Here is a 69,406-nt window from a genome sequence, read left to right as displayed (position 1 = left end):
GGTCGCAAACCGTTCGCACACGTTGGTCAACGGAAATTTTGGCAATGACCAGATAAGATAAAGCGCAAACAGAATTAAGCGATAATAACAATAAATAAAATTTAATTCAGTTTCTCAAATTGTTTTATTAGAAATAATGAATGTAGGAAAAGTGCCGAATGGCGATGGCAATGACCCGAAACGGAGCCCGAAACCCTCCCCCGCATCGTACCTGTCGCTCGCTTGTATCCGTCGTTGGACGGTCGTTATTGTGCCACCGCAACATGCTCCGACGAACGGCGTGTGTGTGTGCTTGTGTGTGGTTGTTTGGAGGAGCACCGACCAAATCTCCCGAAGGCACTTCCGGGTCGTGCCAAAGAGCTTCATTATGGTTCAGTGCGGTTGCGGAAAACTGCTTGCCCCGGCACTGTTCGCTTATCGGGAGCAGGAGTTAATGAGGCTAATGAAAGAAAAACCTCCGCCTTCCCACCGAGCCGAAACCGAATGCCGAATCGGACCCGGCACATTAGGACGGACACATACCGACCATGCAGACTCACGCTCGCATCGGTCCCTCGTGCCCCGTATTCTGCTCCCCTCCCCCTCCCCACCATACCTCCTGTCACATGGCCCGGCAAACACCAGTTTATGGGGTGAGACTAACGGTCTAGATTATGATCCTGATTTCAGTTCAAAGGATCACGCCCGCTTATGGCTCCCATGGTCGCCGTTTACCGCACACACACACACTTACACACACACATACACCCTAGTGCTCGTACAATTGGAGTGTTGAGGTTGAGAAGCATCCCTTGCCGACACCCCCGCACAACATGTTCCCGCATCCCGCAAACACATGTACGATCGTTGCGTAGCCCTGGTGCCGTGGTTATGTTAATTGATAATGTTGTGTCCGATTTGGCGGAAAAAGGAAGGGCCTCCAGGCAGGCAACAAAAACTGCCAGCACGCGCGTAATCGATTTTTGGTTGCCTTCCGCAACCGCAACCCGGCCGAAATTCGCCTAACGATGAACAAATTGAAACAAATGAATTCCAGGCATCCGAACTAATTACGATAAGAATCACCCACCGGAGATAAGAAAAGAACCCCGGAAAGAACGTTTCGGGGGAGTCCTTTACCAGGACGTGCATTGTGGCCAACTTATGCGCAAAACTTTGCTGAAAATGTAATTGACTGTAAAATTAATTTCTTGCACCAAAATGGTGACACTAAAAGGGCTCCAAACCTAAGAATCCCCCCAACAAGTTACAAATAGTTTTTGTGACTATAAAATTGCTCACACACACACACGGCGTTTGTCACTTTAAGACGTGCCAATGGTTTATGTCAGGGTAACACGCTCTAATTAAAAGTGATATGGGAAAGTTTCAAAGAATAACTATTTCCAACGAGCCAGCCCACTCATTTAGGAATACTCGGAGATTAACGTCATTTGTATAGGGTCTATTTATATTTGGGTTCCAAATAGTTTAAATATACTTTCAGTGGAAGCCAAATCGCTAGCTTACACACTTTTCCTATTACGTGGGACGTTTTAATTACAACCGGCCTTTGAACATCCCATGTTGGCGCAATGGTGCGTGGGAGCTTTCAGCTGCACTGATTACTGTTACAACTTACGGCAATAAATCCCGCGAAAAGCGAATAATAATTAATGTAACCTGACCTGACGCACCATCATTCCTTCACCGCCCCGAAATGCGTGGTATTATTTTGGGTGAATGGTCCGCCACCCCGTGAAAGGATGATCACAGGATGGACGTGGTTGGTAGTTTTGGTTACTATTTTTTTCCTTCTTGGTTCGCTTCAACCAGCAGCCAACCCCATGGAACATCCTTTTCGAGGCATCGGGTGAAATGGGTGGATGGATGGATCAATATTCATATGCACTTTACTTGCCCAACGCCCCACCGCACTGTGGCGCTGATTCGTCTGAATATTCAATAAATATTTTACCTGTTTATTTACGATGCACTCGATGCGTTTCCCCGCCTGTTTCCATTTTCCAGTTCCAACAACAGTTGCCCATTTCGGCGTCGACATTCATCGATACTCGTACACTTACGCGTTAACGAAGGGACAACGGGGCACCAAATGCAACCCACATATGAAATGAGCCCAATGCGTGCAATGATATTCAATTTATTTTTATCTGACCTTGGGTTCAAAATAAAATTCAGAAAAAACAATCGCCTCACGGATCCGCTGCGCTCGTGTATGGAATACGAATGAAATGTTTCGGAAAAATGGAAAATAAAATCCATATCATAACAGAGCACGATGAGCACGATGTTAAAAATATTAATCATAACCTCATCATCACCGACACGGGTCGGAAAACGATCGAATTCAACGAAGGGAAAATGGACAGGACCTTCGAACAGCATACACACACACATGAACACACACGCTGTTATAATATTCAGATCAGACGGCATTAAGTAAATGGTTTAACTATTGCATTCCCTCCAGCCCGTCGAGTGCAGAAGGCGGGAAAACTCGACGTACAGTGCTGAACCGAGGTTGACTGCTTCGAATCCTTTGTAGTTAAATTATTGGAACGACCTATTAAAATATATTTTATTTACAAAAGGAACACAATAAAAAGTATATCACGAATGTTCATCATTAAATTGGCCATGTTCTTTTTGGCCAACAACACCCAGTTCCCTTTCAAACGGTCCCAATTCCCTTTCAAGGCGGTTATTGGATTATTTGCTCATAACTGTCATTATACGTGCCTGTCTTTTCGACTGATGAATGCAATTGGGCGTACAGTTGTTATATTTTTCTCCTCTTTATCGTCCCTCAGTTTTAATTCAGGACACAATTTTGAATTAATGAACTATGCTCTCCTTTTTTTTGTTCCTCATATACATTATTCGCAATCGGTTAACCTTTTCGTTGCATCCCATGCGTTTGGGGAGCGAGGGGAGGAGGACGAGAAAATCCGAAGGGACATGAGATACGCAACGAAAAGACACCGGGCGAATATCAATTTTCAATTGATATGAGATAAAAATTAATTCCTGACCACCAGGTTCCCACCCCATTCCGCAAGATACAGAGCAACCTCTTTTTGGCAGCAGCCGGAAAGAGAAGGAGACACTGGTCCGAAAATGTGCACTTATGAACCCGGATGCCGCCCAAACCCCGAGGCTGCGTCCTTTCTTTCCTGGACGGTGTAATAAATGAATGTACGGCATAATTAAAATTAAAAGCTCACACAGTTCTCGTCCCTTTTCGCGCTCCATTTTGTAGCACCGCACGGATTGCACACCCACTGCAGTTCGGGGCCATCCCGGGCCAGTGCTTGGAGCGAGGGGAAACGAGGCAGGGATTAAACGCAGCCCGGTAGCGATTGGTTTGACCGATCGTGCGTGCAAATTATGCTACGGGTGAATAGATCTTTTTGGTTTATTCGGGTTTTTTTCTCTCCCCCACCCCCTCACTTGTTCCTTTTTGGGGGCAAACTTTTACAACCGAACACCGAGCCGGGCCCGGAACCACCGGAATCGGTCACCCGGCCAGCCGGTGGTGAGGCCGGTGATTGTAATTGTCAAATTAAGCGGTTTAATTTAAATCTCAATCCTACGGCACAAAAGGATCCGGAGCGCTCTTGGGAACTTTGCGCTGAGAAGGGAAGTGGAAAGGGCGAGTTTCGTGCCACAAATTAAACCTCCACACACCGATACACACGGGTGGAGCTCGCGGCAACAACCTAACACTCCGCCGCTGTGCCGCTTCCCCCGTGGAAAGGCGTGGCGGGTTGTCCTCGGGCCAGGATACATGCAATTGATTATCCGTTGAAAATTATGCAGAGTGAAATAATTCAGAAGGCCGCATCGGCAACCCCCAACCATTCCCTCCCGATCGCCCGCAGCCCGAGGTCAAGGGTGCATGTGCGGGAAAAACCCCCCGCGGCCACGGGGACGACACCAAACCACGCGCCAATTGCATGTTATGGCGCACAATCACGGTACCCGTTTTGCCCGAAAAAACCCACTTTCTCGCAAAAAGGGCTAAAAAATATGTGTATGTCTCATAAAACAACGCCAAAGGCGAGGCAGGATTTTGCAGGACACGAACCGAGCCTGTCCTAGCCAATCAATACATACACACACACACACACACGCAGACACTCGTACCTGCACAGTGGCCGTGTGCAAAGTGAGCCCGCGCACTATTAGAGAGCTCACCCACAGTTTGTTTTAATGTTTGTTATTGCAGAGCATCCGGTGAACATTAAATCCCTGGCGATCATAAATTTAAATTCAATCTACGTATTAGCGTTCGGCAGCAGGTTCGGTGTGCCGGCGAGCTTTTTTACTCCTACCGGTAGGCAGCCATGATCAAACAGTCCAAACCACACACACACACATTGAGAGAGAGTGAGAGAGAGACAATGGGGAAAAAATCGACGAGACTACAATCTACTGCATGGCAAATTGGTATGTTACTACAATAAATCCCACCACCTAATCCGACATCCCCGTGCCGGCCATCGGTTGGGTCGGGCGGTTAAAGCCGGCCAAAACACTATTCCTACCCACCCCACCGTCCCTTACCGCCCTTCCACGGGACGCGCTTGCTTTGGGAAAATACTGTAATTACTGTTAAGCACAGTTTTGTACACTTTTTTCTGCACCCTCCGGCGTGATCGATTGCTATAATAGGACTCGGACACATCCGGCAAAGGCGAGCGTGGCCGCATGTTGGGCCTGGGTGCTTCGCCTGGAGGTTGTTTCCATGCACTCGTTTTTTACTTCTCTCTGCAAACAATGATGCGACTTGTCGTTCGGTACATTAGCCTGCGGGGTCCCGTGGACCATCCGGCGAAACGGATATGCATTAGTCTGCCATTAATTGGACTTTTTTTTCCGGGAGCGTAACTTTATGGCCCACGACATGCAACAAGCATTAGTAAACCGGGCGGAGGCAAGGCACAGCTAGTTTGTTTGAGGAACAAATTTGTGAAACCGAGATTTTCCTTTTTTGCTTTTTTTTTTTAAGTGACACACTGGAGTTTGTAGGATGTAAAGAGAGTTTTATCGTTTAATTTTAACGTTTATTTTATTCTTATTTTCATTGTTAAGTATCATCTTTTACTTTATGTATTAAACTTACTAAAACATGATAAAATTCTTTCTTCCAACACTACACATACATTAACGGTTTATTTTTCCTCTGAATAATCGACGGACACTCATCCAAGGAAGCTTTCCTTTTGAATTTCCATTAATTCACTCTTCCTTCTATCTTCCAACTAACTAAAAGCATGTTTTTATAAGTTGCATGATGACATATTTTAGCTTTGGCTTATTTTGAGGAAAATACGAACAACCATTGCTGCTCGTTTCAAAAAGAGGATTAGTTTACAAGTAAAAGTAAAAAAAACTAAATCCCATACCGAACTCCGTACTCGTGGAAACGGTATTTCTACCGATAAGCACCATTCCGAGGATGAGCTGTATTCATTGAGTGCACTATTCTGCAGAAGAATCCCAACGACGCTTTTCCGGTGAATAGAACCCATTCGTGTGGTAATCTTTCACCCTATTTTACGGTGAAATGATATTGAAAAATTAATATACGACCTCTCCGGCACTGCGAAAGCACGGAGAAAACATTTCTCGGGATTACGAATGGTAAACAAAAATCAATATAAAGCTATCTCTATGCGTCATGCGATGGACACGGTTTCCGGTGAAAAAAGGGATGCTATTTGCTATTGCTCGTTTTTACGCCCGAATAAATGCTTGGCCGCAATAACGATGGTGAAATTAATAAAACTTTTGCTTCTGACGAACTCAGTACATTTGCGCCACCCCGCCGGGCTTTACGTGTGACAAAAACACGTCAAACATGCTCACACTGTTTCAATAACCGTATCAAAATGATCGCACGCCAAACAAACCTGGGGCCGGGCGTGCAGTAGGGTGCCAAAATTCTATGCCGTCATGGCGCCCGAAGTTCATTAACACCCCGCTCAATGAAAAGGGGGAGTTGATGAATAGTTTCCGCAGTAATTAGGCAACTTTATACGAGAGATAGCTGGAGTGCGATCTCGCTCCCGCACGCTCTGCTCCGGTTGGCAGCCATCACCCATGCTGCACTTTGCACCGCACAAAAACTGTACGATGCATCCGCGTGTGTATGCCACGGTGCACCAATCCCACCTTCTCGCCGTCTCCACCCTGGGCTGGATGTGGTCGATGGTGGGAAAAACTCATTTTAACGATTCCGGTGGCCTTCGGCGGGACGAACGCGCACGGGGCGAGGAGCTTTTCCGGCGATGATAACTTTTGGCACCCGCTTTTGCAAAGTTAAGCGAACCGGGTTTGTGATTGCTGGTGTATGATCGTTTTGTTTACTCGTTCACAACTCAAACAAAACTGTGTCAGTGTCATGTTTGCAGCGTTTCGAGTGAGTTTTTCTCGCCAATAAGAAGCGTTTTACTCATTTTGGAGTGTGTAGGAAATGAAAAACTGAAGACAAGCAGCGCTCACGTGGAAAATGTTATAAAAAGTCACATTAACTACTACGGTTCATTTTAACGAACCAAACCAACCTTGCCAGCAGTTTGTTTTGCCTTATTATAATGTTTTGATACGTTTTAAAATAAATCTTACATTAACCAAAACTTTTTTATGCGCTTAATTCATATTGCTTGTAGCTTAAGCAATTTCTTCTTCATCGAATCAGGTTCTACGCAACTTTTAAGTATTATTTCGATGTGTTATAGTTACTTAGAAGATTATTTTTAAAAACTTTAGAGTATTTGAACTAACATATAAAGTGTTTTGATTTTTTTAAATCAATATAAATGCAAAAATTTACCTTACCGAAGCTCGACTATGAATGTGCGATTAACTTTAAATGAAAATCTAATGCAGGCAAACATCCTGAACTTGTTGCTGAACATTTACAATTTGCGATGCAATAAACATTTCTTTTCATCACCGAACGATTCTCTCCCGAGAATCTATTGCTCGTGATAAGCCGTTTTTTTTTTTTTTGTTCCACCAAGAAAAACTCTCCTCGCGATGCCACTTGTGCATCGAGTCCATCCATTACTCACCGGCTAAGCTTCTTCACCGTCTTCACTATCTTGGGCGTGGTGGCCACGGCGTTGTACCCAAGCGTCGTCCCTTCCGGGCCAGCGGACACCGGTTCCACGGTGGTCGTTTCCTGCTGTTCGTCGGCGATGGTCACTTTTTCGCTCGCACTGCTGACATCTTGCTCCAAACTTTCCTCCTCGAACAGCTCGTCCGAACCGTCGTCCCAACTACCAACGCTTCCACCTTCGACCACCGTTTGGCCCACGATGACCAGCAGAACGAGCCCCGCCAGCAGCAACCGAACGAGCAGCTGCAACCTCGTGGACGAACTTATGCTCGCGCTTTTCCGTGCCATCATTAGCTTCTAGTTTTGGGGTCCACTAAGGATTTTTTGTTGTTTTGTGCCTTTGCTCACTCCTTCCTTTTCGCAGATTAAATGCAGATTTCAATACTATTCAGGTGTAGGAAAATGGAGGAACCCCAAACTGAAGGAGACGCTTAATTCAGGTTAAGAAAAAGTTGCCTTTTTCTCTCGCTTCTGGTTTGAATGTTTGAGGGTTTCACATGGGATGAGTCACGATTCAATTTGGATTTTGTCACCTTTTCCACTTGATTATTGTTCGTAAATTTTCCCCACAGTCAAAGTCATTCCGAATTGTTTTAGAATAATTTTCCTACTAGACGTATCAGTTCGGCTTTTCGATGGATCCTTTGCAATGTTTCAATTTTCAATGCAACAGATGGCAATTTTCAAACTTCGTTATAACTCATAAAAACTACGCCCAACATTTTTCTCTTCTTCAACTTTCAACTGATAATGCACGGAGATAACCAACTTTTTCCTCCAATATCGGCTTAAAAAACGATCACCATGCTTTCAAGTCCTTTTAATCCAACCGTCACGTATGGTTTTTGTCGCTCGTCGACTACCAACCCCGAACACATTCAACACTACCGGTAAGGGGATGTTTAATCACGGCAAGAGCTCGTGCAATCACTGCAAACGATTTCGATGTAATCAACCGACGGTCCAGAGCCGTACTGACGCTTCCGATTCGGGCGTTCTTCACCGGCAAGTGTCTAGCTTGTAACTGGACCATTCCGAACGCCATCCGGAGGTAAGTAAACGTTGGACGGTGTGCTTTAATTCACAGATCGACCGAAAAGGAGAACAAGAATATACTATTCCAATTAACACCTGTGCTACCGGCTCGCGTACCGGGTCGCCACGAGGAAAGGGAACCCGCCTAACCTAGTTTAATGGTGGTCACTTATTGCACGTTAGCAGGATTTTTTTTTTGTGTCGCGCTGTGAAAGTTGTTGGAAGTTATTCAGGTTTCGCGGATCGGTTCAAAATTCAACGATCCGTTAAATATGGTGGTGAGATACGGAGATGGTTGTAATAATGAAGTGATTTTTGGCTAAATTATTTTAAGGCTTTGGTTCAATGTCAAGCTAATTTTTGAGTAGTAGTATTAGTAACTAAAATTAAATTATTTCACAGCCAATTTTTATTTCCAAGTCTATGGAATTGTCCAATATAAAGTTGTTTATTGCCATATTTCTTAGAAAAAGAGGAAAATGGACAAAAATAAGATGGTTCACAAATTTGGCTTCTCTTAAGATGAATGCTATCAGAAATAGTTTAATATAACTATATTAACATATTAATTACTAGAATACAGGTGTGTTAAAATACAAAACGAAAAAAATCAAGAACTGTAAGCATTTAGAAATGTACTTGAATTAAATTAAGAAATTAAACAAAACACACCAACGAAATTGGTAGCAACGATAAAACATGTTCCATGAATAGTACTCGATTGATTGCAGTTTCCGAGTTATCTAGCTCTTTATTTCACCAAAAGTATAATAAAATTGTTATGTACGGCAATAAATAAATCACACTTAACATTAACTTAACATTAACAATTTTATTTAGGGCATAAGAACACAAAATCAGATAGATACTAAAAGAGCAAAACTAAAAAGGCATCAAGGGTACTTATTTCGTTTGCCTCCTCGTATTCTATGGTATGGCTAGATTCTAACCACTTCGAAAAATCAGATCCAATGGAAAATCACTGCTGGCAGATAAAACAGAGACCTGCGACTAGACGAAGTGATTTCTCCGTTGATTTGATTAATGTCTCTCATTCATTCGTTCGAACGTCTAGACAGTGCTACTTCAATTTCCTGCTTGTGTCCGTTTTTGTTAATTTCCGTTCCGTTGTGTTCTTTCCCCGCAGTCCTTCCCGGCGTAACCCGGCCAGTTCCGTCTGCCACACGAATAACAAATGAAGTTCTAATACGAAGAACTCGATCGATCGCAAGGCTCGCCAACGCCCCTACTGTCCATCGGTGTCCTTAGATTGATGAACATCGCTGAGCTAATAAAATAATTTCCCTCCCCTCAGTACGAGGGTCTACTGCGGGAAATGGAAACCGAAAGGTTTTTACTCGCTTTCGCTGCATCGTTTCAGATAACTGGAATGGAAATGCTGCTGCGACTGGCGTGTAAAACGAATCCGATGATGCTGTATTTTCCTGGCTCCGTAGGCCTGCGGGAGGGCTACGAGTTTGTTACGAGCGAACCCTTCGATCGCTTCAATCGGACTCTCCATCAATCGGACCGAAACCTTTCCCGGACCCGGTAGCATGCCAATGTCAGGTGTGAACCGGTCCCGCCCGCATCCAACGCTACCGTTTGCATACATTATTTTCCACCAGAAACCCCATTCCGTTCCGGTCATTTCGTTTCCCGGTCCCCCACCACCCTTCGGTTCCTCCTCCCGACGTTCCGAGCCGAACCTGTCGACTCCGGATGTTCAATTACGAAAGATTTCTCAATTTTCACGAAACGATTCGTAAATCGATTTGGTCACCGGGGAGAAAATGAAACGTGTTTTTACCAGTGTATGTGTTTGTGTGTGTGCGTACCTTCCTCTCCGAGCTATCCTGGCCGGCCCTTCCACTCTTCGGGGCCAACCAGGAATGGAATCGAACTCGTCAAGCGTCCAACGCAAGCATTCGGAACCGTTTTCCACCGGAATCGACGTGCGCAATGCCGAAGGAACGAAGCAATCGTACGTACGGGCAGATGTGCCGAACGTGTCCGCTTCCGGCTGCGACCCAGAATGCTATTCCGCCAACCGGAACCCGCCGGCTGTCAGGGCTGTTGATCCGTAGGCTTAGCTTGTGTCGGATTGAATAGAATGCTTTGTACGCGGAACGTTTTTATTTTCCCCCAATCAGTCTTTGTGCGGTCCTGGAAAAGAAAACGGCACCTCAAGGTGTTCCCGCCCGCACCGGTTGTAAATAATCGACTTCCAAAACTTGATTATCCTTATCCGATCACTCCATTAACTTTGGATGTCTTCCGAAACACATTAGTCCTCATTCCACGACGCTACACATAATCCAATTAAATCTAAGCCGTCATTAATTTCCTTTTGGAGCGTGCAACAAAAAAAGTTCTGGTGGAGACTGCAAAACTTTAATGGCGCCTTGCAGTAGTTAACCAAGTCAAACTTAGTTGCATGCGATGCTTACTCAATCGGACGGGCCGTAATCATTAAGGTACGTTTCCATCCCTCAATTGTTGCGTCCGAAAGTGTGTATGTGTGTGTGTTTGTGTGTGTGCTTTTTTCGTCCTCCCGGGGTCACGTTTTGTCAGCAGTAAAATCACGCATCATCAATGATGAAAAGCACGTAACATTTGTTAAACCGATTGTATTCTTGACACCTCGCATCCAGGGTCCGGCAACCTTTGGCCTTTTCGTGGGGGAGGGTGAGGGGGGACGGGGGCTTCTGCTGTCGGGCATAAATCACAAAACCCTTCGGTTCTAATTCGGCCCGCTACAGTTGTTGTAATCACGCAGCCCCGGCCAACGGAGAGCGGGTGATCACGTCCGCCGGCCTAGCGGCGTTGGAGCGTCCGGCGGGAAAAATGGGGCCAACACGGTTCTGCACGAATTCTGTCCCATTTGGATACCTTGCGCACGTGCCTGACGCCTGCCAGTGGCGATTTTCGACATCCGGCGGTGGATGAGGTCAGTGGTGTTAATAAAACTTTCCCTGCCCTGGTGTGGTTCTGTGTGCGCTTGGGGACACATACAACGTGATGGTGTATGAAAAACATCCCTTTTGATTTCAATCCATCCCAAAATTCACCACACTCACCCCCACCATGCTAAGTAACTAATTCCCCTCGCCGGCCCATCATTATCAATGGGAAACCATAAATGAACCTGGGTGTGCATTTTCCTCGCGGAAAATGTATGTCCGTGCCACGGGGACCACTAATTTGCGGTAAATCTCTACGCTGGTGTGGACTAAAGCAGGGATGAGTAACGGAAAAAAATGGCCATTTTCCGAAACCTCGCATGCACACAAATTGATTTCCCTTCTAGCAAACCGCACGAAACTATCTTCCCCTCAAACCCCCTGGACTGGATTAACCACGATTCTATGCACTTCCGTCGTCTATCCGTATTTGCGTGTGTGTGTGCGAATGTTTTCCGTTAACAGTATGCTGCATATTTTACACTCACACACACATTTTGTGGATGACCCGAATATGGGAACGGGGGGGTGTTTAGTGATTGCATGGGACACAAAAATGGCCGCTGTCGTGAAATGAGTCGAACAAAAAATCACTTTCATCCGTTATTTGACGAATGAACAAACAAGCAGGTTATTCGCAGGGTAGATTAAAAAAAAGGACTTAGGATCAACAGATCTACGCAAACAGGCCGTTGCGGTACGGAACTGCGTCGTTTGATATTTTCATCCGAAATCGAACGGGGACAAATACGGGGAGGATAGCTGTTTTCGTGTAACGGAATTCATATTGCTTTACCCCATGCTGCATTCCCTTTTTCGACAAATAATTTTAGAATTTTACAAAAGATCAGTCACGGTAAAGATATTTTGGATTTTACATTCCATCATGTATGGCATGTATCATAGAGTAAATAGCGTGAAAATTGAACACAGTTCCGTGTTTACTGACGATAAATTATTAAAATCATTTTTTGATTACCCACAGGAACAGAGATTAGTATGAATTTTCAGACCTCTCTTTTTCAATTGAAACCATTTTTGTCACGAATCTCAAATGAAACAGTTCATCATAAAATACGCAACTGGCATATTTTATTTTAAATCCATTGTCACATGTAACAATGTGACGAATACTTTTCTTCTTAAAAACTGAAATTCTGAAAATCTATTTTAATATGGTTTGGTAGGCTCTCGCATATTAAAATGCCTTCCATTGCCTTGATCAATTATTGATTTTGAATGTAAATTGCTTCACTCAGGAGCATAAGTTCGAATTAAAAATCGACGGGAGGTTTTTATTCGCAGTCCTTTTTCATCTGTTCTTTACTTAAATTTTTCGGGAAATATCAATAACGTTGTGAGTGAAAATTGTATTCCGAATAAGAGATATTCCAAACAACTATGCAAGGCCACCGAGTATTTTACAATTATTTTTCCTCCCATAACGAACGTCTTAGTACGTTAGACCCAAAGCTAAGGCGCCAAGCACGTGGAACAACTGACCGTAGCAATACTTTCACCCGGGATAATGAAACTAATACTGCATCGTTTCAGTACGAAAAATATGAATGATGTTTTAATTAGTCCCACAACAACTGACCGCAGTTTCCGGCCCGATACGCTCCCATTCAAAGGAGTACTACTTGACGCCCGTATGTTTGTCTAGCTGGTTGCCATCGACCCGGGGTGATAAGTTACTGGCCAAACTGCTGGCTCCAAGCCACCGGGAGCGAAATGACGCGCGTGATCTGTTTTTTGAACGTACCAGCGAACCTGATTTGTGAATCGGCCCTGCCGAATGGGCGCACTTTCGCTTATGTCGTCGAAGTTTTATGGGTCACCACGAGAACGATCTGACGGCGCTGATGCGTAGGATGAGGCAAGATGTGAGTAAGAAAATCGGGGGCTCATCCTAACGACTGGCGGGACGAAAATCTTTTCACCTGCGACCACATGCTTGTCAAACTTTCTACCGGCCGGTGGAAAGAACTGGAGCATACAGCCTCCCGGGGAGGGGAGCCCAGACATAGAAGAAGAACGTACTAAGCTGGCTACTTTGCACCGATTAGCGCCTCTCGCCGGAACGCGGGAAATCGGGTCATATCTTCCCCCGTGGGGAGGGAAATCGATCCTGCCGTTATCGGTAATGTGCTCGCTCGTTGGCCCATATTCAATGGGGCAGAAAATATTTGTCACGTTTCACGGTCCCGGCCTGCGGGGAGGTGAGGAGCGGAAGTGGTCACGAATAATTCGAGCCTCGACCGCGGTCAGTGCGGCTCGATTACTGTGCTTGGGCGAACCACACACAAGTCATTCCGTTTGAGGATTAGATCGCGATAGGACGTCCTTGGTGTAGTTGCATATGATGAACTAAAGGCAGTAGGCGACGATCTACCTTACCGGTGCAGAAGATAACGACTACTAAGTGTGTGAGAATCGGCCGATATAATTGTTTGGTGATGCGAAACTAACGTGACCGAACATTCGTGGCGGATAACGTGCATATAAGATTCCCTCCATTTCGAACGGGTATTTATTATTTCAAATCGAAAACACACACACGTCCAGCACAACGACAAGAAGGGCCATAAACTATCCTGCAGACCATGCAGCGAATCATACGCCCACTGGTTTTGGTGCTAGTGTTTGAACTGTGCAGTCATGGTGAAACGAAAACCATCGTTTATAACTCCTACTCGAGCGAACCGATCCAAGCAGGCACCGGTGGAGGATCACAAAACGACCGAGCAGATGTAACGCGTCAGCAAACGAGCGAATCGTAAGAAAAAGACCAGACATCCACACTCCACTCTACTGCTTTGCCGAATGTGTTTGATCCTTTTGGAGCCGCCATTTGCATTTCACCACTGTTTTGCACTTCTCTTTTTTCCTGTTAAGGTCCGGACGAGGGTTTCCCAGTGGAGGCGGAGGTGGTTTTCCGTATTCGATACACCCGGACTATCTGTCGAAGCCGGTCCCGGTGGCCAGAACCGACGTGGGCTACAAAACCCCGAAGTACATTGTCTACCCGAGCTATTCGCAAAATGTTCGCAACGGCGAACCGTACTACAACGCTCCAGTGGGTAAGATAAACACTTACGCAAATTACTAACGCACATTTGGCCAGATAGTTTATGAGAGAAAAAAAAGTGGTAGAGAAGGATTCTTGGAAGCCGTTTTAGAAGTTTTCAATTCCGAACGGTTCTGCCTTCTTTTTTCTTACAGCCATGGACCGTTTCGCTCCCGGTGAAGCGTACGGTGGGACACTTTACAAGTTGAAGAAACAAAAGCAACCCTTCGCGTCTTCGAGTGGTGGAGGTAACGATCTGGCAGGAAGATTCTTTGCTTAACCTTGCACTAACAATTACCCTCCATCCGTTACAGTGCCTTTCGGCTCGATTCCGGCCGCTTCCTTCAATAGCCCGGTGAGCGTTCAGTCACCGAACTTGCTTCGGCCGGCCGCATCCGACAACAGTCCCGTCACCATCTTGGCCCCGTCCAGTGGAAGCTCGGGTGGACAGTCTGGGCCACCGTCACCGCCATCGCCACCATCGCCACCATCGCCACCTGGCCCTGCAGACTCTGCAGGTCCACCGAGCCAACCGTTTTTTATGCCAACACCCGTTCCGAACTCTGGTGAGGATACACCCGCACCATCGCCATCTCATTCGGCTGATGCGCCAGAAGTGAATGCACTGATGGATTCCTCCGAAGTTGTCCTCTTTCCTCCCAATTCCCACACCGGTTACCTTCCTCCAGTCAAAAAGCGTCCCATAACAGGTTACCTTCCGCCAGCGTCGATGGCGTCTTCCACCGAGAGCTCTTCCGTCAAGACAGCCTCATCCGATCTGTTGAAATTCCCTCCCAATATCAATTCCAGCTATCTTCCGCCGAACGAAGATCGACCAAAGAATCCCGTTACCAGCTATATTCCACCGCCTTCCGGTGATACGGATTCTCGATCGAACTCCGGGGCTTCACCATCACCGTCCTACAATGGTACGGCGGAGTTGTTTAAATTTCCACCCAATGTAGATTCGGTCTATTTGCCACCAGGAGCTTCTTCCGATGCTTCCAAACATTCTGCTACTAGCTATTTACCACCTCCGTCTGGTGATCCTCGTTCACCGTCGAACCTTAAACCAACCGGTGATATGGTGTCCTTTAAGCCAACTTCAAGTGACATGACTGAGTTGAACAAATTTCCCCCGAACGTTAATTCCAACTATTTGCCTCCCAAGGAGTCGAAACCGGCCGATCCCTCGGCTACAAGCTATCTCCCACCCCCATCTGGGGATCCCAAGTCTCCTGACAATCTTAAACCAACCGCCCACCAAGAGTCTTCGGCTGTATCGGGTGTCAGTGGCCCCGTCATGTCGGATGAACTCTACAAGTTTCCTCCGAACGTTCAAACCGCTTACCTGCCATCGCAAGAGCCTTCGAAAAATTCCGTTACGAGCTATCTTCCGCCGCCTTCCGGAAACCCACATTCGGCCGCCTATCAGAATCCTTCCGCTCCCAACCCAGCTCCTCCTTCTCCCCATTCCTACATTCCACCGGGGGATCTGTACAGATTTCCACCGAATGTGCATTCGCAATACCTGCCACCCTACCATAGTATCCCCCGACCGAACAACGCTGTGACGAGCTATCTTCCTCCTGCTTCCGGCATTCCAGGTGATGATGCCATCGGAACTATTCCGGTTGGCCCGGGCAAGCCACAGTACTTGCCCCCACGGTATCCTGGTAGGTGTAGTGGGCAGTAGGATCCACCTCGGGACTGATTGATCCTAAGGTTTCTGTTTATGTTTCTTGTAGATAGTGGTCCACCTCCGATGCAGTCCGCACCGATGGCACCGATGAAAATGCCTCCGATGATGCAGCAAATGATGGGTGGCCCTCCCATGGATGCTCCCATGGATGGACCACCGACAGGACCTTCCGGAATGGGTGGCGATCATGACCATCACCATCACGATCACGATCATCACCACGATCACGATCACCATCATGATCACGATTTTCCATACTTCACCGGGTTCGACCACGATCACTATCCGGACATAATCTTCGACCACGATCACTTCCACCATCACCACGACGAGCCAACAACAACACCGGCACCACCTCCACCGCCACCACCACCACCGGCACCGGAAACACCGCGACTGAAGAACTACAGCTACTACTACCTCAGTAGAACGCTTTGGTATGTGCCGCTCTACTTTACGCTGTACTTTACGTTCTACGTCGCGATCCTCATCATACGATCCATCGCGAGACACAAGGTAGGATGACCATACAAACATAAATCTGTTCCACCACCTTTATGGCACCAACTGTCCTATGTTCGCTTTTTCTCCTCTCCCAAAACAGGTAAACCTTCCTAACCAATGGACAGGACGATCGTTTGGCAGCATCCGGGATCTGAACGATTCCGAGGCACAGCGGAAGGCAACCATGATGGCCACGTTCACCATGAAGCAGATTGAAGATTTTAGGGAAAAGTATTTGTAATTCGCAAAAGATACCACGAGATCGATTAAAAGTGTAGCTTAGATAATGTAAGCAGCCTAAACTATCAATTGATCGCTAGACATACTCACCAACAGGACTGGAGGGAATGTTTATTGAACAATAAACCAAATGTAAATCTCAAACGAAAACTAGTTGGAGCTTGCGATTCGCAATAGTTTGTTTTAGTGCTGGAATTGGAAACGATTACTTTGGGTTGATTAAGAGTGCTTTGTTATTTGTTGCCTATCGATTAGTACTTAATTTGAGTAAAAGAAATTACTTTTGCCAACTTGCTAAGATTTTTTAAATTATTTATCACTTACGGGTTTGTTCAAATAACTTTATGTGTTGAAAAATTGTTTGGCACGCAGTTGGAGCTACGTTTGTTAATCCACGAGTCAAGTTCATCCAGGGACGGCTCCATCTTCGTAGTATTTCAAATTTAAAATAAAGAACTACGAAAATTTAATTTTACTGTATACAATTTAATTTTATTTCCGTGGTTTATACCACACAAACTTTTCCGGAAATCATTACGCAGACTTGTATATCCACATGAGCTAACATGATACATGATAACCTTCATTCGATTCTCCTATTTTTATCAATGAATAGACACAAAAGTATGAAAACTATGCTTAACAATGAAAGAGTTTTAAATGTTCTATCATACCTGTAAGTTAGAGTTATGACTCAAAGTTTTAAGATTCATAATGAAATAGAACACGGTGATGAATAACAAATTGGGCCAAAATAAATTTGGATTGAATTACTATAGGTCAAAACTGACGGCACACTTTGAATGAACTAGCATGTTCCAAAAGAAACCTGATTATAATATTGCTTGTGAAAACACAAATTTGAACTTAATTGCCTTAACTATAAGTTGCGTACAACTGCTCGATATGAGCAATCTAAGGCTTGGTTGATTTAGAAATGGGGCACTTTGTATTGCGTGTATCTTTTATACCAATATAAATCGCTATTGACGATTCACGGTTCCATTCCATCGCTTAGATTGCACCTTACGGGCACTCGTCTGTGTTTTCTTGTTCTTTTTAATCACTCGCGCAACGGTCGACTTAGCAAACTTAACCGTTTTGCCAGCTACAGAGATGACACTGATGGATTCTGCAGATAGTTGGGCACAATTAGTTTTCGCTTCTCCTCTTGCATATCGAAAATCTTGGAGCAGGAATAACTAAATTGCACGAAAATTTGACCAAATAACCAAAACGCTGTAAAAGTTTTACATTTTTGTCCACGGGGGGCTCCACTATCATTCAAAGTGCCCCAGTTCTAAATGAACCAAACTTATGAACATGACAACGATGATTTGCTGACGCAAATCGACACAAGATAGGATCGATGGGTAAAATCTGGGTTCCGAGAAGCTCAAATGATTTAAATCATGTCTTTTGGTTGATTTTCAACTAGTTGGCATGTTCGTCAAAGCTATAACATACCTCGCTCTTTTCTTTGACTTAAGTCTTAAGCTTGTATTCAGAATAGTAGTACCCTCTTTCGCATTATTGGTTTCCACGATGGGTGCTAGTTCAACCACTTCCACTTTAAGCTCAGGTTCTTCCGTGTTGTTTTGTGACCTGCAATGGGTAGAAAGGAGAAAATTACTCAACCGATTCTGACAGACGTCGGTGATCTCACGGGCGTACTTTGGCTGAAGATTTTCTAATTTGGGAATATTCGAGGCAGGCTTTTGACCACCCCCCGCTTCCAGAGCGGCCAGCTCGAGAGGATGAAACTTTTTCTTATGACTACGACAGTTTGATCCGTTCGTGAACGTCCGGTCACAGAACGGGCACTGATACGGCCGCAGCCCGGTGTGCAATATCAGGTGAGTTTTCAGGGCCTTCGATCGCTTGTACTCTTTCCCGCAGTACTGGCATCTGTGGTTCTTCTGGTCCGAGTGCACGAGCATATGCATATTGAGAGTACGTTTCGTTTTCAGCTGTAGCCCGCAATATGGACAGATGTAATGGGTTTCATTGTGGACATCCTCGTGAGTCTGCGGAAGAAAATAATCAAAGATGTTGTCATTATCATATGGTACCATTTAAATACGTGTGTTTTAAAATACCTTTAACCGAGACTGATTTTTGAATGTCATCGGGCAATGGGGACATTTAAATGGTCGATCGTCAGAGTGCACTACGTAATGTTCTTTTAAAGCGCCCTTCGAACCGAAAGCCCTGCCGCATTCTTCACAAATGAACGGTTTAATGCCATCATGGACCAGTCGTACATGGGCCTTTACGTTAATAGCTCGTCGAAACCTATTGAGTAAATAAAAAAATAGCATTTAACACTGCATGAAATTTTTGTTATGCCTTATACGGATCTGACGGACTTACTTTTTATCACAAATAGGACACGTAAATTCATTATCTGGAAAATAAAAATTATGTTTCGGAAAATGCGAATCTTCGTGTTTCTTCAATAAGTCGCGTGAGCTGAACTTTTTCAAACAAATCCCACATTGAAATTCGGTCAGTTTTCTCTTCTCTTTTCTTCGCACTGTCGACAAGGTATCTGAAGATTTAGAGGAGTTTTTGTCAAGGTCATCGCCAGATGTTTGATCTTCTGCTGTTGATTCCGTTGCGATGGCTTCCACTTCTTCCAATTTCTCATCACGGGATGGTGGGTCACTGTTATCGGCCGAACGATCCTCCTCATATTCGATCTCGTTCGGTTCCCACTGCTCCGTATCGGAAGCAGTACGCTCCGGAGCGATGTTAATGGTGGATGTTTCTAGCTGTTCCACCTTAAATTCTACGAAGGTGTCCTCCTCCGGATAATCAGGATTGTTTGCTTTCGTGTTTCCTAAAACAAACATGTCTTATGTTAAACCGATGCCAAGGGCCTAGAACATTAATTTACCTTCGTTGAGCATGACCCCTTCGATAGCAGTTGTCAGATGTTGAGCGTCAGACTCAATCTCTTCTTCATTAGATTCCGCCCCATCGCCTAAATCAAATAACCCCAGATATCGTCTACGAATTGTTTTAAGCTCCCGTGTGCTCATCTCGATGCTGTTGAAGTTGGATAGGTATATAAACAAGCGGTCTGTTTCTTCACATCGTTCCTTGAACCGTTCCAATTTGTTAACGAACTTGCAACATTCTTCACATATTGATAATGCATCCTTGCTTATATCACTTATCTGAAAACGACAGCATTGTTTAAATGATTTACTGTTTGTTCAAAATCCTCAAAAACTCACCGAAACGTGTAATGTAGGTAAAATGATGGTATTTATAACGTCCACCGCTTCAAGCTTCAATGCGGCTGCTTCACTCGCGCAAACACGGCACCAGTTTTTCCAGCTGGCGCGCATTTTGACACTCTTTGACTGAGGTTATTCAATTAAAACACATTAATTTTAATTTGTTTTCGTCAAAAAGTACTACAAAATGTTTTCGCATCACACAATATAAACAAATTGTTTATTTTTATTTAAGTTGTCAAAAAAACCATCAGTAGTTCCGATCCGCACCCACAAGTTCGTAAAGTTCCTATAAAAAGAACTGCAATAATAATAACAATTTTCAAATTTGCCGTTACTTTCACGACTGTTCAAAAATTTGAAAATTTTCATATTTATGATTTCCTAGGCTCTCAAAATAACTGAGCAAATCATTTGATGTGAATAAATCAATTCAATTCAGCTAAAAGTTGCGCATGAAGCCAGGGCAGCTGTCGTTACGGAAAAATGTTCCAATATGCACTTCCCAAACAAAACTAGCGATTCCATCCGTTTCACTGCAACCTTGATCACAATTATAACTATAATAACAATTACAGCACACATTTGAAAATAATAAAATATTTTTTTAAAGCTGAAAGTTTTTGTTTCTTTCAATCGTAATGTTGTCAGACGAATGACTCCTCGTCAAAAGTAAAAAAAATTCTCAATTTGGTAACAAAAAGGATTCTGGAGAAACTTAAATTTTAAAGTATTGTTTTTATTGTAAAATAATCGACTGTTCTAAGTTTTTTATCATGAATAAATCGTCCACGTGTCGTTTTCCCTCGCACAATAAGAACTGTCAGATTCTAGCACCTAAATATTACACTCTTGAAGCACATTTAACCGAACTAAACAATGTATGCAGCGCTTAAATGCTCAATAAATATCTTATACCATTCGTTTGCTAACAGTACAGTAAAACAGTACTAATACTATCCGTGAAATGCAGTCTAAATTGTCGTAATACTACTACTTTGTTCGATGTATGGTAAGCCTAACTTTTAAAAATTTAACCAACGCTACTACACCGTGTAGTTTGTTTAAAAATCAGGCTTAATCGATCGATCGGTACCTACACTCTTAGCGCACTAGCTGCGAAAGTTTCGCTACGTTTTGGCCTAGTCTAATCACTACTACCCTAGGGAAAGTCACTGGTTCAGAAGACGTTGATTGGGAGGGCGGAAGTAAGCATAACGATACTAAATATTGCAACTCGTGTTCCATGCGTATCTTTGATTAAGCTTTCGTTTGGTGACGTACTGATTGCGATGCGACGCAGTTATCGGAGCTTTTCAGTCGGAGTACAGAGTAGGCATGTTACTGCACAATCGCTCGCCCAGAGTATCCCTTGGCGTTCAGTTCGTCGATGGTCTTCTTGCCTGTACCCTGCATCCGTGACGCCAAGCCGCAAGTCTGTTGATGAAGGAAAATATCAGGTAAGTCATTATGCTTTGCCGAAAGTTCGGGGGAAAATCGGGTTTCTTACTATCACTGTCGAGAGCGCCAACAATGCTGCCAAAAGGCCCGAGATGACCACAAAGTTTTTGCACTGTTCCGGACTCTGCTGGTAGCGTAAAGCATCGTCGTACTCTCCCGGCATAATGACGGTGTACTCAATGTTTTCCTTGAACTTGGTGTATTCAGTACGATTCCGACTTTGCGCATCACGTCGCCTTCTACCGAGTCCTATAAGAATAAAAAGCGAGGAATATGTTAATGTAACAAAAGGAGTATCAGCCACATTAAACAGAAAACTTACTTTTCGATGGTTCGTACATGTCGAGGCAAAAGTCGGGCTGACAATCCATCGCGTCCATGCATGCCTTGATCTGGGAATGGATCCAAAGCGTACTACGCTCCTTCATCGAGCTCAGCAGGAACGCCTCAAAGTCCAGGAACACCTCGTTCGGTTTGTCACGGTAGCGGGCCGGCTGGTGAGGAATGATCGAGGCAAAGTCCCGATTCCGGCAACCATCGCGCACCAGCGACACCGATCCGTGCGCATGCGGATCGTCCGGATCGGGCGAAACCGTCACCTCCATCAGCTTCACGTACTTCCACACGCTCTGCGAGCTGATGCGGGCCCTCAACTGCAACTTGGTGCCGATCGGGACGGCCTGATCGACCGGAACTTCATTGTTGGTGACGGCCGGAAGTGAGGATGCCGAATGATTTTTGTGACCCGCCAAATTGCCGCTGATCCGCGCGATCGGTGGTGCTTCCTTGTACAGCGCTACCTCATACTCGAGCCGTCCAGGAGTTTCCTCCACCACTCCGGAAACACGTGCCCCATGTGGACTGTGAATAAACATAAAATAATATTATCTTTAACAAAACACACCGACCAAGAAGAAGCCAAGATTGAGGTCATCTTAGCGAGCTACTTACAAACTTCCCGCGAATCCAGCCGCCTTGTTCTGGATAACGGTCGGCTCCGGCGGCTTGCACATGATGATCAGTTCCTGATCGGATTGCATGACGACCGATGGGAATTGCGGGAACCAGATCCGGACGTGTACGAAACCCTGTGCGGCGTGGGGCCAAAAATAAAAATTAGCGTTCCAAACAAAAACAAAAACCAAGCAAAATACCGTAAGCTTCATTAGCCGGTGCATCGCACCTCGCGTGACCCTATTACTAGATTCCCTCCTTTTGCGATTCCCCATATCGATCTTCAGCGGCGTAAAGGGCGCTCGTTCCACCATTCACCCGCGGCCGTTTCGATTGGGGGAATTTTGTTTTTCCGTTTTGTTATTTTGGCGCCCATTTTTTTTTGTTCGTTTTTCGGAAACGATCGTAAAAATAACTTACATTTCGCTTTAGCACGCCGCACCGTGAGAAATCGGTAATCTTCAAATCGTACGCCAGCTCGCTCACGTCTTTACGATCTTGCTTGATGGAGCAAGCAAAGTCCGCTTCCGGATTGACGCCCCGATCGTCCGCGAACAGCGGTGCCCCCTTGAAGCCGATCGGTTTCTTCAGCTTCGCCGTAATGATGTCGCCCAGGTTAGAGCCTTGCGAGGCGAACGAGCACTGAATGTCCGTCACTGGGTTGGGAGAAGGCGAAAGGTTAGACTTCAGATCTATTCTACAGATCTCCCGCGGAAAGGTTCGACAGTTCGCTACTTACCATCGTAATCCTGTGCCCGAACCAACGGTAATAGCTGGAAGAAAGAAACACGGTAAAGCGTTAACACAATTTTATGATAAAAATATAATCGCAACGTCCCACCTCGTGGCTGTGCCTCTGCTCCCCGGAGGAAAAACCTATCGGCACCCAGATGGTGCTAAAATGGCCTAATTATGCAATTATATCTTGATCGCTGCGGCATAAGTTCATGCAATTGCTCTACAGTACAACATGCGCATATGATCTACCGTCGGGGGGGCTGGCGGACGGTGGTTCAAGATCGCAACTAGTAGGTGGGGTAAGCATATGCCACTGACCTTCTTGTTCTTTTGGCGAACGAAGCCTGGTCTAGATCGAGAAGCAACGGACCAAACACGCGGGGTTAAATGAGAACAAGCGCGCGAAACTCGTAAATGCTTTTAACGGAAGCTTCCTCAAGAGGTTGAGCACCCTCTTTTCCTTCTATTTTCTTCTCCATCCCGCTGCGATCGACACCCAAAACAGCGGGCCGTGTTCCAGAAATAATCCGTCGGGGAAATGGTAATATTCGAAGCCGGGCGCGCGAGTTTGGCCCCTCGGCCAGCGGGTGGTTTCGTTAATTGCCCCGATGGGTGCCGAAGAAACGAAGCCATTGTTTGCCTCACAATCACTCGAGCGTGTTGAAAACTGATCGATCGAAGAGGTGCCGATCAAGTGACGCGTGTGTTGATGTTGGGAAAAGATTATTTGCTCAAGTGCATCATCAGATGTTTGTAGCTGGAGAAGAGCAATTTTCCTGCTTAGATCCGTTACAGGAAGTTTTGATGAAGTGCCTTTATAATTGATGCCAATGTGTCAATGTTTAACGATAATTTAGCCAGCAAGTTCAACTAGGTTTGTTTTGAGATTGAAACATTAGAATAGTTTTGAAAACATAAAATTTTTGATGGGAACGTTTGTTATGAAAACTAAAAGTGACACATTTTTTAAAATTAGTAAATCAAAATTTGCATATGAGTATGAATTACAAACAAATTGGCAAAAAATGTGTTTTGATGAATACGCCATTACTTATGAAAAATGACCTTTCAACCAACCTCTTCCATTATCAACATACGTTCGGAGTCGCTTTCTTATTGCTGAGATTGAAACGAGAGGAACACATTGTTGACTATTGAAATTCAACTGAGCTGTTGTGAATCACAGTATTTGATAACCCTTCCTAAACCACATGGTCTTGGTAGTTTCTATAAAAAAACATCTATTAGTTATCAGTTTTTAAAGCAAAATAAAGTCTTCGCTCGTCGGTAATTTTTATAATATATTCGAAAACTTATAGAATAATACTTCAACCATTGTCGAATCGACAATACAACCGAATTCTATAGGAAATTGAATATTGAAACAGGGAATATGAAAAAGTTCATTTATGAGGAGTTAAACCGAAGAAGAACTGTAAACATCACAAGATAAGCAGAAAAATTACGCACATGCTGTCTGTAAAACGCACAGCAGTCCGCATCCCAATTAACTCCACTCTCCCTGGGAGCGCGATTTAAATGAAGTAAAAAGGAAATAAAATAAACTGCCCATTCGCTCAGATTCCTGATCGATTGTGGACTGCCCTACAAACCCAATAAGAGCGTTGTGTGTCAGCGGCATCGGTGCCCTACCTACGTCCGGATCACCGATCACCACTTTTTCACCATTCCTTCCGACGCACTTCGTTAACTGTTTCCCTCAAATGTGTCGAGGATCGTGTGCGTGTGTGGTGAGTTTTTATTTATTTCCTTCCCGAAACCTGTTTACTTTTACGCCGGTTTTAGCACTCTCGCTTCGGCCCCGGCCACGTAAGGCAACAAGCAGAAGGAAACAAGCAAAAAATAAATGTTACACGATTGGCATTCTCTTCTGGCCGACAATTGGTAGCCGAGCGATCAGCGCTGCAATTATCCAATAAGGCAACCGCCAACGTCGAGCACAAATCAGACGCTGGCTCCCGGCCCGGGAAACGTGAAGGGAAAACGCGGAAAATGCACGGCACGGCGTGTGCTTTGGCACAAAAACAAACGAACAAACAAACGGACGAATGAACGAACGGACGGGCGGACATAATAGCCCCTTCGAGGGTGGTCAGCGGATTCCAGGGCGTAAACTGTGAAGGTTGCCCGGGCGATTTAAAACGAAACCATCCTGAAAAGGGCTACGCTGCACCTGTTGTGAGTTTTAACGGATTTTATCCGGTGTGGTTCGAGGGAGAGAAGATTAACTGAACGGGATGAACAAACGAAGCGCCACTTTCTCGGTGTTCTGAAAAAAATCTTGTTAATGTGTTATGCGTTTTAATCTAGTTGAGCACCATGATCAGAAATTAAGAGATAACATTCAAAATAATAAGTATGATCTCTTGACTCAGTTTGTGCAATGCAATGTTACAGGGTGATCCCATAAAACCGATCGACAAGAGCGTTTGACGAGTCAGAAAACGAGCCGTCACCGTTCGAGATAATATAATCAATTCACGCTCTCGACTTAGTTTGTGATACGAGCAGATGCGTACCATAAAGTTGTGTGTCGTCCAGGAAGAACATGTTTTTGTCAAAATATGTTCCCGGTTAATTGGCTCAGTGTTGGTGATAATTGTGCACACGTTATCGCTCAGAACACATTATCAGAAATAGTGCCGAATTTGCCTTTCCGAGCCAAACAAGTCCGCACGATCCTCAGTCGTTTTTCATCTTTCGTTCTGACTGTGCGCTAAAGTGCTTTGAACTAAAGTAATTTGAAAGTCATGAATAATTGTAGCTATATATTGGTGTTGTGTTTTAGTGTAATTTTATCAGCCCGGCTGACAATGGCAATAGGAGGTTTCGAGATGGAGCTTTTAATGACAAAACTAGACTACTTGGAAGATAAACTGCAAGAGGTGGAACAAACTTTGAAGACAACTGTGGGGAGTTCGCTGAAGGTGAATTGAAATCTAGACAACTAACTAACTTGAATGTCAAATAGTTATAGAGGAATATTACAATTGCTTGTAGGAAATGGAACAACGTCTGCAAAAGAAACTAACCGAACATGCAAAGCAAATTGAAACAAAAATGCGCGCAATGGAAGACTCTTTGAAAAAGGTAAGGAAGCGTGCATTAGGCGTTTGTGTTAAAAGCTTGAAAATCATACCAGCTGAATTTTATTAAATCAATCAATGCTTCTTTTGCAGAGTATGGAAGCATCCGAAAAGAATACAAGGACCAAATTGGAGGAATTGAAGAATCATATGATACCCAAGATGGACCGCATACAGCAAACGTCGCAAACTGAGCTCAAGAAGCTAGGAGAAAATAAGGAAATTCTTGGTATGCTTACTAATTCGATGCATAATTTAACTACCAATGAAGAAAGACGCAGTAAGACATTGCAAGACCACTTAATAGCTCCTATCCGTTCATGTCGACAAGTTACAAGAGAATCTGGCACGTATCTGTTCCGTTTGTGGAAAAAATCGAAACAATTCGAGGCCTTTTGTGAGCAAAATAAGTTCGATGGTGGCTGGACAGTGATTCAGCATAGGTATGACGGTTCAGTCGATTTTTATCGGAACTGGACCGAGTACCGCAACGGATTCGGGAATGTTAATAGCGAATTCTGGCTCGGGCTAGAATATATCCATCAAATTACTAAAATCCGACCGCATGAACTACTGGTCGAGGTGAAGGATTTCCATGGAAACTACGGATACGCTAAGTACGACGAGTTTGAACTAGCGGACGAATCAGAGAAGTATGTGTTGAAGAAGTTAGGGACATACTCAGGGACAGCAGGAGATGCGTTGCGACTCCATTTGCATGTAAGTTTTAGCACATACGATCGTGACAACGAAAGTTCGACCCATAATTTGGCTGAGCAGCGACAAGGGGCCTGGTGGTACCGGAGTTGGTCCTGGTCTAATTTGAACGGGCGTTATAAGAATACAACAAAAGATGGTAGTGCGATGGAATGGTGGTACTTAAAACGAGACTCTCGTGGTATGTCTTACTCGAGAATGATGATTCGCGATATCGTTAATTGATATAAACATAAAACGATCAGTTCATCAATTTGGGTCATAAATAATTGTAACTAGATTTACCTCTCTCTCGTTTACCCCCTGTTACTAATAAAATTATTTACGAAACACGCCTATGAAGCAGTAATATACGTAACAATTGCTTTTGAACGAAACCCATTCCGCTTTGTAGTTAAATCATCGTTTATCATCAAAACTAAGAATAATTTATTTTACGATGTTGTTGTTTATGTATTCGCTCGATGCCCGTACAAACCCTCAATGTGTTCATACAGCAGTGATACTTGTCTAGGTGCTTAACAAAATTAAAAATAAATAACAATGCTCAGGAGCACCGAAAACAAGAGTCGCCATCAATCAAAGTCCAGGAAAAACATATCAACTTTCCCTAAGTACTTGCTATATGAAGTGAGAAACATAAAATACAAACAGTAGTAAATGATTCACACGAAACTAGTGCCACATTTCAAGAGTTTACGCAAAAGGCATTAACACGTGGTGTATGAGAAAGTGACGTCAACGTTCATATGAAATTTTCCAAATGGCAACGACTTGTACCGAAACACCGAGGTTCATGGGAACACCAGCAACAAAAGTCGCCAAGGGGTGTGAGAAAATTTGCACCCCTCAGACTGTGAAGCCACCTCGAATCGGTTCCTAGCGGAATCAAGTCATCCGCACCAAGTGAAAAGGTTTCTTTTTATTACAGCTTTTCTTCTACTGAGAAACACACAGTATAGAGGCCCTGTGGATTGGCAAATTGCATTATTATAATGCACATTTGCATACAACTAACTAGATCAACCACGTCACTCTTTCCCCCTAGCGTCACATCGTTGTGTTTGCTCGCCTGCCACGGAAGTTTGACAGGCTAATGCCCATGAAAGACGGATGGGCGGTTCACGGCTGCATCTCGAAACTCGGCCACCAAGGTTAGCCAAGGAATATGTGCCAACATTCATGGCCAGCTGAGCTTGAGCAGTCGTGACGGTGGCCGTAAACAAACGTCGTTAAACGCCCGCTCCAGCCAGCTGTCCATCAGGCGACCGTGAATAAACCCATTACGATCGTTTCATTGTGCGCTGATTCCGGTTCGGTCGTAAACGATGATTTGCAGACAAATTTCTGGAAAACCGACGCACCACGTCCTACGATAAAGGAAGGGCTCGAGTTTGAAGTTCAACCAGCGAACTATAAGTCGTGACACAATTATGTCATAAAATAAAACACTGTCGCGACAGGAGTCAAGCACTTTCATTCCACAACCCAAGTACCGTATTTCATCCACCATCACCGGCGGGAGATGATGGCCAAAAAGCGACATGACAGGCGCATTAAGACGGTGACGGCCTGCCTTTCGAGCATAAACGATCGTACGTACGAGCGTGTGTGTGTGTCTGTGCTTGTGATGGTGGCTGAGCGTAAAAATACGATTTATGAAATTGAATCCCAGCATAAAAAGACCTCCCCTTTCCCGGTGACCGAGTTTCGCAGAAACCCTTTGCCAGATGCAGGGCTTAAAGCATTCACATGACGACAACGTCGTTCCTACGGGATTCGCGTCCGACGAACCGTTCCACATGCAAAGTGAACTGGGTTGAGCATAATAATGCAGAAGTCGTCGTGGTGCAGTTGGGGAAAATTGGTGCATGCCTTTTGGATGGCCCTTTCCCCGAAACGAAGCACTTCGCAGCTTGCAAACTTCCGGGAGCCGATCAGCTGGAGCTGGAGAAAGAAAATTCAAAATCAATGGCAGATGGAAGGCAAACTCGGATTAACTGTACTAGAGCTAGAGGTAGGGAAGGGACTGAATGTTGCATTTTCTGTGGATTTATAGCTTAACATAATTTCACGCTTCAGCTGCCCAAGCGCCGTCGGATGAGTGCAGGTGCAAAACCCTTTCGCTGGCCCAGAAAGAACGAGCCGATTTGTTTCCGATTCATGTTCTATTGCGATTGAACGAATGCACTGTTAATCCTTGGCGATGCATGTCGAACCGCTTGCAAGCGTGATACACGAACACAATGAAATATAACGTACACCGCAATCGTCATATTTTATTGCTTAAACAAATATGCTCCTGCATTAACCAAAAGGCGAACCAAGCAAATCCCGTAGCTTAGCGTTCTGATACACCTAGCGGTTCTGCTACATATCAGTGAACAACGGGTTAACGCAAACCGTGGCGTATCAATTTACTCGATTCGATTGACAGAAATAGTATATGGTTAAAATGGCGCAGTTTCATGCCCTCTTCATCCGCCTGCCAACCGGGTGGTGGGGACGTGCACTTTACGCGCTCCCTTGCGCCGCATAACTGCATAACCGTGACAGTTTACCTCTAAAGATAGTAATGATGTATTTTCCACCATTTCCACCGTCCTGGTAACTGATCGTTTTTTCTTCTACCTCCGTTAAATGAAATTGCTACCGTGCGTAACTGCGTACCGTAGGGGAGGGGGGAAAACGAATCCATCTTACGCTGGAACCGCAATGCAGCCAACAAATGCAAGAGGGTTGTTGCCATCCCGGGAGAGGGAAAAAAGTATGATTCTTGGAAGGCGTGAACCCTCAATATTTTTAGCGAGTTCTTTTCTACAAGATAGCAACATCCTCGGCTAGTTAGGTTGAATGCAAATAAGGATGTTTCGCTAACACATTTGCATTTTTGCTTTGTAGTTTCCCGTGCTTTACATCTTGTTAACATGTTTTGAATGTTACTTTCTAATTTGCTACATTTTGCCGACATCTAATGAGCGAAGTAAGGAATTGAAAAGGTTTCCTTTGCCTGTTTTACTGCCAATACAATTGTCAACAGTGCAAGATAGAGCAAGAGTAAAGCATTTTTTTCCTATTTGCAGAGAGAAAAATTAGCCTTCTAGAAACTTCTTTCAAAACACAGATATTTACTACTTTATAAAGTATTATTTTCACTTTCGTTCTAATTATTCAAAACATTCAAACACGTTAAATTTTAAATGCCCCGTGCACCTGAAACTCACGTGTGAGATGGATACGGCTCATCAACCGATTCACTTCGATAAACCAAACGAAAGACTTCAACGCAAACAGAAGCCACGAACCCGCACCCGTGCGGGGATTCAATCCGGAAACAGAGTTGTGCTACCGGTCAAATGAGAATCGTACGGGATTTTTATTTTGTTTTCTTTTCTATCTTTCTACAAACCATGAAACATTTAACGTATTGCATATTTATCTTGTGTACATAAGCATAAAAATTGTTACGTGGTCGATCAATATTACGCATTCGCCTCATGACGTGACATACTTGCGGGTGAGTTAAGATTGGTTTATTATCTTTCTATTTAAACTTACAGAGTATTCTCAATCATCATCTAAGCATCTAAAAGAGTCAGTTTTTTAGTTCAGCATATACGCCAATGTACAAGCGTTGCATGTGTTATATGGAATCGAATTAAATAATAATTGGTCACTCTATGGTCACCTATTGAGTAATTCAAATAAAAACCCACGTACAAAACTTACCACTGTAAAAAGTACCGCCACTAAATGTCCACTGCTGCACTCGACGATACTTGACCTCAACAGCTTCATCTTCGCTTTCGTTGTCAGCATCGGCTGTTCCGTTAGCTGCATGTAAACGCAACGTGCTCTACCGTTCGCCTTAAACCGTCATTCGAAAGAAGAAAAAAAGGCCACACTAACGTTCTTTCTCCTCGGCACGTTAGGCACTGGGGACGACCGAACGGAGAGCTGATGCTGCCGACACTCAAATCACCGCAGTTATTTTCCTCTTCACGTGCTGCAGTTGCTTTCGCGCCGTCTATCGGCCCTGCAAGGGAGAAAAAAACAGATAAGGAAGGAAAAGATAACCAAACAGCATTGGTAATTACTGGTTTTCGGTTTCGGTATGAAAAGTAAAAGAGAAAAAACGCTGCAGAACCATTGCAGCAGCAGCAGCAGCAAGTACCGCAACGGTTCGGCAGCGGCAAAATGGGCCCGGAAAGGGTGTCTGAAGATCGCCAGAATTTAAGGTCTATTTATGGAACTAATTACACCCGATCGTTACCCCGGGCTGTGGTATCGTTCAGTGCCTCGGGATCGTCGGAACGTCAAGGTTTTTGCTGCGATCGTGAATATTAAAGTGGCGAAGATCGGACGAGCCCGGTCGAGTGATCGCGCGACTGAATAGTGAAAGAAGGAAAGCAAACATTGAAGATACTTTAAAATAGAGTTCATACCACTTATTTATGGTAAATATTCGTGGCATTTGATAGGGAAACCAATATTACGTTTGGGATGCAAAATTATCGTCTATAGGACATTTCTATAAATATTATTAAGCTTATTTGTTGATAAATTACTTGATAACTCAGTAACAAAAGTCAATCTCCCAAAAACACCCAGAAAACAATTCTCTGTAAATATTGAAATCATTAAATTCAGTTGAATGATTGACGGCCAAGCTTGTTCTGTAAAATATCTATGGACCTAAATATATCCTAATTGACTGGAGATACGTTTGGTCGTTAATTAATACGGGTATTATAAATCAGTGCATTTATATGATCACCCATTTTGGTTCCAGAGAATCAATGTGAAAGTAAATAGACGTACATAAGCCTTCATCAGCCCTTTTTCTTCAGTATTCAACAGCTCGCTGAATGCATAGAGGGAAGGAAGGCGATGGCCAAAAGGAACAGCTTCAATAAGCCTCTTAGTCCGTCACGTGCGTTCAACTGAGCCCAATCGGGCGCAAACGCGACGGAACGGAAACAAATCATCTCTCGAAGCCTAGCCGCGAATCGCGCGTGCAACTGGTTTCGATTTCTTTCCCCGCGCTGATCCGTTTTCCCGTTGGGAACGCAGTACCGCTCAGCCCTACCACCATGATCAACATCATCATCACCGTCACCACCGCCCGGTAAATAGGTGAAACCTGATTGCAAGGAACACCCCGATCGGCCCCACAACAACAGGTTCGACGCTGACGATGCAGGCGTTTGGTTGATGCAGGTCCCGGTACCATAGACGACCGGTTGCCAGATGCAAGTCACCGAACGGTACCATCCCACCCGAACCGTCCGGATCTGTCCGGGTGTCCTACAAATAACGAGAAATAAGGTTAAATGCGCCAGCATGGGGCGCAAGGACGGAAGCGCGTTCGAGTGCCCTTCGCAGGGTCCCCGGGAAAGGAGAGGAAGGAATTAGTTTCGATTTCAAACCATCCTCCGCGATCGGTGGTGTGAAAGTCGGAAAATGTAATTCAACCGGGCGGATGCATATGCTAACGCTCTAACGCTGCCTGCATGAACCTGCGGCGCGATTGCGGACAAAGTTTAGCTCCTTCGAAATGAATTAAAGGGAAAGTAATATCACTTGCCAGTTTTTACCGCTCTGGGAGAAAGTTGATCAAAACTGGTTACTCACAGGATCTTGTGCGGGTGTCTATTCTAATTATTAAAATGTTGCATACCAATGATAAATATGACTTGCAACCCATTTCGTTAAAAGATGAAGATTATAACTAGATGGTAAGCAAGCAATCTTAAAATTCATTGGATGTTAGATATCACGCGGCTTTCCAATTGACTTCCTAAGTTGAGTTATTTTCCCATTAATTCCCATGCTGAAATTAGGTACCAAAAACCAAATCTCAAATGGCACGAATCCATCCCGTTTTTGGGCAAACTTTCTTTTCCTCCCCGGAGCATGCGACGACGCGAACCCGCATTCTACTGGCGATGGTTATCAGTTGCTCCCCCCCCCCCCCCCCCTCCCTCCTTTCCTCTAAAGTCGAAGAAGAAAAAGAAGCTAAACAAAACCAGCCTTAAATTGGCCCCAAAAAGGTGGTGCTTGTCGAATGAGAAAATACTATCGTTTTCACAAATTACTCGGCGTCACACTGCGACACCATTTTGCGGTTTCCCCTTGGAATGTAATTGTCGAACGAAACAAGAAGGAAAAAAAAACAAGGCTGTCCCGAAACAACAACAACAATCGGCATCATTAGCAATGCGATATCGCATTTGATCGCCCCGAAAAACGGTGGCCAACAGACGAAACCTGGCCCACCTTTCACTCTCATTGCGCGACAAGCTGGCTCGAGGTGCTTGGTACTTGTGTTTTCCCGTTTTGGGAGTTTTCTCTCAACTCCCTTTCCCTGCGCAAAAGCCACCGAGAAGGCGCTAAAGGTCCGTGAAAATGGTGGCGGAACGATTTAGTTTTCGTGTCGCCTCAAGATCACCAAATTTCGCCGCAACGACCTTGTTTGGCTCGACTCCGGAGAAAGGGCGGAGGCTCGGGAGGGAAGGTGGTGTCTTTCCACGATCCGAAGTACTCTTTCCCAATTGCGACCCCGGGCAGTGATGCGAACCGATTTGCCACCTTTTCATCCTTAATGCTCATTTCATTCGACTAACCGACTTTGGCCCTCCGAATTTCACTCCATCGACCTTGATCTCCTTGCCGATCTCGTTCCGCGAGCGATGCTTGCTCCGGTTCCAGGCTGGCGTCCCAACGATCTGCCACACACACTGGCCCTGACGCGTTGTTTGCGGTCACGTTAGATCCGGTAAATAACCATTTTTAGCGCACCTGATCTTGGCGTTGTCGTCGTTGCGGGCTCAATCAACCGTCGCCACCCTCCGGCTCCGGCTGGTCCGTTTGATCAGCGTTGGTCGCGGTTTGCGGGCCGAAAAGCGGACCGAAAACAGTCCCGAAACCCCCTACCCCTCATTACCCACGGTCACGGTTGCAATCGGACGTTTGATTGATTGCGCCCGGAACAGAGGCGCGGGAAAGCATGCAGCCTCCGAAATGGGTGAGTGTTGGGTTGTGTGTGTTTTTTTTTGCTTTCTTCTGGCGCACCCCGCGGTTTGTTTTGCTTCCCGAGCTTTGCCCCCGACATTAGCGATCGCAATGAATTGGCACACATTTTCGACATGTTTTCCTTTTTATTGCCCCACCGGAGCCGGGAGTAATCGGTGCGACTTAGTTGTGCTCTCGTTTTTAAAACCGTCGTCAGCGTGTTGCCGGCGACTCGCGTCATAGGCCGAATATGATCGTGCACAATGTGCGCGATCGACTTGATCGGGCAATTCAGGTTATATCCATCCTGCGAGGAGAAAGGTGAGCTAATTAATTACCGCGCGGGAGAGGGAAAGAAAAGAGCAAACCCGGTCCGGGAAACCGGGGAAGAATGCCTGCGTTCGGTCAACAGGTTTGGCAAGTTTCCCGAGCGCTAGAAGGAAACCCGTTCCCAGCACCGAAGGGCTACTGGCGACGGTCGCCATGCATCTTTGGCACCATTCGCGATCGTGTTATCCGTCAACACAAATTGATCACAAATATGTGGCAACGTTTCAGCGTTCAGCAGACGATCCGTTGCTTCGAATTTACCGTGACTTCAAACGAGCTCCCATTAAAAACCCCCCTCACGGGGGATTAGGAGCAAGGGCATGGAAAAAGCATAAAATACAAATTATCATAACCCATTCAATCGCCGACCAAATGAATCGCCGGTCCGATTCAAATAAATATGGGTGAAATCGCAATCCCAAACCATTGCCCATTTGCAGATGCCATGAGATTTACATTAACGCCGCTTTTTCGTCGCATAATAAGCGGCGGGTCGGCCAATACGGGGGCAATGAGATTTCATCAATATATTTGACCCACTTCTCACGTCCACAGAAAATGGCGAGAGTTTGAATGTGATAGAACAAAAAAAAAGGGGGGCAAAACCGCAAACTGCAGTCGAAAGGCTTCGGAAGACAAGGTGTAGGATTTGCCGATGGCATTCGCGATGACAACGCCACAAACCATTGTCTTAATGGGTGGTTTTCCTTTTCACCTGCATCTTAAATTCTGTCAACGCCTCGCCCCAGCACCTTTAATGCGAGTGCAATCAACGTTTAACGGTCACACGTGTTAATGGAGTGTGGCTCTTGTGCTCCCTAAGAGTCGATCGTTTTGCCATCTTGCAGTTTACATTAAGCCATTAACGTTCCTTACCAACCGAATACTTTTCAAACGGTGCTCAAGGTAACACTTTTTCGGCAATCTATAATTGGTTTCTATATTTCCTATTTATGATGTAACGCAGTTTCCGTTAACCAAACGAAACGGTGGTATGCCCTAGTAATATCGGACCGAAAATAGTCCCGAACGCGCGTTCTGCAGTTACAACGAGCAACACTTTTTCCCGCTAGATTAATGAAAAATGGCAACCCGTGGCTGCTCCATATTCAACGCACCCGTAATCACAACACTACTCTGGCACTCGGAAGCCGCACTCAACCCGAACCCAAACGTCACCGGGAAACCGTGACACAATCGCGAGCCGCTCCTAGAACGGGGACAATGTTCCGAGGCACTACTTCACTGCAATTTACCTAACCGCCGGGCCGGGAGGGATGATTTGGGGGAAACGGAACCCCGAAGGTGTTAACGCGCAATGCACAATTTTTGGCCAAGGCACTTACACACACACACACGCACGGAAAATGCACAAAGGCTCGCTGGAGCGAACACACCGCGGGAGACTTCGGGGCACAACAGGTCTGCTTTTGCCGCACGCTGAACGTGGAATGATCGCAGCTTCGCTTCGACGCTGGCTCGGTACCGGCGAAGCATTTTCCCTCCGGTGGTGGGCTTTTCCCTTCATGCTGCAGATCGAAGGGGGGGGGGGGGGACGGTGGAGGGACCTCCGGTTTCCATCCCCCGTACGCTATGCTGCGAGACGTGGGGAAGCATGATTTTACTTGGTCGAGCAGCTCGATGCTGGCGGTGGCGCGTGTTGTTTTTCCTCGTCCATTTATTCAAGCGGTGTTTTATTTTCTTCGATTTCCATGGGAGACAGGCGATGGGTTTTGCCTCGTTTGCTTTTCTCTCAACTGAACTGAATTCTAATTTGATAGCGCAAGTGCAAGGCGGGTAGTCTGGGATTACCAAATTAATGTTGGAACACCAGATGCACCAGTAAATAAATTGATCGATTCTTTTTCGGTGATGAAATATGTTGTTTGAAAGATATTTTATGGCAAATCGTAAAAATAAAGCTTATGTTCATTATTGTCATTATATTTTAATATTGCATAGTAAATTGAAGGTTCTGAGGCGGTGAACCAGTAGAATAATAAAAGTAAATCAGAATCACCAAAAATAGAACAATTGATAAAATTGAATGAAAGAAGAAACATTCTAGAAACAAAATGTATATGCACAAACATTCAAAAAGAATTAAAGAATGTGGATAAAAGTATGTCACAAGCTATTCGGAACTTGTCACGATACTCATATGGTATTGCACTAATAAAGTAATTGTTAAAAATTTGCCTTTGTCTATTTGTTATTTCTTAAAAGAAAGTCTTAGCGTTTGTTGAAATGTATCAAAAATTATTGTATTTTTTTAATTTTCTAAAAACGCTTAGCAGTCAAATTGTAAAGGAGTTCTTTACCAGAAGACCAATCATTCAAAATGAAGAAGTTATTTTAAAATCATTGTTTACTCCAGATTATTGTTATAGAGCAGATACAAAGCCGAAAATTAAAAAAAAAAGAAAGTAGGGGAAGCATGTTCTAAGTTTATCCATTTTAGAAAGTTCTTCACTTCATTTGAAACTGTTCTCCAAACAAAATTTTGTGAGACATGTTTTCCGAACATATTTGGCACGAAAAAAATGCAGTTATTTTCACAAGCTAATTAACTCCGAACAGCTCGCATTCCATTCTTCATACTTTACCCCATGTTCTTGGTCCATCTCCATTACCTATGTTCAATTCCATTGACTCCAAACGTTTGGCATGATGTGCATGATGTATGTTGTATTTGCAAAAAAACAAACTTTCCAACTCGATATCACGTAAGAGATCCCAACGAATGTGAAAGGTACCGATAGCAAATAGCAGTAATCGAAACTAGCTTCCCCCTCGGACAAGTTCTTCCATCCCTTCATGGTCAGCTGGTGATTCTGAAATCGACCGTGTAAGCTCCTTCACATCACAGCACTTGCGCCGTTTACCGTTCGTTTTTGGTTTATTTATGTTAGGGTAGTTTTTTTTTCGTTTGTTACTATCAACAAATTTAATTAAATATAATCGCACGATTCTTGGTTGGAAAGTAGGTGAGAATACAATGAAGCGTGGCAACGGAGATATAGGAAGCAAAAAAAACGACCAAACGCACATGTGCTCACGCTAGTCCGGTGCGCGCCACAGCCGAAGTAAAAGCCTTTTCCGCAATCTAGAACCGTACCGCCGACACGCGAAAGCTCACTCGGAACGCGACTTGGAGAAAAACCGATCGAATTAACGAACGAAACGCAAAAATTGAGGAGATAAACCAGATAGCCATTGGGCTGCAGTGGCCACGCAGGTGTACGGCGTTCACCCCGGCCACCACCAATTGCCAATTACCGAATGGAAGCGCAATTTCAGCACCAGCTTACAGATTCGGTACACTTACTGATTGATCCGCCCGGAACCGAGGCGATCGAATCGGATGTTTGTGGCGCAGAATCGGAAAAAGATCGATTCTCAAAAGGCCTCCCAAATCGATGGATCTGCAATCGACCGATCGATGCTGATGATGCTTTTGGGTCGGGAGTTTTTTTTTCTTCTTCTTTGAGGCTACGCACGGGAAATAGTTGTATGAACTATCAAAAATTAACCACACCAGAAGAGTGAGAGAAAATGGATCGCTAGAACGGATTACCGTTTGAAAATATCAGGTGCAATAATTGTGTAACAGTAAATGCAAACGAAATAATTTCGTCTACTACCTACAACCATCGTATACTTACTTTTTATGTTGAGTTCATTAAATTTGCCTTGAAGTACTAGAGAGAGGAATGAAAATTTGCATCAAAAGCAATTCTATATTCAAATTCTCACTTCCGGAATGTTTCTAAATCATAAGATTTATTTACGTGTGAAATCCTGATACTTTAACTCACTTCAGTTGATCCTTTTATTCTTTTCATCTATTCTAACTCACAGTTTCCCATTATGAGTGAATCTTCTCTAACTCCTTACTAATATTATATTCCTGATAACGAGGAGTAGGTTTTCGATTGATTCAGATTCCTTTAAATTTATCATATTTCACTTTTCCGGTTACTAAGCATAATTTTCTGCATACCATAGTGGAAACAGTGTGCACTCCTGCTTTCCCATGCTACACGGCTTGTTCAACATATCGGAACATAGTGGTAACATGTTCGTTTTGCAGTTAGCACCGCTACACGACGCGAACAACATTCTAGAACCGATTTTCCCAGAACGCGTTCTTCAAATAGGTTTTGCGCCAAAGCGCTGGCGCGCGCGGAAGTGATCCAGAAAATTTTTTAATTTTCCACCATCCATGTTCATTGAATGGTAAAACCACAACGAAAACACGTACCCGCCACCTGAGGTGCTGTGCCATCCCTCGCCACCCCACCACAGCAGCAATCGGATCGGAACCGACCGTTCTCCTTCCCCTCCCCTTCGGACAGGAAGCGGCGAGCATTCTCTTCTTGATCGAATTTAGATAAATTTTGAAGGAGCACGAGGAGTAGGCAACCGCTTAAGAACTGTACCGTGATGTACAGTTCGGTCGAGCATTCGGGCACCCAGTTAGGCAAGCGTGAAAGCAGAGGGTGGGAATGCGGTCTCTCGAAGGGCCGTGGTTTGTTTTTCGAGGAACGATTCAGTGCTCCCGATTGACAAGCCAAACGGAAACATGTACGACGGTTCTACCGGTGGTCTATTCAAACGAACATGGACCGGCCCAACGCCCGTCCGTTAGCTGCACTCAAAAAGGACCACCTGCTTACAGCGTCGGCCACTTTCGGTCTTGGTTGAGTCCACCGGAGTCGGGCCAACCAGCAAGCGGCAATGAAGAGGATAAATGCCAGTCATTTTAGCCGTTAGATAATTTAGTAATTAAAGCGGATTTTTAAAAACCCTTTCAATTTGTTTATATGAAAGCCGCCATTAATGATCTATTCTAGGCTTTTTTTATATTTTTCATAAAATTGTGCTATAGCAATAATTATGCTCAAAATAATTTGTTGTAACGAAAAATCGATTAGCATCGCTTTCAAAACATACAAACATCAGAAGCACTGGAACTAAATTCCCATCCCAACTGGCTTTGATATAATCAGGTCAACCAAACTGACGGCCGAAATTCTCGCCAAATTATGCTAACGCACCGCAGAAACCAGATTTCGCGTAATCCCGTACACTCTCCTTGCTCTTCCCCTTTGGCACCCATTTCTATACTCATGCAGCCATATATTTCATCATGCCGAACTCGTATGCCTCCACCAAAAACCGTTTAATCTACGTTTACACCCGGCGCTAACCAACTGCACCAAAGCGATGCGAAACGCGTTAATCGTTCACACCTTCGTGCTGTTCGGGATGGGATGGGAAAACGATGTACACAACCCCCCGGGTGCGCGTGTGGAATTTTCTGTGACCAGAACGAGTGGGAGGGGAAATATGAGAATATGCGCCCATCGATGGAAGGGCACGCAAATGCCCAACCACGAGCGGAGATCAAGATCAATCGGGTGAAATAATCCAAATCATGCCGGAACCGTCGTTCCGCCCATCGTTAATGAGGGCGTTAATTTATGCTATTTTCCACGCTTCATCGGTTGGTTTTTTTCTTCTTATTTTTTTCGCCCCATCCCGAAATGCAGCCGTCTTTTTTAAACCGCAGTGATACGCTCCAAATCAGACCATGTTTGGGGGGTTTCCTGTTTGCCACAGCCAGACGGGGTTATAGAAATCATCGTGAGTGAGGGAATTGGTGCAACAGAAGAATTCAACGCAAAAACAAGGGGAAAAGACTCCTCCATCGTCTAAAAGGGCAATCGTCTTATTTATTAAGCAATCGTTCATTCATTTATCGTAAAGAATACAATTTTTCGAGCTTTCTTAATTGACTAATCCAACTAAAGACTATGAATTTTAGAACGATGTTTAGATGGCTAATTTATTTTCCAAAAACAAAAGTTCCGTCACTGTCACAATCAAATGGATCCGTGAATTAATTCACTGTTCACACTCAGTGCTAGTTATTCTTTTCTCCATAGTTTGGTATACGTCTTATTTACATGCTCATACCAATCGCTCCGTTTGTGTGGTTCAAAAGCAGTTTTGCATCTGCAGCATGTTAAAGTTACAGTAAAATCCAAAGTCGAGAATATTGAAATTTTAAAAGATACTTGAAAAAGTGGTACGCCGGCATAAATTTTATAGTCGATTCTTTTTTCAGCTAATCTGAGACATGTTTTTTTTTTTATATGATCGACCTCTAAGGCGACCTCTCTGACCCTTTGTCCCCATCCCGCATGTGCACCAATAAGGTAGAGCTAGGATGGGAGGGTTATCTGAGACATGTTTAAGAGCACTTTTGTGTTAGGTTCCACCGTTTAGATGTTTTAATGCCAGAAATTATTTTCTTTACAAATTCTTTACCTAGTAGCATAATAGGATAGGGATGATGCAAATGATACTGAACACACACACCTTTTATGTAACGTCTAATGCATTGTGCAATTAATTAATGTTAAATTACGACAGCGTTTGCAATGTTGTCTACCGAAAACACACTCCAGTGAAGCTTATAAATTATGTTGTGTGCAATTTGTGGCGGTGTTTCGATGTTGAACATGATGGACGGGGACGCCGTTAGCATGCCTGCTGTGCGATGGCTTTCGACTGGGGCTTCTGAATTGGCAGGAACAGCTTGAACTCGGCCGGCAGTTCATCCTCCGAGTACAGCCGGTCGGAGAAGTACACGCGCCTTATTCGACAATTGGCGTGAATCTGCACGCGCAACGTTTCCACGTAGTTGGTACCGTACGCTCGGCGTGTGAAATCGGACAGATTGAACTGAATCTGGTTCCAGCCCTCGTCTAGCCGCATCGGCATTGTGCAGATGAATGGTTTCACACGCGTGGTCGATTGGTAGTTGCTGGCACGAAACCGCCGGCGTACATTTTTGTCGTCCAGGACCTGTTGATAAGGGAAGCCAAAATGAGAGGTGAAAAACACCATTAAACAAACTTTTACACTAAGCGTAGAAGAAACATTAACCCCAATAATGAATGGGAGGCAGTTTGTTTACACGGTAAGCTTAGTTAGGGAAGAGAACCGAAAGCGAACTTATTTAATTTCATTAGTGAAAGTTGAAACCATTCGAAAGAAAACAAATTGTGTTCCCACAAAAAAAAAACACAATCTGCCACCGCAAAGGCAGTGACCTACCGGGAACGTAGCAGGAGCATTAAACCCCCGCGCCACCCAAAACCTGCCAATAGACCAGGACAGACAGAACGAGGGCATCATGGATTTAAAATGATCGGGAACAGTTTAGTTTCGTTGGGGGAATATTGATTTTCTATTTTTCGAAAAAAGGAATGTTTCTTTTTAAATGTCTGGAAAGTTGAATTTAAAGGTGTTTTTTTCTTCATTTTTTGGTCACATTGAACCCTTGCTAGACCATAGTTGTGCACACACATTTCGTGCGCATATGATTGCTTTGTTTTGACAACGGTCCATGACACTCCTCCCCTTCCGCCAAACGATTCTTCTGTTTATGTTGTTATGTTAAAATCATTGAACTTTTCGCACGAAGGTACAATGGGATGCTAATATCCGTAGCAAGTAAAACATTCCACCGAATTCCGTGCCGTTGAATCTCCCAACGGCTTGCATTTGCAAATAAAAACAAAACACCGGCAACACGCCGCATTTGGCCATCGCTGGGCGAAGCCGGTTTCTACTCACCTGTACTTCGAATGTGAAGTATTTCTTCAGGTTCTTAATGATCATCACCAGGAACGGCAGTTTGATACCGAGCGTCTTTTTCGGGTCTGCCGGGCAGGTGATGTACGTTGTGCTCACGTTTGTACCGATAATTTCCAGCACCAACGACTGAATGTCCTGATCCGTGATGCGCTTGATGTGCCCATTGCGGACTTTTTTGTCCCAAATTTGCAGTGGCTTGCTGCCGATACTGTACAGTATCGACAGGAACCCAGATTGAAACGTGTTTTTAAACATTTTAGGCACACACTACCGACCGGGGTTTTGCAAGAAGGTTTGTTTTAATTAGGGACGACGCGAAAAATATTGCACTCGACGGCTGGGACTTGAATCGACTGACATGACAGTTATCTTTGCACAAGATTGTTTGCCAGGTAGGGTTAAGTTGAACTGTTTGACACATAAACATAGCGCCATTTTGGAAAGCGTGATACCAAAATTCATTTTGAATCATCCGTTGATACACTTTTAATCCAATTTGGGAACAGTTAATTAATTAAATCATGATATATTGAAAAAAGAATCAAATGAATAAAGTAGAAAACCATTCAACATTTTTAATCAAAAGCTTAAAACAGTTCTTATTCAATTTGTTTTCTACAATGCTAATCAGTTACTGTAAGTACTTCACAACCATCGGTTGTTATTAGAACTGTATGCTCAAACTGGGCGCTACGTGCATTATCCACCGACACGGCCGTCCATGCGTCGTCGAGAATTTCCGCCTCAGAATCACCCAACGTTAGAACTGGTTCGATGGTAAAGGTCATTCCTGGCAGCATTACACCAGGAAAATCATTGTCTGAAAGAAACAAAAAGTCAATCAGTAAACATGCAATTTTACTTTGTATTGCTACAACCTTACCAAAATGAAATATGTTCGGTGGTCCATGAAAGTAGCTTCCAATACCGTGTCCAAGAAAGGCAGGCATAACATTCAACTTTTTTCTTTTGGCATATTTCTCGATCGACTTGCCGATCACACAGAGTGGTTGACCAGGTCCACAACATAGTATTGCCTCAGCGAGGCATAGCTCGGTGTTTTCTACCAAATATTTTCCCCGATCATCCACATTTCCAATTAGTACTGTCTTGGAACAATCACCGTGGAACCCATTGTAAAACACCGTGATATCTATATTGATAATGTCTCCATCGAGCAATTTTCTGTCGTCCGGTATTCCGTGGCAAGCTACATTGTTGACCGACGTGCAGACCGACTTTGGGAATCCCAAATACCGCAAAGGGGATGGATAGGCGTTTGCTTTTATCGTTTCTTCGTGAACGAAATCATCTACTGCATCCGTCGTAATGCCTACCTGTAACAAACGTTATCGCTTATCATTAAGACGAAATGAATCGACGTCTTACAAACAACCTTCGCAAACCGACACGCGCGGTCTAGAATAGTGGCGGCTAATCTGCAGCTATCTCTCATGCCGGCTATCTGTTGGTTGGATTTGATTTCCGGTTTTCCCTCGCCATCACTCGGAGAATTACGGACGAAATAGTAGGGTGGTTTTGGAATATGTTCTGGGACACGCCTTTCGGGTGATACATTTCCAAGCTCGGTGATGAGGTTGCACTTTCCAAAATCATACCTGAAAGAGCACTGTGGGTTAAATGGTACGCTAATACGCCTTTCTTCGCATCCATTACCTTTTCGTCCTACTAAAAAACGTCCTGCGAAATGAGCTGTTCCAAGCTACCCCATTTCTCAACACATTAATGCTTTGGTACATTGCAATTTCACGGTAAACTATAATGATAGTCTGAAGCGAATTATTCCCATCGACAAGAACGTTGAATATATTTATTATCGTATGATTGTAGAGAAACAGAATCAAAACATTGACATAACTATTTGTTTACGTTTTCAATTGAAGCCAAGGTATATTCAAACTATTTTATATGTACCTTATGCAAAATCAAGATTGCTAGTGTAATGTATTCCCATCACATCTCTGTTTTAAGAACCTTTGCTATAATATTTTGAAATATACTAGACTGACCGTTAATGTAATTAGTAACCGAACATGTTTTAAAATATGCAATTATCCATCAAAATAGAATTTAGTCAAAAAACATAAGTTTTATCAACATTATGGTGATGTTAAGTAAATAAAACAAGCAACAAACGAATCAAGAAACTCATGGTGCCATTGAATATTCCCACATGAACTAGTTGTTTGGATTTGTAATTCATATCTTTATATGTACTTTTTTACTGCCACCAAATGGTTTCACACATTATTTCTAAGGTTTTTCAAATGTCCAATCGTTCTGTGCATACATTTTCGTTATAAAGTATTTCAACATACTTAATGAAATTCGGTAATATTTACGTCCTTTATCAAATAGACAACAAAAAACAAAGATTAACAAGACGACAGGCAGCCCCAAGTTTAAACCATACATTTTATTATTATGTTTTACTTACTTTAGAGTTTTTATTGCGGTTGATTATTAGAAGTATATTATTGCTATCACTAACCATTATAGGTTTCGATGAATAGCAGTCCCTTTGGGAACTCCACTCTTCGTCACGTCCGGGACTTGTCGGTCGGCTTTAAGCTGCGTTTTTACGACCGATCGCATACAGTGGCACTTGCACTCAGCATCACGCGATGATCTTTGAAAAACATTTAAGACGACTCACATGGTGGCAGAATTGGACCAACGGAGGCCTCTCTTTCGGGATGTTTTGCTGCCTCAATACTTGGTCCGGTCCCAGGCTAACCTAGGACTGGACAGCCGATCAACGCACAAACCCCGCGAACTAATTATAAGCCATGCGCTTGTTCAGCTTCTCCGCACTCTGCTCATCAACGGGTTATTGCATTTTTTAATGAGGGAATACACTGCCAAACGGGTTGATGGTGGACAGGGAGGGTGAGAAGACATCATCGACGCATCCTCATTGACTGTGGACAGCAGGGTGAGTGTGGGATCAATTGTGGAGGAAAGGTCTTGCAGCAAGTGCGTTCGCAGGTCAACAAGGCTATTACCATATTGGCGATGGCGGATTGGAAAGTGATTTGATTGGTCACTGACTGCCAGCGTTGCGGGGGACTAGGACGTTGGCACAATATGCACCATTTTATGGCACGACTTCGCAGTCAAATAATTTACTTAACGTTTCTATTAGCGTATGTCTGTTTGAATTAGCCATCCGATGGAGTTTGTGGCACGGCAACCATTTAACAGGCTATTTTTGGTTCCGTGACAAACACTCCCAGGCTTCGTAATGACTTACTCTACCTGGCAAGCGGTTCCACGGTACCTTGCAAGCGGTAGCAAACGGATTTGCCACGGTTTCCATTCGTCCCCTTTCTGTCGATATAAATACCAGCTGTTTTGTCGAAGATAAGCCCCTAACACCCTAGCCGCAATCCGTTGAAGTGGCCATGCAATGATGACCACTGACCGAAACCGTTAGCCGGGGCATTTTATTGTTTCCAGAATATATCTAGAAAAAAAAGAAAACAGCCACGAACGCACGGTTGCATTGAGGGGGATAAAGTCGAAGGAACTGCACTTGTTTTCGTTGTTGCATCTTGCATATCCACTGTAGGGAGTCGGTCTGACGCGTACTGGGTAAACTTTTACGACACGCGGTTGAACTAGTTTTCCACCGGGCGTGCAGAGGGACAGAAACCAGTTGCGTGCACTCGATTACACGCCAGGTTCGTAAGTTTAGTGTGCGTTTTGCATTAAAACATTCCGGAGCCGTACTGCTACTGCACTACGTCGAACGTCGGAAGCAGAACCAACCCCTATTTAGCGACGAACAAGTGCCTAATTTGTACATATTGCACAGCTTTTTCTATCAGAAGAATAATCGTAGAGCAGATCATTCCGACTAAAGAAGAAAGATGAAAATAATCATTCACCCATGTCAGTCTTCCCCCAAATTTTCTTCATTACCTCCGAGAATTGTGAATGGTGTTGCAACTCCAGCCATCACCACCGGCTGCATCAGTGGACCATTCTGACATTCAGGCATTTCGTTACGATACATTCCTAAAAGTCGTCGAATCAGACCCATCTCGTTCGCTCTTGTCAATCTTAAAGACACATTAAAGAGAGTTTTCATCCGTCGTTAGAAGTAAGAATCGATCGAAAAATCGTTTATCGAGCCGCCAAAAGGAGTGAAAAGTTCTCACGTTATTCTGAACTGCTCGGCGTACATGCTTCCCTTCGGTAATACGAAACTCATCATCCTTAGCTTGGTGTACAATCCTTGCATCTGATGGTCCACCCGCCGATACGGTGTTGTTGGTTTTGGTTGCATATCATCAGCGTCCAAAAGTCGAAAGGATGGTTGGAAAATTAACAAAGATAAAGAAAAAAACATTGAACAACAAACTTAACACGACCTCGATCAGTGGAAAGGTGATCGCTTGATCGATCCTTGAAATACGATACTCTGCTATGAGACTCGAAAAACAAAAATGTACCGTGCGCAGTTCGCAAATTTCGTCCGCATCCAGCTGCTCCGCAAGCTCCCGGAAGGCTTCGGTTGGTTCGCAGTGGAAAGCGAAACCACCCTGCTTCAGCAATCGAACAGCTGTGGCCACATCCGCGTAGACCGGAACGGAGGTCGTGCCTTCGCTGATTGTGGATGCCTGAAACCGAAAGGGTGTGTGCTTTAAAAGGTGTACTTAAAGGTGATCAATATCTTTTACCTTTTTGTAGTAAAGTTTGTGAATTGAAGATAGCGCCAATTTATCCTAAGAAATTGATATGAAAAATATGTTTGTTTTAAAATTATTCACCTTCTCTGACAATTTAAACTTTTACCTCTAACAGATTTCGATTGTACGAATCGTTGTTAAATACCACCTTTAGTGGACATTCTGCCAGCTCCTCGATCGTTCTCGGACCCGGATTGATGCCACTCAGCAGCTCCCCAACGATCGAGGCCGAATAGTAGTTGTACAGCAGGAAGGTCATTACCATAACTGCGTACAGTGCAATGCGTACCGGAACCCGGGAGGAACTTTCTGTTGTCCCCTGCTGTGCGATCAATCCGATCATGTCGATCAGGAAGTGGTTGTGCGATGAGGGTGAATAGTTGTTTTCACAACCCCCCATTAGTTGTGATGCTGCCAGCGATAAGCAAATAACAACAATTACCGCGAACCAAACGGGTACAGTAAATGGTGATAAAGAGGTGATTCCTCGCGAGACGCCATTAACCTCCGGGGTCAAGCGATAGATGAATCCCAATCTGCAAATTAGAAATTGAACTCGCTTGAACTCATTTAGAAAGACCTTTTTTCTATACTGACTTATAACTCCAACTTTGATGCACGATTTGTATATTGACGGGCTTTTTTCGTAGACTCTGCAACACACCTGAGCCAACAACATCGAAAAGCGTTATGTTGTCTAGAAATTGTTCATCCATATGCTCATAATTGATTCTAAAACGAACATATGAGTACAAAAATGACTATCTGTGGCTAAATTCGTATGTTTTTTATGCAATTCTCACGAGAAATTGTGTACATGTTGCAGAAATTCCATCAGGGCTAGGTGGTATTTAAAGTGGGAAGTTTGGTTTAAATTGACCTGAAGGAAATAAAATGTTTGACATCTGTAAGCTAGTATAAATGATAATAAAGTTCAACTTCATTTCTGTTCCATTTACCTCTAGCACACCTTGTAGCAAAACATGATTGAAATTTCTACGTATTTCATTTCTGTTGTATCCTGGTATGATACGCAAACCAGTATTATTTTGCCAACTGCCCAGCAAGTTCATTCGAACGGAACCGCAACTGTTTTTGTTTGTTGTATATACGTCTATCAGCTGATAAAATGAGTCATCGTTGTTTTTTTCTCGAGCCCAAGTAACGTCCGAATCCAAACGCAAACCACATCCTTTCCCGATTGTGCCTACAACATCCACCGATCTATCATGACTTGCTACTAACAACCATGTATAGGAGCTGTTGAAGGTTGTTTCTGCCTACGAAAAGGAACAATTGCATAAAATCGAAGTATTTTTCTACGCGTACTTTTCTAGCTGACCATCACGATGTTTCGTTGAAACGCAGGACAACTCATATCTGCCACTATTGCAGAACGTGGCGATATAACAGAAAACGGTATGCCAAACGTTGAATCACTTTCCATGTAGTACACTTGAATGAAAATTCCTTCTGTTATCAACTCTTGGGCTGCAGAAAAAAGCACTGAAAGGGAGTAAAGAAAAAATTAAATTAAAGTGTTTCTTTTTTTAAGAAATAGTCTAACACCAGTACCCTCATCACAATATAAAATTGAAACTCGTCTGCTGTGTTTGTAGGATATAAAATCTTTGATAAACTCCTCTTTCCACCCACTTGCTAGAAATGGAAAGAAGCATAACATCGAAACTAACGAAAACATCCTATACATGACTCAAGTTTTACTTCCTTTTCCTCTGAGAGGCACCAACAAAATGGGGTTTAGCTGAAAGCTTTACCAAGTCTTCATTCTCCTTTTCCTTGTAAATAATTCATAAACTAGCAAACGAATTGTGGACAGTGATTGTGGTAGTTATGGTATCATTACGTTAAGTTATTAAAGATATCAATTTAATTATATTTCGAAATTATTGCTGCACATTTTACACAAGAGCCATTTTTAAATTCAATCAAATTTTCGCTTTCCACATTTTGCTAGTTCTGACATGTTTCTTTCTCCATCAACACACTTTGCAACTTTGTCATATGATAGCTTGAACAATATTTGAAACAAACTAAGTGTAGATTAAAGCATAATCAATGTCGATTTTGAATTGAAATGAAAAGGATCTACGCTATTTTAAGATTGAGCTGGTGATAACATTAACAGCGTTATCGCTTGGCACACATTCGCTTGAGAACTTGCGTGTCGCTTTGAGACAAATAAATTTACTCGAACCTCAGTCGTCATTCATCATCCGAGCGCTAGACCAAGGGAGATTTTAAAATCATGAATAGGGACGGGTGTCTTTTAGTAGTGTGTTTGAGTATAGTTTTGTCTGCTCAGCTTACAAAGGCTAGTGGAGATTTCGATATGGATATTCTAACGGCTAAGGTAGATTTGCTGCAGGATAAGCTGCAAGAGCTGAAGCAAACTATGAAGACAACCATAGAGAGTTCGCTGAAGGTAATAGATTCTAATTCTCAAAACATGCTTAGTACAATAATGAAAAAGCATAATAGATGTGTGTATAAATCATTATTTGATTATGATAATTCGATTGATTGCAGGAAAACAACCAAGCCTCAAACGAAAGGCATGTCAACCTTCAGAACCAGCTAGCTAAGCTTGAGAAGGACGTGACGGAACTAGGCGAGAAATTACACTCCAAGTTAGAAACGGCAATGCATGGAATGGAACAGTCTTTAAAGAAAGTAAGGAAGGTGGATCATAGATGTTTCGAAGCGTGTGTAGGAAAATTCGTTGAATTTTGTATTATGTGTCTTCTTTGCAGCAAGTGGTGCAGAGTGTGAAAACAAGTGAAGACGTAACGCAGGCCATATTGGTGGATCTTGAAAGTCAATTTAATTCCAAGATTGAAAATTTAAAACACCAGATCGATCAAAATAAAACATACCAGGAAACGTCGCAAGTTAAGTTCGAGAAACTAGGGGAATTCCAGAAATTTCGCTCAGTGAGTTCGTGTCGGCAAGCTCTCAATGTGTCAGGGAAATACATGATCAAAATTGGAGCAAAATCAATCCCATTCGTGGTCTATTGCGAACACGATGAGTTCGATGGAGGCTGGACAGTAATCCAGCACAGGTTTGACGGTTCTGTCGATTTTTACCGCGATTGGGATGCATACCGTAACGGTTTCGGAAGTTTGGATGGCGAATTCTGGGTCGGGCTGGAATACGTGCATCAAATGACGAAAAATCGACCCCACGAACTGTTGGTGGAAATCAAAGATTTTCATGGAAATTACGGTTACGCTAAGTATGGAGAGTTTGAGATAGGGAACGAAACGGAGTTGTATGTGTTGAAGAAGTTAGGAACATACTCAGGGACAGCAGGAGATGCGCTGCAAGCCAACAAAGATCATAAGTTTAGTACATTCGATCGTGACAACGATCTAGATATTGGTAATTGTGCTAAGGGTATGCATGGGGCTTGGTGGTACGAATTGTGTACCGTTTCCAATTTAAACGGGCGTTATGAAAACACAACAAGTGATATTAGTGCCATGTCGTGGGCCTATTTTAAAATGGACTGGCGCGGTCTGTCTTATTCGCGAATGATGATTCGCGAAATTATGAAACACGATTCGTAACAAACATGGCAATGTGTAGCAATAAGTGTAAAAAATCAATTTTTTAATTAAAAGGTTAGTTTTTCATTAAGTGTGATTGTTTTTTAACTTAGTTTTTCGCTCAGCGCGCTTCAATTATAAAATATCAACTTTTCAAATTAAAGTTCCGAATTTAGACGTTATCATCTTGCCGCTGCTCATCATCAAACGCCAGTTTTGTGTCGTCTTCAGGCGTCCAGCCTTTACCATAACTCTTCCGCATTCTGCGTGCTCCGGGGAAGGCTATCCCCTGTTTTTCCACCAGGTAAATTAACCCCGATAGTACGATGCCTGCTGCAAAAACAGGTCACCAAATTCAAACCATTAGCCTCATCCGCGAATCGCTTGCCGAACGGCATTTGAAACGGCCGTTGCCGCCGCTTTTACAACCTCCTAATATTATAAACGCCAGCAAAACCTCTGACAGCTCCACCGAGTAGACCGTTGCACTTCCTTGGCAGATTGGTTTCGCTATTTTGTGGATCCTATAAATCCGCTTTACGACGCCCGTTTCCTGCGCCCGCATCAACCTTCCCGGCGACCGGCGGGTTCGTGGGATTCGTGGCGGTGACGTGAACGTGAAACAAAAGTAAAACATACGGTGAGCAAAATGGTAAACTCTCGGCACTGCAGCAACAGGGACCTACGTTATCTTGAACATTTCCCCGTACATACTATGCTTCGGTAGTACGAAGGCCATCACGCGGATGTCGTACTTGTACAATCCTTCGACCTGGAAGGTAAGGGTTATTGATGTAAATAAGAGATCTCCACCACTTCTAGCAATATAGCTTCTAAACAAATATTTACCGTTCTAAGTTCACATATCTCGTTTGCGGTAAACTGATTAGCGATCGCGGGATACACTTCTGTCAGCTCACAGTGTAGTACGTGTCCACCGCGTCTCAGAAATGGCACGGCGTGGTCCACATCTGTAAACAATGGCAGATCATCCGGAGATCGTGGAGGTATGGCTTTGCGATCGTGCATGTGGGTACTGTACGGAAGGGTTTGCTCCTACAAAGTGTAGAGTATGTAAGGGTTAAGACTATAACTTTCTGTATGCCTCATCCTACTATACATCCGTTGTTTGTCAGAGGACTCACCCTGAGTAGTATTCGATGATAACCCGTGTCGGTCAGGGATAGCTTGAGCGTGCTGTCGATCACTTGCGGGATCGTCTCCGGTCCTATCATCTGGGAACTCAGCAGACCGCTGACAACCGTGGAGGTGTAGTAGTTGTAGAGCACCAGGTTGGCGACCAGCAGCACGATCAGGGCAAGGCGAGCCGGCACCAGCCGTGACACGTACGGTACCCCCTGCTGGGCCACGCAGGATACCACATCGACCAGGTACGCCACGGTGGCTCGAGGCGGCTCGCACACGCGCAGCCATCGTTCGGAGAACCGTGCCAGATACTTCAGCACAGCCACGGCCAGCGCGAGCGACACCAGAAACGCGATCCACACGGACGGCGAAAATGGAGCAACGAAGCCGTTTCCTTCCGACTTGCTGCCGATGTCCGGTGTGATTTTGTAGATGAAACCAGTTCTGCAAGAGACCGTAAGCGATCGCGCGTCGATAGCGCGCGAGTTAGCGATAGCCAGCCACCGGGTCCCGCGCATCCACCACCCGCTCTTACTCGAACGCCCAGCTGTAGTGGATGGAGTCGAGTTCCGGTTGACGGCTCAGCCGCATGATGATGCCGGTCGCGGCGACGTCCGTTTCGCGGCGTTGCACCACTCCCAGCAGTCCCAACCGGTAGCCGGATGGCAGCCGACCAGCCCAGCCACGCGTCGGCCGATACTTGATGCTGAGGAGGTCAAGACCATTAACCAATCGGTCCCTTATTGGGTGAAGCTTGTGCTCGCCACTGCACGTACGTGAAATTGTGGAAATCCCGCAACACAACCAGCAGCGCGTAGTGGTACTTGACGAACGCCACGATACCCTTGCTGAGTCCCGGTTCGGCCAGCAGCTGATCCACCATCCCGGATGTCACATTTTCCCTATCGATCTAGAGCAGCGTCCCTGTAGGCGCGCGGAATCTTCACCGAGCCCAAACACAACGCAAAAGACTCACCACCGTGACGCCGCGCAGTTGGAGGGAGTTGAAATTCTGCCGAATCCTATACCGGCTGTAGTTCGCCAGCAAGCTAAACCCTTCACCCTTGCGCCAACTCCCGTAGAGCGTCCGGTAGACGTCTTTGCAGAGGTGGCGCCCTTTCGAATAGATATCGAACAGACTAACGGCCCCGTCGCTCGCCGCATCGGCGGTAATCAGATCCGTGTTCATTTGGATTCCGGTCGTATTCCAAAGCACCCGGTGCACTTCCCTCCGGTCGGTTGTGGGTCGCGCAGCCAGCAGCAGCCAGCTGTAGGTGTTGTTCAGGAGCCGATATTTGGAGACCTACAAAGATAAACACCATCGTTGAAGTGGGGTGTTCCGTTTCACAAAATCTCCGATGCTTTCTTCCCCAACATCTGCTGCTCTTTATTTCAATCTCACTTCCTCCAGCAGACCCGATGCACCCGGACACTGGTAGTCCAGCACGCAGCATGGTTTGGCGTACTGTCGTGGGGTAAATATGGCCGGTACGTTCTGCTGCAGGATCGGTGAGCCGATGTCGACGAACCGCACCGATATGCTCCTAGTGCCAGCTGCTTGCAGCACCAGTTTCCGCTGCGAAATGACTTCCTTCTGTTGCTGCTCCAGCTGTCCCGAAAGGCAGTCGAAAATAATCGCGTGTTTGCAGTGTCTTAGGGACAAAAAATCAAGCAGAAGGCTTTCCCGGTCTCGGGCAAAGTTTGCGTCGAGGAAAACTGCCACGGAGAGCAGCAGCGATAGCAGGACTGTAACCTTCATTCTTGCAAAGTTAGAGCGGATTTGATGAATGTCGAGCGGGGTGGTTCTGATTTTGAAGGATAATGATCCTAGGATGTCTGACACTGATGGGTTGATTGACAGGCTAAACCTACAGGATGATTTATTCAAATGATAAATTATCGACTCCCTCAATGCTCAGGCAGGGGAATGACACGCTCTTTAATGTCTCGAGTGATACTACATTACAAATTGTTATGCCTACGATTTGATGATTATAATTGATTTGATAATTTGATTCAGATAGCTCAAAATTCTCTTTAAGTTGTGTAATCAAGTATTTAATTAAGCTTGAAAGAAATGTTTAGTTTATAATACACGTGAACTCTTTGAATCTAAACCGTTATAACGTTCCTGATAAATATTTCAAAAATATTAATATTTAGACTGTGTTCACTGAATGATACTAATAGGATTTAGGCTGTGTCTACTGAGTCAAGATATAGCAATTCGTTTTTACTTACATCTTTAGTCACTTAATATACCCTTAAAGTTTAAAAACTCCTTTACCGCATACAGATTGTGTAAATAAACAACATGCTTGTTCAATCCAGGGCTAAAGAATTTTATCGAGGGTATTTAACGCTATAAATCATGCGGAAGAAGTTTAAACTCGGGTTCAAAGCATGTATGGAGCATGTTTAAAAACGCGCTTATCGCTCGCATAACATCAACAATCACTTCCATTCGGTTGAAGACATAACCTATTTATCTCGTCACCGCAGCGCGACTGCAGCTGTTGATGGGATAATAATCGGTAGCCGCGACCGTCGGAACCGTCTCCCGGCCCGCAACGATGGCGACGCCAAAGCGAACGAAACGGAAAAACTCGCGTCCAGCATCGCTTAAACACAGAGTTTGCACGGCACGACGGGCAACAGTGTCACGTGACCTTCCGGGCCTCCCTAGAGCCGCACTTGGCAGCAGATCTTATGTCGTCCCGTCGCCCTAATTATCTTATCTCCCGGCGAGAATCGGCGAACCCGGCAAACGACTCCGGGCGTTCAGGCCGCCGGTCAGATGGTGTGCATTTTCGCACGCGCACACCGGACATATGCCGCTCAAATTGACTGTCATCAACCTTGACAACTTTGATCCCTGCCTGCCCCCCGGCCCATCGTCCACCGGCCCGAACCCCGCCCGCCTCGACACGCGGCCCGGCGGATGCAGGTTGCGGTCAATATAATAAAATTATAATTTTTATTACACATCCTTTGTTTCGCTGGCGCAGTGCGCAGAGACTCCGTGTCATTGACGCCACTCGATGGAGTGGTCGGTTCGGTTTCGATCGTGCCCCGTCTCGAGTCACCTTGACCACCACCGAGACGCAGACACGACCACCCCGCCCCACCGAGCGGAGTGATTCCCACTCCGCCCGACGGCGAAGGGATAAAACCTACGGCACTTCTCTTCTAGGGAGCTTTGCTGGGTTCGGGTTTTTGCGGTCGGAATCGCGTTCCTTCTTTATCTCTTTCCTCCCCTGTGACATTTTACATAATTATATGCAAACCAACGGGGTGGACGGTGGGGAGGCGCTTGATACCAATGAAAGCAACCCCGTTTTTCCTAGCAAGGAACCACCTCCTGTCATGACTTTGAGCAATATTAAACATGCTAATGTAATGTGTTGTAAAAAGTAGGTACGAAGGTTTTATAGGCAAAATTAGCATATGTAACCATCGTAATCAGGGAATTTCAATGCACTTTGCCAAAGCTGGGCAGAATTTAAAAAAAAAAAGTTTTAATCACTGACTTCTCAAAGAGAGAAATAATATTTTAATGTACTGAGGCTGAAAAATTGAGAAATTTCTCAAATAAATATAACAGGAATTGATAAAAAAATTAACGAATGAAAAAGAGTTTTCAAAAACATTAAAATAAATTATGAACAATTTCTAAAAATACATTATCCTCATTCTCTGATGTGTGATCTTCATTAAATTGAAAATTAAAATAAAAGTTTATTTTCGGGGAAGACTTTATCCATCAGACATTCTCCATCTTTAACTCAGTTAAAGTACTTCAAATATTGTGTTAACATCACGATTGAAGTAGTTAATAAACCAAAGTTTGGGTTAAAGGAATGACGGTGTCTCCCTGATATTTCCCAGCAAAATAACGAAAAAAAAAACGGACACTATAACCTGAACTCACCAGACGGGTGAAGTGTAAATGAGAACCTCGTCACATTCTCAATGCGGTTATGGGAGAATGGTTTTCCCAGTTCGCACGGGTGATCACCGGGCCGGAGAAAATTAGTACCATTGTGTCTGGGTGGGGAAGGTATCGTTTAGGAAAAACGGTGGAAAGATCTTGAGCTACCGAGGGATTTATATCAAGAAAAAAAAACAGTTTATTGTAGGATTGGAAAGAATGTGGGGTAGACATAGTCTGCCCCACGACCCCCGGTAGGTTTTCCGGCTCGAATTTCTGCCACCGAGTTCTGCACAGACAGCAAGAGAGAGAGGGGGAGAGAGTACCGTTCCGCTTGTGCACGAATTATTTGTGTCAAGAGTGCGTCCAACCGTTCGCTGGCCGCGGGGATGCGTATCATTCTTTCCCACACGTGCCACGGCGGATGGGGTTAAGTGGAATGGGATGAGCTGCGGTGGCACAGGATGGTTCCGGAATGACAGCGATCCACTCATGTGCGATCTCGAACCGATCAGTCTTAATGATCCTTCGGCTGGTTCGGCGGGGGGAAACAAAGTAAGATTAGATAGTCATTATCGTTCGGTAAACGGTTATCTTGCGGGGCCAACAGCAGTTACCGATTAAATGCTCGCCAGACAGCAGACGGATCGGCCGGATCGGAGCAAACGGCTGGATGATTCATAATCATATCGAAACGGTGCGGAACTCGTTGGAGAGCAAATGTTTTATGGGTTTCCGCTTAGCCAGTGAAAAGACTTGAAAAACAAATCGAACCAGGGAACAGACAAACAAAAAAAAAAACACACAGAGGAGAACAAACCGACAGACAGTTCACCATTCGTCGATGATCGAGCGAAATGTTCAACTAATCTGCGGTAAAACCCATTCGGACACAGATTACTTGCCCCCGGGAGAACGGTGCGCTCCGTTTCCGGAGCAAACCCCCGGGAGCCAACGCACACACACGCACGGACACAGACATCCGCCCCGAGACCGCGGCGGGGTTGTTGTTGTTGTTGTTGAACAATTTGCTTACGGTGCTTCGACTACTCTATCAATCTCGCATAGCTCCGGCCCGGCGAACGGGCGATGTTTAATTTATCATTGCAATCAATCATTTTGCGCAGCATTAATGTTATCATTGCGCAGGATTTTTCTAGGTGGAAGAGAACGCAAACGGGATGCACCGAAAGGGAGGCTGAGGGACAAAAAAACTACCACAACACACACACACACCGACACGGTACGGAATCGAAAGCAAAACGCGGGGCGGGAGAAAAAAATGGTTGCACACCCGGTCGAGGGTCCTCTCGAGACCGGTACATCATGATAGGTCAATTGAACGGTAGGTGAGTTATTAAACGCTGGCGGCGACGTCCGCTGGCGGGCTCCCTACCTGGCAGGGAGAGGGTAAGACGTGCCCGTGCCATGTGGGGGGGGGGGGGGAATTTATGCTAGCAAGAAGGGAAACGTGGAAAATGGAGAAAAACCTGCACAAACGAGCGCATCGCGGTGGGATGAAAAGTGAGGGGAGGTTGGAAGAAAAAGTAAAACACAAGATCCCGCCGACCGCCGAGAGCTCGGATCGGGGCACGTCGAGGCGTCAGCGCGCCCTTCGAACGGACCTCCAGGTACTCGAGATGTGGAGTGCAGCGTAATATTAAAAGCTATAACCCTCTTTTTTTTTATCATAAATTATAATTGTGACAATAAACGGAGAATTACACCTTCGCAAAGGCTCCCTCGGAAGGCCTTGGAAAAAGCGCGCGGGCGCGATGATGTACGAACTACCCGACGACTGGTCCCCGTCCGCGCCCGCCACCGGGAGTGTCAGATCGTGTCCGGAGGAGAAAAACTCGACTCGAAGCGACACACCGTGTCCGATGCGATGCCATCCCCGGGCTGCCTTCGATGGTGGGTGCTGCCAGTATGCGCCGTTGATGTGGCCGCACTGACAGCGCACCGATAGCTGCCAACGAAGGGTGGGGTGGGGAAGATCCCAAAGCATCCCTCTTCCTTCCCACCCAAGCCTCCACGCGAGTGACAACCGACCGTGCGCAATTGTGCAACACTAATCACTTATTCGCCCGCCGATCCCTGCGTACGAGTGTCGGGAACCCTAGCGACGGTGGACTTCATCTTCGTCTTCGTTTGGTTCGCTCGTCGATGGCGTCCGCCTTGTGTCGTCTCGATCGATGAAGTCCTCAGTCCGCCAGGCCCGTGTGCCGTCGCTATCGGGTTTCGCGTCTGCTCTTGCATTTTTCCCTTCCCTTCGCATGAAGCATTGAAGTCTCTAGCGTTTGCGATCATCAGCCAGTAAAGTGTTACCGTTTTTGCCGTTCGATTGATGGCACCACATTTCCACCGCGCATCATCATCATTCACCGAACCGAACGCGCGAGGGTGGATGGGGGGGGGGGGGGGGGGGGGGGGTTGGAGAAGAATTTGCCTCCAGGGAGCAAATCGCACCGTCACATGCTGCAGGGACGCTTGTCGCTTGGCGCGCTTTTTCCCGAGCGCGGTGAAACGTGGGCGGAAGGAAAACGACGCCAAAGGGAAAACCCGAACCCGGCAAACCTTCCTGCGCGGCTAAGGGCAGCTAAGGTACCAGAACATAATAACTCCGGCTGTCGACCGTGAATAGTTGCGCCTGCGCACTGATTGAATTAATTGATTATGAATAAACATCATGCGGAGATAAACGATCGGTGCGTTTGAGGATTGATGTTTATCGTTTAGCTTGGGAAGGGAAGGGACAGGGCGGGGAGTGGGGAACGGTTCGGCGTCTTGGTTAGGATAGATTGAACGCTGCAGAGTGCGGCATCATTCGAGACGCCAGACGATCGCATTAGGATGAACGACGATGAACAGTAGTACTGCAACAGCTCGAACTGCATCGTCCGGGTAGGAAATGCGGTTTTAGGAACCATCTAAACCTCATCGTGGAAAACTGCAACGTGGTTGACCCGGTTTAGACCACGGTATCGTCGGTGCGATAATGCGCGCGAGCGGAAATTGTAAGCCATTGGCGCGACAAGATTGTTGCAAAGTGAAGCCGTCCGTTCTTGGCGATAAATTATTTTCCAACATTTATACCTACGATAGGTTAGCGAGTCGGTCAATATCGACCGGGAAATGTTCCGATTAAATACTGATGAACGGTGACATGAACGCTATATAAATTGGACCATCGATTAGCATACGACGTCTGGCGCGTTTGTCCTCCATCCGAGGCTTGACGTCTCGGGACAAATCGGTGTACTTATATTCAAAATGATATGTTAGACCCATTAACTTAATCAAGTCAATACTTTATTGTAACACAACATAAGGTTAAGTTGTGATTAAGAGACAAGCAATTTAAATACTTAAGGGGAACTTCGGCAGGATGTCCATCCATTGGTAACGGAAGTATGCATTTGACTAAAATTAAAACCAAAAGACACGAAATTAATTCGAAAAATCAACTCAAATAAAAGAAGCACCGTATTTATACTTTAGCTCAATAATTGCTCAAAAAACTACTGCTCATATTTTAAAACAAACCGTACATTGAAACTAGAAACTTTTAAAACCAAAATTCATTTCTAAATGTAAAAATTAATTAACCAGAACAAAGTTTTTCATTGAATAGAATTAATATTTGTACTTTATACAAGATACGATATCAAAACGGTTTGTACAAAATTGTCGTCTTTTCTTCCTACAATTTTGTCTTTCCGAAACAGTTAAATTTTAAGCTTCATGGATTAAAAAATGATACATCACATTAATAAGGCACATTTTGGAATACAAAAACAAAGAAAATTCTCAACCGTGTCCATCACGTCAGCGCGACCAAGAAACAGAAGCTTCGACACTGTTTGTTGAGAGGCACAGATTGCGATCGCGGAACATCGCGGTTTTCTCCTGGCATCGCGATACCATCTCCCGCAGGTATTGCATTCCCAATTTCCTCCCGCGAGCGAACGAACCGAGCGAGATTTGATGTGTGTGCGAATTTTGTTACTTCGTTTTTTCCTATTCGTTTTGCCTGTGCATTCGTCGAGAAAGTTCTCCTACTTCGATCGTGGCTTCACGATCACTTCCCGCAGAATCGCGCATCTGTTCGCGGCGTACGATCTGTCGTACGGGCACGCAATTTCTCCTCCCAATTTGCTTTCTCTCCAAGGATCCGGACTCTCTTCGATTCTCGGAAAGCTTTTCCTTCGCACAGCATGGATTTCGATTTCACGTACGCGCGATTCCGGTTCTCTCTGGAATTGAAAGGGTTTCCCACGGGCAGGAGGGGGGGGATCTTGTTGTGGTGTCCGTAGGAAAAATGGAAACAACACATCATTGGCACCGTCTCTTCGTTACCATCAAACGATCCCCACCAAGTACGATCGTTCGAGGAAGGCGAAGGAAGTTAGATCCAGAGAGGTTTGGGTTATGTTTATGTTGTTACTGGTTTTTGCAAGTTCAGCAAATGTACGATATTTTAAGTTAAAACTATGGGATTGATTTCTAAATGATGTGCCGAATGAGGAAGCAATTGTGTGTTATTGAAATTAAATTAAACTATCGAAATTAGCCGTGCCTTGAGCAAAGTGGTTTGAAAATATTTACCTTTGACCTCAAAAGAAACCGCAATGTTCATTCAAGATTGTCTTTCGCTCCTTACACAGCTTTATCGAAGAAAACAGAGCGATCCTCTCTGCAAGTTTCCCGCGAAGCTTTAGCCTCCCGCGTTGAGTTGATGGAACTCATTCTCCTGAAACCAAATTCCTTTTCGTTTTTCCTTTTTCCCTTTCGCTAGTTTATTTTCCTTCATTCATTCCTTGCTCTCATCTTTTATTCTGTCTTGTTCCTTCCACCTTAAGAAGTTGCTCGTTTCATCTTCGAACCAGCATCCTCCGGAGCATGAGTGGTCGGGCGCATGTGCAGTTCGGTGCCACTGGCCGCATGGTCCTTAGAATCTCGCACTCCCGCTCTTTATATCATTCTCCATCTTTCTCTTCCTTGCTCCCCGCGCCAGATCGAACCCCTTTCTTTAGGGCAATCGTGGCTGCTGCTTTCTTTCTTCGCTTTCGCTCCGCGCTTGATCTCTAAGGAAAACGTGAAACGCTCCCGTTACGATCCGCGGCGCTCGATCGGACGCAAGAGAATGCGCACACGTCTTCTGCGGCCTCGCAAAGTCCCGGCCTGCGGGATCGCGAGGAAGAGAGCGATTTCCTTCGCGGGAGAAATGCACAACGCGCACGCCAGATCGCGTCCGGGAGTTCACCGTCGCTCACGGTCGCTACTCTCGCGCATTGGTCTTTCTTCGGCTGCGCAAGATATTTGTATATAAAATTGCTCCGGTGACTTAAGTTTAAATCAACTACTTAAGTCAGTCGTACTTAATATTCGAACAGATACGGTCGGGTGTAATAAAAACAAAATATAAATTAGCATTATCAAACCCGTGGTGCGGCCATCGAGCAGACACCCAGCAACTGCGCGATCGGACGAAGGGATTTTTGTTGTGTTTTTTCGCTCTCCCGTTTTGGTTGTATTTTTTCCTTTTCTTGTTGTCGTAAGTTTACCACCGTCCATCGATCTGTTTTGTGCGGTTTTCTTGCGGTGCGATCGTCCCCGGACCCGTCAGCATTGTCAGTCGTTGTCGTCGCCGCCGTCTTCGTGGTCGTCCGCAGTCCGCGTTCGAAACTTCCGTCGCGTTTATGCACACACGCTCTGATCGTGCACCGGGTCCAGCGTCCGGATCAGGCTGCGTCCGGGAACGGTTTCCCGTGTTCCGGGTTCTGTGTTCGTAAACTTCTGGCCAATCGACCGCCGAAGCGTGTGAAACTCTATCTCGCCCGTCTCGCCAGCGCCGAAAGTATAAACAACAGCGACAAAACCCCTTGAAACAAGTTCCATTCCACCGGACGCTCCCGGGCTCGTCGGTGGAAGTTATCGTTATTGTTGTCATTGTGTGCAACAGGAATTAAACAAACTCTGGACAATTTTTCGGTGAGGTTCGCCGTCGAGGGCAGCGTTGCAGTCACCGGTGCGCCGCGCCGTGGAATTATTGCGTGCGTGCACAAGCGCGTTCGTCATCTGCGATCGGCAGTGATTGCTGTCATCGTCGCTGTCGTCGTTGCCGTCATCGCTCTCGTTATCGCGGTTTTACGTGCAGTGCGATCTTTCTGCCAATTGGATGTAATTTCATCGTTCTGGAGTACATATTTTAAATTGGAAGAATTTTTACCGCGGGTATCGGCTTTCAGTGAGTGTAAAACCGTTTTTTTTTCGTAGGAATTGTCGCTTTTTCCGTTCGTTTCGTCCCGCCCTCTGGAAAAGGAAACTGTAAGCCGCAAGTGAAGTGGAAGATAACGTGCTGCAAATCCACCTCCTTGCTTGCTCGTACTCTGCAAATCCGTTTGGAAAGGTTTTCGGAAAGCCGTTTTAGCTCACCTCGAAAGAAACTTCGCCGGTTGCAGTGGGTTTACGTTTGATAAAGCATGTGCTTCCAAAGAAGTTTGTTGACCGCTACTTGAAATAATGTTCGTATGTGATACGCAGCACTAGTGCGAAAACCAAAGTGTGCTGGAAAACCAAGTTTATTGTGATCTTGTCGATCTTGTTAAGAAGAAAGTGTAATTTAAGGAAAATGAATGATCATGTTGTACAAATGGAATAGTGCTGTGTAAGAGCCGGCTCTAAGTTACACCGTTTAAGTACCTGAACCATTCTTCCATCGACAACAACGGTGGGCCTTTTAGGGTGTTTGAAAATAATATAAAACCGGAGTCATCATAAATCGAGTACTTCACGTATCCACATAAAAGAATATCGAGTAAGTGTTATATAAATATAGTCAAAACGAAAATGAATTATCTACTTGAAAACTAAATTAAACGGTAGGTTTGGTATTGTGTCATTAACAAGGCGTATTTTGTCATAGTTGATGTGATTAACGAGCATTCAAAATAGGATAAATTTCCCATGCATTACGTGTCCAATATCGTGTCTATTTTGAGAGCGTGTCTCGCTTCACAGTTTTCTGACATTTAACGAAAACTTATCCGAAACCGATCCGTTACGTTGGCAATCGGCATTAACACGATTCCACTGCACCGAGAATTCTGCTTTTTAACCTCTTGTCAGCCACTCCTGTGCCCGTGGTGGCATTCTAGTTTAATTTCCTGTCCCACGGGACGGCAGTCTTGGGCTGAAAACAGCGAAACCCGGGAGAAGGTCTCCGGCTACGACCGCACCGGTTAATTAGCAATCTGTTTGGCAATCTCTATCGAACCCGAGCCGGTGCACCAGCACCTTTCAGCATCCATGTAAATTCGCTACACACCGCTTTCAGGGTGCCGACTGACGATTTTTGCTCCTCTTGGGGTTGTTTTTTTCCCTTTTCGCGACCTAAAACCCTCCCCGATCGCGATGAGACGATTCTTCGTGCCGCGGAGGATCTCGCTCTTCGGCGCGATCGTCTTGCAAGGCCCAGGAAGCCTACCAACCCCTCGCCGGGTACAATACCGTAACAACGGCGATACTTAGCAAGTGCACAAGAACGACGATGACTAATCGGCGCCGTGACGCGCATGGCGGTAGAAAATCGGTTTCAAAACAAACCGTAAATAATACCCATTGAATGCGGGATAATAATGGTTTAGGTGGAGGAAAATAAGTCCGGGGTTCAAATGTAAACCCAAACGTTCGTCGCGGCCGGCGCACGGATGATTTTCCTCGATTTATTCGCGCGACCAAACGACGTGTACGTTCACCTTCCCTCCGACTCGACGATGACGAAACTTTGGTGCTCCGGTAAGCGCTGCGCTGCTCCGGTGCGAATCAATATTTCCAACACGGTAAATTAATCAATTTGCGGACAGTTCAAATGCACACGAGCGAGGTGCACAAGCACCAGCTAATGATCAGCGGACTCATTGTGAATGGGAAACGATCTCAGTGCGGTTCTATTGAAAACTCGAGCAAACCGTTTAACACCCTTCAACTAAGGTGATCGAATGAACTTGGGAAAGGGGTTAGAATATAACTCCAAACATAACTAAGGTTTTACTAACGATGTCTTCAATTTATGCTTCTGATTTGAGTTAGCTTCCGAACATCGTTTTATGGCAAGAAAATAAAAATTTATCAAACTTTTTAAAAGTTTATCATTCTTGTGTCCCTTCTTTGGTAAAAACTGTTAAATCGTTTTGTTCTCAATGAACAAATTTAGAGAGATTTTCCATTAAAATGGTTCTTCATATATCTGTTGTAGCAAATAATTGCAAAGCAGTGTGACAAGTGTGACGATATATTTATCGACATCAGCCATAAGCCGGACAACACTATCGCCCGAGGGTAATCCCGGCTACATAAATCACCTCCTTTATGATTAGATGCGCCCGCTTGCGTCACGTCCGGGCGTCCGCGATGAAACATTTGCTCGACAAGGGTACGAACACGGGCGACTAACGATAAGTAAATTGTCATCCTCGGGCAGTGAAGATCGCACGGTCCGGATATAGGTAAAGGTCCCCCAACGATAACAGCAATAGCTCATTTTGTGCGTCGCCGCTTATCTCGACTGTCCAACAAATTCATATATCAGACTTGAGCCGCTCTCGGTCGACAGGGAACTATCAATCAAAAGCCAAATTCACTCTCTTGCGCTCGTGCCCGCCTTATCGCGGGAGGTTCCAGTCAGGGGAGGACGGAAAAGAGCCTGTTTCTGGGCTGCGTCCTTGACTGCACCAACCGGGGCGGTTGCGGTTAGTTTTCCTAGGTTTTTAGAGCCCCGTCCGTCGACGATGGAATGAGCGATGGGACAACCGCCGAGAAGCTATCGTTGCGCCCGAGAACGGTTGGACATATCGGCAAGTGCAGATCTCGTCCTTTTGGCGGAGTGGCGAACGCTTCCATTCGATGCGAATCATTGCGTTCGTTTTGTTCGACCAGAAGGAACTGATCGCTTCGTCGAAATCTTTGCACTCTCGATCGTTCGTTCGTTTCTGGATGTTCCTTCGAGGGTTTCTGAGTCAATAAATGTGAACCGGAGCAAACGAAGCAATCAATATCGGCACCGAGGGCGACGGAGGACACAGCACGCTGTTGATGGAGCACTCCCGAGCTCCGGTAGGTCAACAAGTGACAGTTGTAACGCATCGATCGCATCAGTTCCTGCGATCAACTCGCGGGACGGGTGAAAAGCTACTAATCCGACGCACCATTCACGGTCCATCCGATTCAGCAAGGACTGGGAAAGTCAGATACACAATCTCCTGGCTCCGTTACGAATGGGAACTCCCTCGCGAGACCCTTGGGGAAGATTAATATCTCGTCCCAACCCAACCCGTACCTGACAGGGGCGATAGATTTCCACTGCCTTGCCAACTCTCTGGTGCTTTTATTTCCACGCCTTAAGGCTTCCATTCCGTCATGACCCGAAACGCGAGTACATAAATAATTCGAGCACTTCCTGTCAAGTGCCGGCAATTTGCGGACTAATCCGCCGGGTGAAGAACTGCGCATTGCTGGTATAAGCCATTCCGGAACAATCAGAAACGATTCCGACGGGATCGAGCGGGTCAAAATGATATTCATATCTGCAGGAACCTTTCAAATACTAACCCACGGGACCATGGTTGGAAAGTGAGTGCCAGTCCATCACTTTGGCACGCCGTTCCCAGCGCATCTGGTGTACCGCAGCAGATGGTATTCAAATAGCCCCGAAGTCAAGGCGGAAAAATGGAACAAACAATAAAAGGCAACCACCGTGCCCTGGCCGCGGCACCTGTAAATTAACGAAATCCACTTCTTTTAGTTTCCACGCATTCCGCGCGGCCGCTTTTCCGGCTCGGGCCGGAGTGATCAATCAATAAATTATTCCATCCAGTGCGCAGTTTTTCCTTTTTTTCCCACCCCACCCATAGATCGTGCAGGCAGGGGATGCTCCGGGTGTGCTAATGAATCCGATCTTGCCGACGGGAGGAAGTGGAGGATTACAACATGTGTTCTAAGTGCACCGCGCTTTGGAAGCGCCTCCCCGAACGCCGCCGAAAAGGAACGCCGGCTTCCTTTTGTGATTGGTGGCGTGATGTAAATAGCACCCGGAGCATGAGGGTGCCGGGGCCGAACCATGTGGCCCTGGCAAATGGCACCGTATCGCCCAATTGGATCTTGGTATTGTCGGCATTGTGAAAGTCACGCGGTGATTGCATAATTTTCGTTTTTCACCGGTTGGATATGGTTCCTAAGGGAATTTCCCAAAGAAGTCTCTAGTAGAGTCTCTGCAGCGTGGCCTACGACAGTCCTCCGTGCCACAAAAGTCACGTATTTCAGCTCGAGGATTACAAGAACGAAATAAACAAAACTAGAAGGAAGACATTCATCGCCCCATCGAAAGACGGTTACAAAATCAATGCCGGAAAAGTTTGCTCGCTCGGTCGGGTTTCGCGGCACGCGCGGTATCATAATTTAAATGTCATCCGCCAGGGAGCACCGTCAACCCCGGGGACCGGTGAACTACTTCTAGCCAAAGGTATCATTCTATTTCGGGCCCTCGCCTGGATCTGGTTGGGTGGGAAATTATGAATCAAAACGTAAAATCTTCAACCACCACGCACTCGGGAGCGAAAAACAATCACCAAAAGAGGAGAGATAGCCAGAATGGCAAAAATAGGAAACGAGGCACCCGCGGCTGCCAAAATCTGAACGGAATGGTCCACGGTGCAAAGACAGTGCTCCCTTGACGCCGGAAGCGCGCAGAAGTGAATGAACGAGAATGAGAATAACATTTCGTGAAACAAAAACGAAAAGAAAACACATGGAAACGGGGAGGGGAAAGAACCACAATCCTAGTCGTAAGAAACTAAGTTGAGAAAAAAAAAACTAAAACGCACACACACACACACTACGGGTTCCCAGGCGGCCAGATCGCAAATCGCTCCAGACCCCAACTTAGTCTTCCTGTGCCAGAGCGTGACAGCATTCGATGGCTTATGAATGATAGTCCGCGATCGGAACGCGATCGTGGAGGGTGCGAAGGTGCTTAAGAATGGTCGCGATCTTGCAAGACGGGAACCACCGGGGAGGTGGCGGCAGGGTTTGCTACCTGTTTCCCGCTTCGCGTAACCCTTGCCCTCTTGGTGGCTTGAGGAGAGAAACAAAAACCCCAACCAAGCCAAGAACAAACGCCAACGGTAGGCTTCATTAAAGTTGCTTCAGTTTCTCCCTCTTCCTCTCATCTTTCTCTTGCTTTTCCTCTCTTCTATCCTTCCCTTGTGTTTTGTTTTTCTTCCAAGGCGCTACCAACCCCCGGGTTCGGTACTCCAGAATTGACGCCTCGCAAACGTTTTTGATGGTGATGTGGGAAAAATACTTTTCTATGGCTTTTCTGGTGCCGATGGTAAGGATTGGGAAGATCACGCATCGGTGGCCACACTTTGCATGCATCGCTGCCTCATGGGAAACCGATGTAGTTTGCTCCACAACGTAGGGATGCATGTCCTTTACTTGCGTCTATTGGTTTGTCCTTTGTCTTTGAGCGAACTGGAAAAGGATGATGAACCCTTCTAGCGATCGAAAATGAGTCAAATAAATCGTCCTTTTTTGAGGACGCTCTTCTAATACATTACGTTGCACGAGCCTTCCATCAAAGGGGTGATTTTTTATGTTTTTCTTGTCCAAAGTCTTCTTGCCAACGGACGTCACCGTTTCCCACCGATGTCGCACTTCAACCGGACGATCACCGTAAATGTCCGCAAAACCATCCCCTCGAAGGGTGACTGTGTGTGTATGAGGATTTTTTTCCTCCACCATGCAAGCCCTCGGGCACCTTGGGGACGCTGCGAATCATAACCTGCGCTGTTTTACGCAATCTTTCATCAGCTGTTCGATCGCGAGTTCATTCGGGCTGCTTGACTCTTCTCGCTCTCTTTATCTCTCGTCGTGATGTGTTTTTACATCTTCTTCCACTTTTTCCTTTTCCTTCCCTAGCGCGGCTTTCAGTTTCCTGTCCCGTGATCTTTTCCCATTTCGTTTTTTTTTTTTTTGGTTTTTTTTTTCGTTTTTCATCCACGCGCCCCACCGCGCCAGGATGATTGAGGGTGATGTGAATTTCGTTGCCATCTCCCGGATGCTCTCCCAAAGACCTAGCGCACACGGGGGAAGGGCACCCGCGGAGGGGGGGGGGGGGGGGGGCCAACGGTGGCTCTACCTGTAAGCTGAACTATAATTACAAATAAATTGTGCTTCTTTGTTCTTCGGGGTTCATCATCGATAGTCGCGACGGTTGTCGCCGGCTCGGACGGCTTCCATCCATGCGATGGTCGATGGGGCGCTCTCCGGCGCTCCGGCTGCATGATAGGCCCCGTACGGGGGTTGAAGACACCCCCTGCACGCAACCTGGTGTTGGTGCGTATGCATTTATGCGTCCCGTTTTGCAAGTGCAGCAAATTGTTCCTTCCAATGGGAGCGCTCTTTTGTTACTTATTTTTTTATCGCGATTTTTTTTTTGTCCGTTTATTGGTAACTTTTTTTCCCCTAAGTAAGTATGCACCCTCTTATGCACTTTTTTTTCCTCCGATTTTGATTGTGCCCCCTGCATAAAATGCCCGCCAGCACCTTCATTACGCGCACAGAGGTGCTATTAAATGCAAGCGATTTTAATATATTTAAATTCATCCGTTGACTTATTTATAGACGTAGTATTGAGGAACCCTTCGATCCCCTTGCGTTCCCCCGTTTGTCCACCCTCCCTTACCCCACTCGTCGCGAAAAACATCCACTTGACTGCCGATCGTCACGATACAATGTTGCGCAATGGTTCCCCGCCATCGGGGAACGGGTGAGCAAAGACCGAACGGGTATTTGCCACGAAGGATGTCGCGTTTCTTTTCTTTTTTTTTTCCTCTCGTTTCGGCCTTCCAATCCCACGGACATCAGGCAGTTGAACTCTTCATGTGAGTTTGTAACGTCATGGTGCTGTCTTTTTAGTCGTTGGCCCTATCCCACTGCATTTTCTACATCGTACCTACTCGGTACGCTCTTCGACGGGCAGTACGCGGTTTTTTGCTGTTGGTGGCAGTTTTTTCTACCGTTTTTTTTTTTTTGCCTTTCCCCTTTGCCCCCTCACTGGGACAGGTGGGGTGAACTTGTAGCAAAAACGAGCCGCAGCCTAGGCCACTCGCGAATCATCGCTGTATCGGTGCCGTATCGGATGGCGTGCCTGAAGACGTATGTTCCGTTTGCGCTCGTTCCGACTGATTTATGGTTGCTTCTCGCTCGTGAGCTTGCTTGCGAAAATTGGTTATTGAGTATAATAATCTAGTGAAAATTGGTGTAACGAAAGGGGATTACGATTCCGAAAGGCTTTGAAGCCACGTTTTACACGCCTCATCGAGGCAAAATTTCAGCGAAACATTTCGTTAGGAAAATCCGTTATAACTTCAGCTAATAATTTAAATAAAAGATGTTTACAATGTATGAAAATGTTTTGACACTCACGCCGCACATTTTTACTCCAAAATGTTTGATTATAACAATAGATTTCAGTACGATTTAGTGTTTCCCTTTTCCTGTGCTTTTAGTGTTTGTGTTTGTATGTTTTGTTGTACAATAGAGGAGGATAATTTACACAATTTAAATAGAATTGCGCATCTTACAAGTTTTTAAACACATTTTGTATACCTTGCATAAGTTGAGAAGATCTCTCCAACCGAACGGGAATCTTTTGAAAACAATTCTTCAAGCTAGAATGACACATTCTCTAGCAGTGTGAACTTATTTTCTGCCTTTAATCAGAATGCACAGATCTTTTCTTCTCGTTACTTTTCACGATGCAGAAAACCCTCATCCCCCCATCCCTCGTTTGCTTTGCTTCGACAGAGCTATAACAGCCTTAAATTGGTATCCAAGTGGAAAGCCCCACAACAACAAAAAAACGACCAAACGGGGCTTCCAACACGCCGTCGTTCCCTCCGAAAGGGGCGAATTTATTTGATTGCTTTTCTGTTACCCGTTGTCACATTATTCATACGACGATTAGAGTGTCGCCAAATGTTTGATTTAACATCAACGGCACACAATAAAATCAGCGCGAGTTGGAGCGCGAGAAAAACGGCCCTTACCCAAAAGGGGTTGGGGAGGGGTGATTCGGGTTTTGCTCCCAAAACAAAAAA

General features: G+C 45.1%; 9 protein-coding genes across 9 annotated transcripts in view; 2 read left to right on the top strand and 7 right to left on the bottom strand.

Moving 5' to 3' along the window:
- LOC131262293 (uncharacterized) overlaps positions 1-7,417 on the bottom strand; it is a 12,376-nt gene extending 4,959 nt beyond the window's left edge. The window contains exon 1 of the mRNA XM_058264263.1: positions 7,083-7,417. Within this exon, the coding sequence (XP_058120246.1) occupies positions 7,083-7,417 (335 nt within the window). The remainder of the gene's footprint in view (positions 1-7,082) is intronic.
- Positions 7,418-13,788: 6,371 nt separating this feature from the next.
- Positions 13,789-16,644, top strand: LOC131262287 (uncharacterized). Its single transcript, XM_058264256.1, has 6 exons — positions 13,789-13,880; positions 14,026-14,210; positions 14,353-14,445; positions 14,512-15,873; positions 15,946-16,415; positions 16,504-16,644. The coding sequence occupies exons 1-6, from the start codon at positions 13,789-13,791 to the stop codon at positions 16,642-16,644; spliced, it is 2,343 nt and encodes a 780-aa protein (XP_058120239.1).
- Positions 16,645-17,154: 510 nt separating this feature from the next.
- LOC131263185 (zinc finger protein weckle-like) lies at positions 17,155-20,077 on the bottom strand. The gene is made up of 6 exons (XM_058265347.1): positions 19,886-20,077; positions 19,543-19,825; positions 19,017-19,485; positions 18,743-18,938; positions 18,318-18,670; positions 17,155-18,248 (listed from the first exon to the last, which is right to left on the bottom strand). The coding sequence occupies exons 1-6, from the start codon at positions 19,997-19,999 to the stop codon at positions 18,074-18,076; spliced, it is 1,590 nt and encodes a 529-aa protein (XP_058121330.1). The 5' UTR covers positions 20,000-20,077; the 3' UTR covers positions 17,155-18,073.
- A 1,152-nt stretch (positions 20,078-21,229) lies between these two features.
- On the bottom strand, positions 21,230-30,684 carry LOC131265939 (uncharacterized). Its single transcript, XM_058268256.1, has 7 exons — positions 30,595-30,684; positions 23,043-23,076; positions 22,724-22,959; positions 22,301-22,437; positions 21,672-22,210; positions 21,399-21,598; positions 21,230-21,325 (listed from the first exon to the last, which is right to left on the bottom strand). The coding sequence occupies exons 1-7, from the start codon at positions 30,682-30,684 to the stop codon at positions 21,230-21,232; spliced, it is 1,332 nt and encodes a 443-aa protein (XP_058124239.1).
- Positions 30,685-39,922: 9,238 nt separating this feature from the next.
- Positions 39,923-42,218, bottom strand: LOC131262361 (cilia- and flagella-associated protein 20). The gene is made up of 2 exons (XM_058264352.1): positions 41,860-42,218; positions 39,923-41,085 (listed from the first exon to the last, which is right to left on the bottom strand). Exons 1-2 carry the CDS (start codon positions 42,133-42,135, stop codon positions 40,759-40,761), a joined length of 603 nt encoding a protein of 200 aa, XP_058120335.1. The 5' UTR covers positions 42,136-42,218; the 3' UTR covers positions 39,923-40,758.
- A 213-nt stretch (positions 42,219-42,431) lies between these two features.
- On the bottom strand, positions 42,432-43,707 carry LOC131263772 (methionine aminopeptidase 1D, mitochondrial). The gene is made up of 4 exons (XM_058266027.1): positions 43,558-43,707; positions 43,277-43,499; positions 42,764-43,217; positions 42,432-42,700 (listed from the first exon to the last, which is right to left on the bottom strand). The coding sequence occupies exons 1-4, from the start codon at positions 43,638-43,640 to the stop codon at positions 42,504-42,506; spliced, it is 957 nt and encodes a 318-aa protein (XP_058122010.1). The 5' UTR covers positions 43,641-43,707; the 3' UTR covers positions 42,432-42,503.
- A 2,089-nt stretch (positions 43,708-45,796) lies between these two features.
- Positions 45,797-48,297, bottom strand: LOC131262284 (ionotropic receptor 75a-like). Its single transcript, XM_058264253.1, has 6 exons — positions 48,171-48,297; positions 47,193-47,259; positions 46,702-47,131; positions 46,359-46,526; positions 46,065-46,147; positions 45,797-45,965 (listed from the first exon to the last, which is right to left on the bottom strand). Exons 1-6 carry the CDS (start codon positions 48,295-48,297, stop codon positions 45,797-45,799), a joined length of 1,044 nt encoding a protein of 347 aa, XP_058120236.1.
- A 651-nt stretch (positions 48,298-48,948) lies between these two features.
- On the top strand, positions 48,949-50,188 carry LOC131262282 (microfibril-associated glycoprotein 4-like). The gene is made up of 3 exons (XM_058264251.1): positions 48,949-49,041; positions 49,146-49,289; positions 49,370-50,188. The coding sequence occupies exons 1-3, from the start codon at positions 48,949-48,951 to the stop codon at positions 50,186-50,188; spliced, it is 1,056 nt and encodes a 351-aa protein (XP_058120234.1).
- A 334-nt stretch (positions 50,189-50,522) lies between these two features.
- LOC131262276 (ionotropic receptor 75a) lies at positions 50,523-53,072 on the bottom strand. Its single transcript, XM_058264243.1, has 8 exons — positions 52,716-53,072; positions 52,290-52,616; positions 52,090-52,223; positions 51,849-52,019; positions 51,313-51,757; positions 51,017-51,223; positions 50,854-50,939; positions 50,523-50,736 (listed from the first exon to the last, which is right to left on the bottom strand). The coding sequence occupies exons 1-8, from the start codon at positions 53,070-53,072 to the stop codon at positions 50,523-50,525; spliced, it is 1,941 nt and encodes a 646-aa protein (XP_058120226.1).
- Between the last annotated feature and the right edge of the window lie 16,334 nt (positions 53,073-69,406).

The sequence above is a fragment of the Anopheles coustani genome, chromosome 2 (assembly GCF_943734705.1).
Source record: "Anopheles coustani chromosome 2, idAnoCousDA_361_x.2, whole genome shotgun sequence".
Taxonomy (NCBI): Eukaryota; Metazoa; Arthropoda; class Insecta; order Diptera; family Culicidae; genus Anopheles; species Anopheles coustani.
This window is presented reverse-complemented; position numbering and strand designations above follow the sequence as displayed.

Coding starts and splice junctions, on each gene's coding strand:
- LOC131262287 (XM_058264256.1), top strand. CDS start 13,789: ATGGTGAAACGAAAACCATCGTTTATAACTCCTACTCGAGCGAACCGA. Junction 14,211..14,352: donor GTACTACAACGCTCCAGTGG/GTAAGATAAACA, acceptor TTTTTCTTACAG/CCATGGACCGTTTCGCTCCC. Junction 14,446..14,511: donor CGCGTCTTCGAGTGGTGGAG/GTAACGATCTGG, acceptor CATCCGTTACAG/TGCCTTTCGGCTCGATTCCG.
- LOC131263185 (XM_058265347.1), bottom strand. CDS start 19,999: ATGCGCGCCAGCTGGAAAAACTGGTGCCGTGTTTGCGCGAGTGAAGCA. Junction 18,939..19,016: donor TGTCCTATTTGTGATAAAAA/GTAAGTCCGTCA, acceptor TTTACTCAATAG/GTTTCGACGAGCTATTAACG. Junction 18,249..18,317: donor TTAGAAAATCTTCAGCCAAA/GTACGCCCGTGA, acceptor TACCCATTGCAG/GTCACAAAACAACACGGAAG.
- LOC131265939 (XM_058268256.1), bottom strand. CDS start 30,684: ATGCTGACAACGAAAGCGAAGATGAAGCTGTTGAGGTCAAGTATCGTC. Junction 21,599..21,671: donor CATGTACGAACCATCGAAAA/GTAAGTTTTCTG, acceptor TTATTCTTATAG/GACTCGGTAGAAGGCGACGT. Junction 21,326..21,398: donor TGGCGCTCTCGACAGTGATA/GTAAGAAACCCG, acceptor CTTCATCAACAG/ACTTGCGGCTTGGCGTCACG.
- LOC131262361 (XM_058264352.1), bottom strand. CDS start 42,135: ATGTTTAAAAACACGTTTCAATCTGGGTTCCTGTCGATACTGTACAGT. Junction 41,086..41,859: donor ACTTCACATTCGAAGTACAG/GTGAGTAGAAAC, acceptor CCTTATCAACAG/GTCCTGGACGACAAAAATGT.
- LOC131263772 (XM_058266027.1), bottom strand. CDS start 43,640: ATGTACCAAAGCATTAATGTGTTGAGAAATGGGGTAGCTTGGAACAGC. Junction 43,500..43,557: donor TTTTTTAGTAGGACGAAAAG/GTAATGGATGCG, acceptor GTGCTCTTTCAG/GTATGATTTTGGAAAGTGCA. Junction 42,701..42,763: donor ACCGAACATATTTCATTTTG/GTAAGGTTGTAG, acceptor TGTTTCTTTCAG/ACAATGATTTTCCTGGTGTA.
- LOC131262284 (XM_058264253.1), bottom strand. CDS start 48,297: ATGTTTTCGTTAGTTTCGATGTTATGCTTCTTTCCATTTCTAGCAAGT. Junction 47,260..48,170: donor AATTTTATATTGTGATGAGG/GTACTGGTGTTA, acceptor TTGTTGGCTCAG/GTGTGTTGCAGAGTCTACGA. Junction 45,966..46,064: donor GCCGAGCAGTTCAGAATAAC/GTGAGAACTTTT, acceptor TGTGTCTTTAAG/ATTGACAAGAGCGAACGAGA.
- LOC131262282 (XM_058264251.1), top strand. CDS start 48,949: ATGGATATTCTAACGGCTAAGGTAGATTTGCTGCAGGATAAGCTGCAA. Junction 49,042..49,145: donor CCATAGAGAGTTCGCTGAAG/GTAATAGATTCT, acceptor GATTGATTGCAG/GAAAACAACCAAGCCTCAAA. Junction 49,290..49,369: donor TGGAACAGTCTTTAAAGAAA/GTAAGGAAGGTG, acceptor TCTTCTTTGCAG/CAAGTGGTGCAGAGTGTGAA.
- LOC131262276 (XM_058264243.1), bottom strand. CDS start 53,072: ATGAAGGTTACAGTCCTGCTATCGCTGCTGCTCTCCGTGGCAGTTTTC. Junction 50,940..51,016: donor AGATATGTGAACTTAGAACG/GTAAATATTTGT, acceptor CTTACCTTCCAG/GTCGAAGGATTGTACAAGTA. Junction 50,737..50,853: donor GGGGAAATGTTCAAGATAAC/GTAGGTCCCTGT, acceptor GTCGCCGGGAAG/GTTGATGCGGGCGCAGGAAA.